This window comes from Paroedura picta, chromosome 1 (genome assembly GCF_049243985.1).
Source record: "Paroedura picta isolate Pp20150507F chromosome 1, Ppicta_v3.0, whole genome shotgun sequence".
NCBI lineage: Eukaryota > Metazoa > Chordata > Lepidosauria > Squamata > Gekkonidae > Paroedura > Paroedura picta.
Genome location: NC_135369.1, coordinates 73,292,798 through 73,364,886, shown reverse-complemented (window position 1 = coordinate 73,364,886; position 72,089 = coordinate 73,292,798). Strand labels below are relative to the sequence as shown.

The 72,089-nt window shown below is 42.6% G+C and overlaps 1 protein-coding gene across 6 annotated transcripts; it reads left to right on the top strand.

The window, feature by feature from the left end:
• Positions 1-44,474: 44,474 nt before the first annotated feature.
• On the top strand, positions 44,475-70,715 carry VEGFA (vascular endothelial growth factor A). 6 transcript variants are annotated; one of them, XM_077342621.1, is made up of 9 exons: positions 44,475-45,487; positions 51,990-52,041; positions 58,658-58,854; positions 60,923-60,999; positions 61,437-61,469; positions 63,850-63,921; positions 64,934-65,065; positions 66,909-66,926; positions 67,690-70,715. In XM_077342621.1, the coding sequence occupies exons 1-9, from the start codon at positions 45,422-45,424 to the stop codon at positions 67,865-67,867; spliced, it is 825 nt and encodes a 274-aa protein (XP_077198736.1). In that variant the 5' UTR covers positions 44,475-45,421; the 3' UTR covers positions 67,868-70,715. The 6 variants fall into 6 exon arrangements, with proteins under 6 accessions (XP_077198736.1, XP_077198754.1, XP_077198761.1 ...); XM_077342639.1 differs by lacking the exon at positions 64,934-65,065; XM_077342646.1 differs by having other exon boundaries at positions 66,909-70,715.
• The last annotated feature ends 1,374 nt before the right edge of the window (positions 70,716-72,089 follow it).

The following is a 72,089-nucleotide window of genomic DNA, read 5'->3' as shown; positions in this document are numbered from 1 at the left end:
TCTTTTCTGGGAGGATTTCTCCTACACGGCTCTCCTGGCACTAGTGATCTCTGGCATGGAGTGTGTCAGTATTAGATGGGATGTGGTCAAGTGCTTGACCATCTAGTTGGTGTACTATGCCCCACCAGATCACCTGACAAGCCTGCTGGAGGTGGTGGCCATCTGGGCATTGCAGTTCCCCAGACTTATAATCGTGGGGGACTTCCATGTCCATGTGGACATGCTATCCTCAGGTTATGACTCAGACCTGGTGTTGACCATGGCAACAGTGGGGCCCTTACAGTTTGTTACTGGTCCTACCCATCAGCCTGGCCACACCCTCAATTTGATCTTTGGTACTGGGATAGATGTGGAGCTGATGGCGATATAAATCATCCCATGATCAGACCACTATGCCCTGTAGGCCTGGCTCAAGATACCACCTATCCTCTGTTTGGGTGATGGGCATATTTTAACCTGCCCATGGAGATTTATGGATCCAATTGGATTCTGGAATGCTCTGCATTACCTGATGCCTCCTGGTAACTTGTTGATGGCGCTGGTAGAAAACTGGCGGTCTTGCCTCTCAGCAGTCAGAGACGAGATTGCCCCTAGATGTCCTCTCTGTGCTTGCTGAAAACAAGCCCTGTGGTACTCCAGGCTGCTTTGGGAGAGGAAGAGAGAAGTGAGACGACTACAGCGAGTGTTGGAAAACTCGTGACGAATCAGCAAGAACAGCTTATCGCATGCTTATGAGGACATATGAGATGGCAGTGAAAGAGCTCTTGCCCAGCACAATTATTTACGTTAGAAGAAGAGTTGGTTCTTATATGCCATTTTTTTCTACCCGAAGGAATCTCAAAGCGGCTTACAGTCGCCTTCCCATTCCTCTTCCCTCAACAGACACCCTGTGAGGTGGGTGAGGCTGAGAGAGCCCTGATATCACTGCTTGGTCAGAACAGCTTTATCAGTGCTGTGGGGAGCCCAAGGTCACCCAGCTGGCTGCATGCAGGGGAGCGCAGAATCGAACCTGGCATGCCAGATTACAAGTCCACATTCCTAACCACTTCACCAAACTGGCTCTGCTGTCTGTTACCACCCTCAAAGAGGTGTGCCAAAATCTTAGTAAATTGAATCTTAGCTGTGGGGCATTTGTGAGCTTTTTCGCGGACAAAGTCTTGTTGCTCTGCTAGGACCTTCCCTCTGTGGTTGATACAGACAGGGAACTGGAGGCCTGTTGGCTGCCTTTGCAGGTAACGTTTGATGCCTTCAGACAGCTCTTATTAACCAAAGTGGACAAGTAGCTGGGATCAGTAAGGGTGATCAGTAAGGGTGATCACTTCTCCCCTAGAACCCTGCCCATCCTGGCTGCTCAATAGGAGGTCCACTCAGGGATATTATCAATCTCTCCCTGATTGCTGGGGAATTCTCTGAGGTGTGGAGGGAGGCAGTGGTTCATTCCTTACTAAAGAAAGCATTGCTGGATCCATGGGACCCGGCCAGCTGCACCTTGCATTTCTGGGTAAGGTAGTTGAAAAGGGCAGTGTAGACCAGCTCCTAGCATTCTTGGAGGAAACTCTGGCACTCGACCCATACCAGTCAGGCTTCTGTCCTGGCCAAAGGGTGGAGATGGTATTGGTTGCCCTGATGCACCTTTGATGCCAGATCAATAGAGGTGGTTTGTCCATTCTTGTGATGTTAGATCTGTCAGCTATGTTTAATGTGGTCAACCATAAGGTCTTGGCCCACCACCTTGCCGGGATGGGGATATATGGGACAGACCTCCAGTGGCTGTTCTCCTTCCTGCAGAAGCAGACACAGAGGGTTGCAATGGGGGATGAGCTATCCTGCCCTTTCCAGCTCCTTTGTGGAGTTCCACAGGGGGCAGTGCTCTCCCCTACACTCTTTATGCATCCTCTGGCTCAGCTGGTGTGGAGCTTTGGGCTGGGTTGTCATCAATATGCAGATGGCATCCAGCTCTATGTCCTCATGGACAGACACCTGGACTCCGCCCTGGAACCATTAGCCAGATGTTTGGAAGCTGTAGCTGAGTGGCTTGAGCATAGTTGTCTGAAACTCAGCCCGACGAAAATGGAGGTCCTATGGCTAGGGAGGAAAGGGGTGTGTCAGGAAGCACGTTTATCCAACCTGGCTGGGATGCAACCTTGCCAGGAATTTGGGGGTGATCCTTGATGCCTCCCTGTGGGTGTCCTTATGGAGGCACAGGTCATGAGGGTAGTCTGCCAGGCATTTTACCAACTATGCCAAGTGAGGCTACTAGCACCCAACCTGTCCTCTGAGCACCTGGCCATGGTGATCCATGCAACAGTCACCTCCAGAATTGACTCTTGCCTACCCTTGCCTTGCTTGCCTACCCTTCTCTGACCCAGAAATTGCAGCTGTTACAGGATGCAGCCACTAGAGTCCTCACAGAAACATCTTGGAGGGCTTACATCCAACCTGTGTTGAGACAGCTGCATTGGCTGCCGGTTGCGGTCCGGATCAAGTTCAAGGGAGCTCCTCCACCAGGCATTTGGTTTAGGTCAATCTGAACCACCACTTCCCATGGGTGCTCCCCCTGAGCCTCCCTCCTTTGGCACACACTGCAATTCCACCCAACCACTGGTCTATTGGTATGCATTAATGTAATGTTCTCCATATTATTCTATTGTTCTACTATGTTGCTTGCCATTATCACTGTATTATTGTTAAACTGAGTTATCTGTATTGTTTCTGTTTTATGTGAACCACCCCAAGCCTTCAGGGAGGGCGGTATATGAATATAATATATATAATATATAGTATATCTATGAGTTTTTGGTTTTGACCTTTAAGGCCTTTCGCGGTCTGGGACCCACGTATCTGAGGGACTGCCTGTCACCTTATGCCCCTGCAGAGCCCTATACAATGTGGGTACCAACTTGCTGTGGTACCCACCCCCTGGGAGGTTTGCCTGGCCTTGACGAGGGCTAGGATTTTTTCCATCCTGGCCCCGACCTGGTGGAATGAGCTCCTGGAAGAGCTGAGGGCCCTGCAAGAGCTTTCTGAGTTCCACAGGGCCTATAAGACTGAGCTCTTCCATTGGGTCTTCGGTTGAGGTCAGGGCGTGGGAGATCAGATGGGCCCCCCCAGGTTATCATCAGCAGTGGACTGCCGGCACTCATAGATTGTCCCTTGAGGCGCAGGGAGGGAGTAATCTGATTTGGGATGGAGGGGGATAGTTTTTTTGCTGCCAGGATATTATGCTTTTAATGGGGGGGGGGGTAATGGCTTTTATATATTTTTACATGGGATATTATATTATGTAACCTGTTGCAAGATGGCTTGGCTGATAGTGGTGGGCAATAAATATAATAATAAGAATAAGAATAAGAACAATAACAGCAACAATAACAATAATAATAATGTGGGCAGTGATGTAGATACATTTCTGCAGGTTGAATAGATGTCCCTCTTATGGGGGGCAAATTCCCCCCCTGCTAGCCAGCTGATCGGCAGCAAGGAGGTGGTGTCTAGCAATGGGGGACTCCACAACTCCACAGAGTATGTGTGTATGGCAACCCTAACCATATCACTTCATCTTGTTCCATCTACACTGGCTTCCAGTTTCCTTCCAGGCCCAATCTGATATGATAATATTGACCTTGGGAGCCAGTGTGCTGCAGTGGTTAAAAACAGTGGCCTGTAGAGGAAAGGACATGCAGTAATGGGTTTAAACTACAAGTACAACGATATAGGCTAGATATCAGGAAAAAAAAGTTTCACAGTCAGAGTAGTTCAGCAGTGGAATAGGCTTCCTAAGGAAGTGGTGAGCTCCCCCTCACTGGCAGTCTTCAAGCAAAGGTTGGATACACACTTTTCTTGGATGCTTTAGGATGCTTAGGGCTGATCCTGCGTTGAGCAGGGGGTTGGACTAGATGCCCTGTCTGACCCCTTCCAACTCCATGATTCTATGATTCTATGTAATCCAGAGATTCCTCCCTTCTCCACATGTAGCCAGCTGGGTGACCTTGGGCCAATCAGTATTCTCTCAGAGCTCTCTTAGCCTCAACAACCTCACAGGGTTTCTGTTGTGGGGAAAGGATGGATAGGTGATTGTAAGCTGTTTTGAGACTCTTTTGAGTAGTAACAAAGTGGGATACAACCCCTTCCCAGCTCTTTCATTTGGGACCAGGATACCTTAAGGGCTGTCTGCTTCTCTGTGAACTTTCTCAAGTCTCCAGTTAAAGGTTTGTTCGCCTTGCAGTCCAAGGGACTCGCAAGAGTCTTCTCCAGCAACAGAGTTCAAAAGCCTTTGATGCTTGGCCTTCCTTATGGTCCAACTTTCACATCCATACATTGCAACTGGGAAGACCATAGCCTTGACCAGACGCACATTTGTTGGCAGGGTGATGTCTCTGCTTTTTAGGATGCTGTCTAGATTTGCCATAGCTCTCCTCCCCAGGAGCAAGCGTCTTTTAATTTCTATGCTGCAGTCTCCATCTGCAGTGATCTTGGAGCCCAGGAAAATAAAATCTGTCACTACCTCCATTTCTTCCCCATCTATTTGCCAGGAATTGAGAGGGCCAGATGCCATGATCTTCGTTTTCTTGATGTTGAGTTTCAAGCCAACTTTTGCACTCTCCTCCTTCACCCGTATCAACAGGATCTTTAATTCCTCTTCACTTTCTGCCATTAGAGTGGTATCATCTGCCTATCTGAGGTTGTTGATATTTCTCCCTGCAATCTTGATCCCAATTCGTGATTTCTCTAATCCCGCCTTTCTCATGATAGATTCTAATAGTGGGTGATAATCTAGGCCCGAGAACCTCTTGTGGTACAGAGTGGTAAGGCAGGAGATATGCAGTTTGAAGCTCTGCCCATGAGGCTGGGAGTTCAATCCCAGCAGCCGGCTCAAGTCTGACTCAGCCTTCCATCCTTCTGAGGTCAGTAAAATGAGTACCCAGCTTGCTGGATGGTAAACGGTAATGACTGGGGAAGGCACTGGCAAATCACCCTGTACTGAGTCTGCCATGAAAATGCTAGAGGGTGTCACCCCAAGGGTCAGGCATAACCCGGTGTTTGCACAGGGGATACCTTTACCTTTAATCTAGGCCCTCCCCTAGAAAGGCAAACACAGGTTTGTCTTTCTAAGAGACCTACCATTTTCAGATATGGAAGAGTAAAGTTTCTATATGAGTTCCAGCTGGGAGGAAAGACTCTGCATAGATTCCAGAGAACCAGGTCTGTATTATTCTCCTCTTTATCTCTGCCTGGGATCCATTGGTATAACATGCCAATCTTGTCTTCTTTTTCGGCACGGGTGATGTCAAATTGTCCTGATAAGACCATATGGGAAAACAAAACCCTGGCAATTGTCAGGAACAGCCCTGATTTATGGACCAATGAACAGAGTCTTGTGTTCTCCTGATAGAGCTGTGCTGAGCAGATGGCCATTCTGACTACAGTGAAAATAGCTGAGGTGATCCCTTTTAGCTCAGCATCTGCAGAACATGTGGCAACACCACAAGACAGCATTTGCAAACCAGTGTTTATATTGTTGGGGGTTGTCCATGCCCTTGACAGAGGTTGCATTGCTCTTTAATTTCTTTTTAGGAAATGTCTATAGAAAGCTCACTCAATTACTGGATGAGATACTCCCTCGGAATGCCAGGAGAATTTACAAGCTCCATATATCCCTTCCTGCCCGGGGAATGCTGACTCCAGTTAAAGAAACAGAAGGAGTATGAAATCCAGTCTCTATCTCACAACGATGCCTGGAAAAAGATAGGGATGGATGGTGACCAGAGCACAGACAGAAGGCACCAGAATATGAACGGTGAAGCAGTACTTGGGAGGAAGATTTGAAAACTCTTTTGTATCTCAAACAAAAAGCTAAACAGACAAAGATGCTGTCAGTGAGGGAAGAATGGTGATGGGATAGAGAAGTCTGTGATGAAAAGCAAAATGGATTTTTAAGGAGAGAGATCATTTTGACATTTGCCAGTACAGAAACCCTTCTACAGCATTACAAATATTCCACTGGGCTAGCTCTCCATTACATTCCATTTTTCAAATGAGTAGTCGTGTTGGTCTGAAGTAGCACAATAAAATCAGAGTCCAGTAGCACCTTTAAGACCAACACAGATTTATTCAAGGCGTGAGCTTTCGAGCGCAAGAACCCTTCGTCAGACTATGATCTTCTAGAAAGGGAGATTGCAGAAATGCAAGTTATTACAAAACTCAATACTTTGACATACCCTGGACTCAACAAGGACAAAGGTTTTTTATCTCACTATGCATGCTAACCTTATGTAACTTGTGTATCCACATTCCTCACAATTTATTTTAATTGGTATTATGTGACTGTTATTACAAAACTCAATACTATGACATGCCCAGGACTCAATAGAGACAAAGGCTTTTTCCATTCATGCTAACCTTGTTCAACTTGTGTATCCATATTCCTCACTATGCATTTTATTTGTGATAATATGATTGTAAGATATGGCATTGTAATGGAATTTTGAGTTTGACTCCCTGGCCTTGGGAAGTGACCAGCAATTCCCTGGGAGGAATGTCTCACAGTTGTATGGAGCAAGCAACATATGGACAGGTGATAGCCTTTGATCTCTAATAGCAACATTTTGGTTTCTCTTTGTAAAGTACACTGAATTCTAGGGGATTGATTGGCTGTATTTGGTTGTGACACAGTCTACTGATGTAACAGAATTGATTTTGCTATATATTCCCTGTCATGTAAGAAGATCATAGTCTGACGACAGGTGCTTCCACTCAAAAGCTCACACCTTGAATAAATCTTTGTTGGTCTTAAAGGTGCTACTGGACTCTGATTTTATTATTCTATTTTTCAGTTACTGGACAAGAAAGCAAATTTAAGGACAGCTTATATGTCTCCTTGCAGCTCTTTGGCTTTGGTCAAATAACCTAAATTCACTTTTGGCACATGCTGAGCTGATTGTGTATGTACTGAATCAGATCCTCACAAACACTGGACACATGAAGTTCGTATTCACAAAGGTAACTTGGTATTGATTTTACTCTTCCAACAGTAAGCTAAAAGCATCTTTCAGTTTTCTTGAAGTTACAATGAATAGTGTTATTCCAGATAGGTGATGACCGACAAAACTAGTTTAGTGGTTTGAACAAGCTCTTCAGATCCCTATTAATAATGTGAAATGGGCTAGGGACAAATTCCCTCTCAACACCAAAAGCACCGTTCAGTCAGATACTAACACAGCTGATAAAGCTGTTCTGACTGAGCAGTGATATCAGGGCTCTCTCAGCCTCACCTACCTCACAGGGTGTCTGTTGTGAGGAGAGGAAAGGGAAGGCAAATGTAAGTTGCTTTGAGACTCCTTCAGGCAGAGGATAGCGGCAAGAACAAACTCTTCTCCTAGGTGTAAACTGCACGGAGCTTTTATTCCAACCCCAGATCGATTCAGTCCCTGCCCTCTACACCGAATGCGATTTCTGTTTGGATTTTGGCCGATTTAAATTTTCCTTCTGAAGCAAGAAGGGTTGATCCGGAGTGACCCTACCTTTATTGTGCGATATCTCAGAGTGCTGTTAATCCTCAATATCCAGATTGGGAAAGAAAGCTCCATGATAGAGAACCTCTGATAGGCTACACCTGGTCATGTGACACGCTTGCCTTAAAGGAGAAGCCCCTAATTTCTCTCAACTTCTGTTGGTCCTGGATTTTTCCTCCCTCCTCTGCCTTTTTCAATCCTCTCCCCCTCCCCTCCAAGAAAAGAAAGAGGCTCCCTGCCTGGCTCCTCTCCCCCCCCCCCCCCCCCGCTTCAAGAAAAGAAAGAAAGAGGCTGGGCTCCCCCCCACCTTCTGAGCCTCCCTAACCACGTGCAGAAGACTTTCCTGTTTCAATGGGGAGGAGGGGGGGGAGAGGAAGACCCAAGTTCAAAGCGAGATGAATTCAACAGGATTGACAATGGAATAAACAAAGTAAGTGCAGACTCTCCCCTAGTCTCTCCTGAAATTTCCATTGTTCCTGAGAAGGTGAGAACTTGAGTTCAGATTAAGGGAGGAATGTTGAAAAGGAACCTATTTTTGATGTTAGTATGTTATACCTGGAGCAAAGTAAATATAACAATTTTTCTTCTTCTTGGAGCTAGTGAAATTGTTTGTGTGGGGTTTACTGCCCACTATTATCTCTGAACAATATTTCAAACATTCAGTATTGTAGTAATAAAACTCCAAAGTTCCATTTTGTAGCTGGCAGTTCATGAACCAATGCCTTCTTTAACCTAAATTTTAGTTTCTTGTTCTTTTCTGTAGCATCTCAGAATGCTGTCATATCCATTATCAGCTAACCTTATTTTTCAAGTCTAAATTCTTTCATTTTGAGTATAATTTAGGTTTGCCAATTGGCCTGGAGAAAAATGTTTCATTTATGTAATAGAGACTGCAGAAATGGGCAGCTGAAGCTTTTCATTGCACTCAGGTAAATATCGTATAAGGCCTCTATGCAAGGCTGAAGGCATTTTTCTCAGGTCAGTTGGCAACCACATGCATGACCTCAACTGGCCTGCATTTTCCATATGTGGTCCTGCTGGTATCTATCCAAAGCTGCTAACCCTTCCTTATCCTTTCTAGATATGCCACGCTTCATAACCAAAAGATATTTTCATACATGAGGCTTAAATCATATGAATCAAGTAGGGGTGATGGTGAAGGCTCTGTGGCTGGAAAAGCAGACAGAGTAGTGGAAGAGTAGTATCAGTGAGCCGCTAATGGGTCCTGGCAGGCATGTGCAGACCTCAGATTATGGAAGCATTGCAAAACCTTGCTGCTTTATCAAAATGAAATAACTCACCTTCTGAAGTTCTGGATCCCAGCTTTCATATGGAATTTTAACAACAGTCTAACTATTTATGATTTCAAGAGGAAACTTTTACAATGTGCAAGCTTTTCCAGTGTGCCCTAACAAACCTAAAAGATGAAAAGAAAAAATTAGGGACAGGGTTTGGAGCAAGTCCCATAAATGTTTGGACAACTATCACCCCTCCCCCCCCCACAATCTCATGATTATGGATTCTGGCCCAAAATGTGAGTAGGTAATTGCAGCTCTCCCATACCTTCCTTGTGTGGCCAGGGAATGTGTAGTCTCACCAGCCATACACTAAACATACAACCAGATAGGGTTTGTCATTCCTCTACCAGTCTTACCTACTCTTTCCTGTATCAGATTGGATCACAGATGTGTTGTTGAACACACGTCCCACTGAATGAGCTTGCAGGCTTCCCTGTTAACAGCATGTCAGTGTGAAAGAAGGTATATGCCTGCAGTAATTGAAGAGATCAAGGCTGAGTGCACTCACCAGACCGACAAAGCCAATTACCTCCCAGGAATTCCTGCTTTTCAAACTCACACAGTGATTACAAAATCATTGCCATTTAAAAATTAGCCAAGGGAGGGTCTTGTCTTTGGATTCCAGCACAAATTTCCCATGCCCATCCAGTGAAAGAAGTATCAAGAAAACACACCACAAACCCACTCTGGCACATGACACACAGCACCCTTACCCACACTCTCCTGCAAAGAGCAACTATGTTAGTCAGGGTGTTCCATAAAGCTTGTACTCCAGGCATTCTTTCTGAATAGTTTTTACAAAGTGCTTTTCTATAAACACATTCTTCATTTCCACTTGTCAGTTTAAACATGCAGTAGCTTTAAATCTATGAGCAGTATCAGCAGCATTTTTTTGGTAAGAATTAATATGCAGTGAAAATGGGGAAGTCTAATAAGTTTGCCAAAAAAATTATACTTGCAGAATTCATAATGAAAACATTGGCACAATACCAATGTTGATCTTCATAAAATTGCCCAGACTCAAAATTCCAAATTCCCAAGAATTATGAATGCATATTATGAGTACAAGAACCAGCTTGGTATAGTGGTTTGGAGTAGCAGCCTCTAATCTGAAGGTTTGATTCCTCTTCCACATGTAGCCAGATGGATGACTTTGGGCCAGTCACAGTGCTCTCAGAACTCTCTCAGCCTCACCCACCTCACAGTGTGTCTGTTGTGGAGAGAGGAAAGGGAAGGCGATTGCAAGCTGCTTTGAGACTCCTTCTGGTAGAGAAAAGTGGCATATAAGAACCAACTCTTCTTCTTCTTCTTCATCATATTATGCCATACTCTAATTGTAGTCCTAACAAACAGTTTAACATCCATTGGTAAAACACATCAAAAGTGGCTGCAGAAACTGGATCAACAGCTCATTCAAAGGCTAATGCGAGTATGGCTGAGGCAGCCCTATCGTTGAGGGCAGCCTTGGTTAGAGATACACAAATCTGGACTGGACCTTGTGCATACAAGCAGCTCCCTTTAGATGATGCATTCCCTACATTAAAGATACATTAAAGATTTGCAGTGTAGTCAGAGCTGGAAAACACTCCTGAATAACTGAAAGCATAGCCATTTTCTTAACTATGGAGTCAACAAAGGCAGGAGAATTTACTACCAGATGTAAATTTTCTTAAATTCATGTCAATAACTGATTTCTGGTATGGAATCAAAAAATTTATAGATACTGAAAATCCTAATTTAATAATTTTAAAAAAGATTTTGAATCTTGTACTTTGAAATAGGGATTGCCACATGAAAATCTGAATTTGGAGAATGGAAATGTGATAGAGTTTCTCCTTCCAGTTTTCAGCCATTTGAAAATAAAGGCTTTTTCTGCACCCGAAAAATAAAGTGTAATGCTAACCTTTTGCAGACACCATATTTTCGGCGTTTTGCACGACGTTGCCATCATCCAGTGTCCAAGCAGCAAACTGGCAGCTACATCCTCCATTTTAAAGCGATAGTTTGGGAATCCCCAAAAGTGGATTCCCCCAACTATGTAGTGCAAGTGAGAGGAGAGCACCCAGCAAGCCACCCACCAAGGAAATATATGAAGCCAAAGTAGTGCTATCTCCGCCTCCAGCACCTGTCTTCAGACCTGCATCCCTCTCCCTTCTCCCAGGGACAGGGATTTTCTTTTACTTTTTAAGCAAGCTGCCTGGAGCAACAAATACACGTTAAATTGTCCTGGCAAAGCAAAAAAAAGAAATTCCCCACCAGTTAACACACTAAGTATGCCTCTCTACCCCCCCCCCCCAAATCAGGAACAAGATTGCTTCAATTCTAATGATTCCAAAAGGGGTAGCATTAAAAATGCACTATGCATCTATGATTAGGCATCTCAACAGAGAAGTTTTACTTTTAAAATTTTAGCTTGCATCACGGGCCCCATAAAACAGGGAGAAAGGTGATTGGCAGCCTGGCTTGATTGACAAGGCGGAGGAGAGTCACAAGTATAGTGTGTTCCTCTCTTCCACCATTTCAAGCAGGCATGTAGAGTGCCAAGAAGCACGAGAAGGCGGCAGAGGGAAGGGAGAGAGCCAGGAGGTGAGGAATGGTCGGGGGCACATTAATAGCATTATGCCCTGGTACTGTTGTAACACTATTTTTTTTCAATGTGCAGAAATGCCCAAAGAATATGTAAGAAGCCACATCTTATTCCTTTTGATAGAATTTAATAGAACAGAACTTGACCATTACTACCACAGAAGAACATTGTATAAGTAAATCTTGTTTGAGATTAAGAACACAGAATTGAATTTTATTAAAAATTAATCTCCCTTACTACCCGAAAAGCTGAAATCCCCTACAAGCCAGATGCATGCTTCAGGCCACTCAATGCATCCAGGTGCATCCATTGCTGTAACAGCTGCTGCATTCATTCTTGGGTTGACACACAGAACTTAAGGTCCTATGTCTGGTGCAAGTAATAAATGGGCACACAGCACTGAAAGATGGTATTGAGAAAGGAGACTGAACCCAGGCCCTTCTCCAGCTGTTTATGTGCAGGAAGTGGTGGTTGGATTTATTCCTCCAAACAGGCAATAGGTATTAGTGGCCATGTGCTAGTACGCTTTGGCCTGAAAGATGAATACATCTCAGGTACACTATTGGTCCATCTAGCTCAATGTTGCCCACTCTGAGCAGGAGAGCCTTTCCAGGACTCAGGTAGAGAACTTGCTTTCTAACACCTGTGTCTGAGAACCTTTACCTGCAGATACCAGGGACTGAACCTGGGACCATGCAAAGCCGGTGCTATACCACTGAGCCATGATCCCTTCCCTGCATACATGAAACAGTGTGCAGGCACCCCTCTACAGCCAACATATATTATTATTATTATTATTATTATTATTATTATTATTATTATTATTATTATTATTATTATTATTATTATTATTATTATTATTATTATTATTATTATTATTATTATTAATTGGATTTATATCCCGCCACTCCCCGTAGGCTCGTGGCGGGTCACAGTAGTCCTAACCCCATTAAAATACCCATTAAAAGACTTTAAAACAATCCTAACATGGCGGAACTTATTATTCCCACCCCTGCTATCAGAGTGGCAGGGAGGGTGGGGAGGAGATGCTAGGTCTGGGGGGGGGAATGTTGGCACTCATTCGCTGACCCCGGCCTCAACCAAAAACCTGGCGGAAGAGCTCCGTCTTGCAGGCCCTGCGGAAAGCTGGTAAATCCTGCAGGGCCCGCAGCTCACCCGGGAGCTCGTTCCACCAGGTAGGGGCCAGGACCGAAAACGCCCTCACCCTGGTTGAGGCCAGGCGTGCTTCTCTAGGGCCAGGAACGATCAAGAGATTTTCCCCCGCTGAGCGTAAAGCCGTGCGGGGGATATATCTCTGTTCCAAGGCTTCAAAGCGTAACACTCAAACACTGGATTTTGAACTCCTAACTTAAATTTCAGTGTTCCAACTTTTAATTTTCAGGAGAGGATTTCCACACACCACTTTGAACTATGGTATGAGCTAAGGATTCTTAGGTACAAATCTGAACTTGGAGTGATTCCCACTCAAAGATTTGCTTAAACTTTACTGATTCTAGTATAATTTCACCAGATTGTGTCAACAATGAAAAATGATGTATATTGTGTTATTCAAGGACTCTTTCTTTTTGTATGGAAAAATAATCTCCATTTCCAAGGGTAGCTATGCTAGCCTGCAGTAGAAGAACTAGATTCGAGTCCAGAGGCAGACCAACACATTTTTTTGCAGTATACGTTTTTGAGAGTCAAAACTCTCTTTTTCAGATACCAGAAATATTTGCATTAATTTGAAAGAGGACATATAAAATTGCTTCAAAGATATTCTATGGAAATATGGCATTTTGCTAAGTGAACTTTAGGGCCGCTGCTCCCTCTCTCCCCTGTCAGGTGTTCTGTGGCCCTTAGAATCACATTACAGTCAGACATTCAATGGGCCTGTTTTTGCTTGGTCTGATGGGGCTGTTCTGCAGAGAGCTTCACCCTTTGAATGTCTTTCTGTCATGGAGCTGTTAATGGGGAGATGGCAAAGACAAAGGATCTGTGGATTGGGCAAGTGATTGCATAATGGTGGCCAGGCGCTTTTCGAACAACCCTTAACTCATGTCCACCTGGAGTTTTCTCAGCACATTCACAGATTTGTTCAGTTTTTTAGTCCACTAGACCTGATCAAGGCCTGGTGAGCATTAGCAATCCTCAGTGGTGTTCTTAATCATCAGGCCTCTGCGTACATCTAGGAAGGGGCCTCCCATGTCCAAAACACACTAATTCATTGCAAAGGCTACACTGAGTATGCTTGTGTTCAGTGGCTCAGAAAAGCCTCCTTATTTCAGCTCAGGAAAATGGCGCGGGAGGGAAGGCTGAAGTTCCTTGTTCCCCTGTGCCAAGTTGATGTTACATGTGAGAACAAGAACTGTTTTTTTATACCCCACTTTTCACTACCCGAAAGAGTCTCAGAGTGGCTTACAAATACTTTCCCCTTCCTCTCCCCACAACAGTCAGCCTGTGACATAGGTAGGGCTGAGAGAGTTCTAACAGAATTGCTCTACAAGAACAGCCCTTAAAGAACTGTGATTAACCCCAAGACAACTGTGATTAGGAGTGGGGATTGGGGAATCAAACCCGGTTCTCTAGATTAGAGTCTGCCATTCTTTAACCACTATAACATGCTGGCTCTCAGACAGGAGATGGGTCATCAGAGCCCCAACCTGAGTTGTGTGACACAGATTGTCTGGTTGAACCATAATAGTTGGACACATAAGGATCTGTTTAGACCTTAGAACGAATGAGTGCAGTTTGGGGGTGGAGTCAGTTGCTTGAATCCTGCTTCCCTTTTATGCCAGTCATTTATATGCTTCAAATGTGAGAGCTCTGAAGTTCAAAAGCACTTGTTAATTTTGACTGGACCCCCATTTTCATCTCCTCCCCAGCCACTACTATGACCAGTAAGATGAATGCAACAAGAAAATCACCCCAAGATGCAAGATTGCTTACTTAGTTTATCATCTAGAAACAGCAATGAGCAAATTATTTAGTTGTTCATCTGGAATGTTATATGGTTGCTCTGCAGCTCCCTCTATAGATCATGATTTGATGGCTGTGGAAATGAGATGAGAGCTCTTGCAATCTTTAATTATTGTATCTACTCCAAAGGAAGGTGGCCCAGAATGTAAGATGTCCTCCCCCATAAAAAAGTTATACACCATTTTTTTTTTTACTGGGCCTCCTTTTTAAATGAAATAGTCTTGCATCGGCATATATAGAATCATAGAGTTGGAAGGGACACATTCACAAACTTGAAGATGGATATCATATCTCCTCTTAGTCGTCTTCTCTCCAGGCTAAACAGACCAAGCTCCCTCAACCTTTCCTCATATGTCTTGGTCTCCAAACTCCTCACCATTTTCGTTGCCATCCTCTGGATGTGCGCCAGTTTGTCTACATCCTTCTTCAACTGTGGTGCCCAAAACACTGTATAAGTGAGGTCTAACTAGAGCAAAGTAAAGCACTACCATCATCTCACTGTATATACTGTACTTTTTGTAGATGCAAAGGGTAAATTATTGCTAGTCATTCTGAAGACATGTGCAAAAGCAAACATGAAAACAATATCCAAGAGAAAACACGTCAGCGGTGAAAATACCTGTTATCTACATGGTCATTCTTCATATTTGTACATATTTCCATGACAGCTTGTGAGAATGCACTCTGTAAACGCAATGTGTAAAACACATTTCTGCTAACCGGAGTGGAGTACTGGGCTGACTCTGAGGCCCATTCCGCACAAGGACCAATGTTGCCAATTAGTTTCACAAAGCAATAAAACTATTTTAAATAGTGGAATCTTGGCGTTCCGCATACCTTCATTTGTAGTGGAATCCAGTAGCATTTCATTTGTTCCCCACGAATGAGGTTTCCAGTCTCGCAGGAATCGCTAGAAAGGAGGCGATTTTTTCTGTTCCCGCCCTGGCCGTCAATCAAATGAACAGCCAATGGGCGGTTGTTATTATGCTCCCGAAAAGCCCCTTTCCCTTTAAGCACAGTTAAAACACACACACACACACATTTCAACGAATATGCCTTGATTCTTCCTAACGTAGAGACCCATCTAGCTGGCGTGTGAGCTGGTGAGTCATCGTTACCACGCTCCCCCGAGTGGAAAAAAAATCCCCCCCCCTGCACGGGCATGATTTTTGGCCGAAATTAAAGGGAACTAGCGAACAGGGGGCTGTGTTGTGCTTGGGGACTTAGGGGGGCTTTAAAGCACTTCTGTGGAGGGACTGTAGCCGGAGAAGCCTCGCTGGGTGAATGAAGCCTCGCTGGTTCGTTGCTTTCCCCGCTCGCTCTAAGGGAAAAAATGACAATCGCTTCGCAGGAAGTTCGGAGGAGAGAACCAGGGGGAGGGACTTTGTTGCAACTGCTACATTGAGAATGCACAGGTCTTTTTCGCAAGTGTTGCAGGTTATTGGCAGGAGTGTAGCAATTTTCTGAGGGTGAATCCACTTTTCTGGATTCCCTGGAAATCGCTACAACCAAGCAATTTTCACACTAGTGTTGCAGGAGTGTTGCAGATTGCTCACGACATCATGCGGAACGTAGTTTTAGTGGTGAAAACAAAATGCAAGACTAGTGCTATATTAAAGTCGTGTGGAATGGACCTGACTGTGAGCCCATCACTCACCCAGTTCCTCACTACTTCATAGGGCTGCTATAAGGATGAAATGGAGAAGACTGCTATAAGGATGAAATGGAGAAGAACCAGTGTGGAATAAACAAGCAGAAACTTGGAAATTAAATTTAAGTTTATTCCCCCTATAAGATCCCAACATCTGTTTAATTCACAGGGGAAATTTACTGATCCTATGGAACTATTGAAGCACCTGCATGAGCCAGTGTTCTGTGTTGTTTAAAATAAAGGGTGAGCATCTGGGAAAGGCCAGGTTTGCATGGTCACTCTGCCATGGAAGCCGATTAGGTGACCTTGGGCCAGTCAGGTGCTCTCAGCCTAGCCTACATCACAGGGTTATTGTGAGGATAAAATGGAGGGAAGGGGACCATTCCTTCCCTTGAGCTCTTTGGAGGAAGAGCAGGATAAAAGTGCACCAAATAAATAGTGCATTAATGTGTGTTAATAACTGGGACATAATGACCATACAGAGCACTTTAGATAGCACAGCTCAACTGTAGATAGCACAGGCAAAAGGGTAGACGTGCACTTCATACACTTACCAAACATGCCTTGAGGTTCAGGGCAGACAATAATATTTTTGTAACTTGAGCAATAACCCAGTGGGATGGGAACAATTGAGCCCTGCTCTGTACCTCAAGATGTAGCAAACTGTTGCTCAAAAACTGTGTTATGTCATATTCTGGAACACCGCTTTGATTTACGACTCCGGGGACTTGACTCTTGTCTTGAACACAAGCCAGCTGTGGGGATGTGGTCTCTTGGATCAGGCTTGGGGCTGAGTTGTCAACATATTTGTAAACACTGCTGAGAATACTTCACCAGGGATAGAACAGGCATTTCCCCTGCCAGTGGTGATAGTTCAGCTCTCGGCTGGTCCACGCTGGCACTTTAAACCTCCACCTTCTCTTCTGAGGGACAATAAATTTAATCCTTTTCATATTCTGATGCTAGGGGGAATCAGCTCCCACCTTCCACTTGAACTTGCATTTGTGGATTCTGTTCTAAGATCCACTGTATCCACACACGCATGAAACACACTTCACTGAGGGGAGTATTTTTGTAGAGAGGTAAAACTTATAGCTAGTAGACTCTACAACCAGAGAAGAATGGAATGGCAATGCTTATCATTTAAGAGTGTTCTAAACATGCATTATCTCAGCAATCTTTCCAACAACATTATAAAGAAAGCCAGTATTATTATCTCTATATTGCAAAGGGGGGGGGGGTGCAGGTTGCTCAAGACCATCTAGTGATTTGTAGCTGAGGTAGGATTTGATGGGAGAACTTTCAAGCTCATGCTCCTAACTTCTGTGCTAAGTCTCAAGAAATCCATTTTCTCTATCACATTAACTTTTCCAGTGTATTGATGTGACTTATGAAGAATGATGGGCACAGGAAAAGAGCAGCTTTCCTTGACTGTGATCAACAGTATTAAATACCTTGGTAAGGCTGACAGTTCCAGGGCTGATAATTTCAGGTTGGGAAATTCCTGGAGGTTTTGGGTGAGGTTTGGGGAGACCAAGGAGAGGAGAGAACATAGCAGATTATAAAGTCCACCATTCAAAGCAGCCGTTTTCTGGAGATAAGTCGTAATTTTAAGAAATCTCCCAGCCTCAAATGGAGTCTGGCAACCCTAGGACCCCCACTGCTTATTACTGTCAGTTCCCAGTTTTTAGCTCCTATTCTCCCCCCTCCCATCATGCCTATGCAAAAAGCACAGATAGGATTGCCATTTTTGGTTTGGGAACCACCTGGAGACTTTGGGGAGAATTGAATTGGATGGTCTTCATGGCCTTGAGTCCAGGACCACTTCCTAATTGAGGCATTCCACCTCCCTCCTGTCTTAGCTGTAAGAATCAGACATAAGGGGAATACCTGCAATTCTGGTTCAATTTCTCTACTCATTTTGAATGAGTTAACATGCCTGTTATTGTCGAAAGACCCCCTTGCCAGTCTCTGCCTCTTACCTATCTCTGTCGAGCCTGAAAGTTGGCTCTTAGACACATTTGCTTAAAAGAATAAAATATTCTTTTTTTATTATGTTTTGTTATGAAGAGAATCAACTTTATATAGAAAGAGGAGAGAGAGTGACCTGTCTGTTTAATTGTTCTGCATTCATTGTGTTCTGGAGGAAAGCGGGGGGCAGGTGCTCAAAGGAAAAGGAAGTCTCCCATTGAACCAATCAGGATACTGGAGGAGATTATTTAAAAACCATCAGGAAGTTCCTATTCTAAATACACATCTCCTCTCATGCCTCATGTAGGATTTCTGTCTCATGGTGCTGAAACATGCACACTACAGATCTTGTATATTCAGGGCTTGGGTCTAAGGGCCTTTATTTGCTGTCTTCTAGGATTGACAAGTCCAGCCTGGGAAATTCCTGGCGATTTGAGTCCAGGGCCTGGGAAGTATGTTCAGTGGGGACATAATAGTATATAAATATAATGTCATAGAGTCTGCCACCTAGAGAGGAGGTACTGATCTTAGGGGTCACTTTGCCCACCAACATCCCTGGATTGTAGCCTGCTGCACCCCAGTCAGGAATGCTCCCTCCCTCAGCTCAGGTCTCTCCAGTCTGTAAAGACCATGGGCTAAGCAGCATGGATTCATGTTCATGCTGGTCTGCCAACCACTCCTCACCTCTTGATCCTTTTATCCAGCTCTTTCCTGCCGCACTTGTTTCCTGGCTGGCTTGCCTACACATTCCTGTGGAGATTTGTTCACCAAGAGGCCACTGCTGGTACTCATGCCCCCCACCCCCACCCGGCCATGCTCTTAGTCACCTTTGGGACCTGGCTCTGTCTTTCCATCCCACAGAACTCTTATTGAGCTCCTCTGCTTTGCATCCTGACCTGGGAGGTGATGTGAGTGACAATGGCTGAAATGGAGAAGAGGCTCTTTCTTGTCAAAGTTGTTATGAGAGACAAGCACATGGAAAATAGCAAGAAGGAGAAAAGAAAGAAATTAATGTAACAGCGATTCTTTCCCTAAATTTCTGTTAATCTTTCAGGACAACAAAATAATATCACAAATCAATATGATACTGAAGGGAATGAGGAAGTCACAAACAAACAATCTGAATGGGAAGAGGAGTAACAAACATGCCCCATTGGGCGAAATCTATTCTGATGTGAGCTGGTTGACCTCAACTGGTGAAAGATTTGCCATGTCATAATGTTGGTCTTTGTCTTCCTGGGGGAAAAGTGAATTTCAATGAAGGGACCTAGGCTAGAGGAATTAGTTGCTAAAGAGCAGGAAAGGATCACCAGGAGAGAGTGAAGGCTGAAACCATGGAAACCATCATCCTGCCCGACCCCAGCTCCACCCCCTTCCCCCCATCCTGTCCCTCTGTATTTCCAAGAATAGACACTGAACTCCCATTTCTTTTGATGAGGCAGACATTTGGTCAATGCAGCTGTGATTAAAGTGGTCAATGAGGTAGTCTAAGGAAGGGAGACTGAGCGACAGATCTTCCCCTGCCCCTCTTCCATCTAAGCTGGTTGTGTTATTGCCCAGCAAGAATGGACAAAAGCTCTCTCAAGGTCAGACCAAATCTGAAGGAAAAGGAATGGGAAAAAGGACATACCCCCACACGCATACATATCTAAAAATCTTCACGGTTTTTCATGGTTCACGCTGGGAATTCACTTTCTCTTACAGATGAAATAGTGTGGGAAGAGTAGTGGATTTCTTTCTCTCTATTGCTTGCATGGTATTTGCATATTTTTATTGCAGTTTAGTATCATGATTCGTCCTGTATCTGAAATAGAATTAATGAATAAAAAGCTCCTGTTGTGGAAAGGAAATACTTTCATATTTGTCCATTTGCTAAAATGGAAAATAGAAGATTCCCCCTCCCCACTCAGAGACATAAATGAACAAACTCAAGTCCCACACATCCAGTGGAAGATTGAAAATCTAACATACGAACTTATTTTGATAACTCTGTCCATGTCAGATGCCCATTTCTTCTTATTTGAAGGACAGCCACAATAGTTTCACTCTGAGAAGGAAAGTATCTGCTAGTGCTGGGTGGGAGCTGAAAGGGGAGGGGGAAAGCCATACTTGATTTTCCATCAGATTTGATGCAGGAGAGAGGCAGCTGACAGATTGCTGTGTTTATCAGTCTCATCCTTACTACAGAATACCTGGGGGAATATTAAATTGTGACTTATTATCAATTAAGCAAATCTTAGGGTCCTCATATCGATTATTTCTTGGATGCTTTAGGATGCTTAGGGCTAATCCTGCGTTGAGCAGGAGGTTGGACTAGATTCCTGTATGGCCCCTTCCAACTCTATGATTCTATGATTCTATGATTATACAATATGTATTGCAGATGGGAAACATCAGCATAAGTGAACTACAGCAGAAACATTTGTCTGAATCTTCAGTGATGAATCTGGAATCTTGCAGCCTTACCTCCCCCCCCCCCACACACACATTTTTGCAATGCGTACACCTAGAGCTGGAGCCAAGGGTAGGAATTCCAGCTTCCAGGTGAGCCCTGGGAATCCCCCAGAATCTCCAGTTCATCTCCAGGCTTCGGCTTTCTGCAGCGCCTGCAAAATGGAGCTCTTCTGCCAAGTCTGTGGTTGAGGCCAGCATGGCAAGGAAGATTTGACAGGCTCCCCTCCTAGGATTAAGAGCATCTATTTATTGAAGATCTGCATTCCTCCTCCAGCTCCTATATTAGTTCATGGTGGGGTCAGAGGGGTTCTCCATTACAGTTTTATTGTTGGAGTTTGATATGTATATTGTTCATCTGGATGGTTTTAATGGGGTTTTTAATGGGGTTTTAATTTTGGATGAATCTGTAGCCCGCCACGAGCCACAAATGAGAGTGGTGGGCAATAAGTCCAATAATAAACAAACAAACAAACAAACAAACAGATCAGTTCCTCTGGAAAAAAGAATCCTTTTGGGGGTGGACTCTGTGGCACTGTGCCCCACTGAGGCCCCTGGTATCTCCAGGCTCCATCCTCAATTCTCCAGGATTTGGCAGTTTTAGACCCCCCTCCCAATGCTCCACCAGGGACCTGGTGGGACCTGGCAACCCTAGCCTAGGGTGCTTCTGCTTGTACAAGAGAAGCTCTGTAATTTCCACAAATTTCCCATCTGAGCTCACTGCAGCCCAGGCTGCTGTTGAGGTCCCCCCATCAATCAGGAGCAGCTTTCAAGACTGTCAGGGTTCGCACAAGAGAGGACGGAAGTTAGTGGGAAAGACCCATTCTGTGGTTTGGCTCAGCACCAAGGTTGGATTGGGTTAAGGTTCAAAGTGCTCTATATGCAGAGGGAGGTAAAAGAGTATTAGAATATGATGGTAGGGGAAAATGAATGTGTTTTGAAGATAAAGTGATCTAGCACAGAACATGGCTATTGAAGAGTATGAAAGAACACAGAGGGGGTATAGGATAGGTTAGTCATTTGTCTCTGGAAACTGAAGTCATAATGAGGATCCTAAGGAGCAAAGAATTCATTTTAGGAGCCCTAAAGGCATTACTTACCCTGAAGACAACTGTTTTTGCTTACATAATTTTCTAAGAAGAAAGAGGAGGGGACTCTTACTCATAAAAACCCAAGAACATTGGGCTCAAGGGAAAGCAACTTACGGGGCATGTTTCATTAGGACTTTATGATCATGTAATTAAATGGATGCAAATCCCCTTTCTATGTAAAACTAGGCTTACATTGCATCTAGCAGGCAGGGGTCATATTATAAAGGACCTGACCACCCATTTTTCTTCCTGTATGTATTCTGGAGTAGTACAACTTGAAAAGCATTTCTTCTTCAGCAGAAAAGGGGTGATTTTAGCAATTCTGTCATTCCTGCCATTTTCAAAAGCTTATATTAAAGCATTATGAGGGTACTAAGTTAATTCACTCAGAATCCTAGTCATCCAGTGATTTTTAATTCCACAGAAATATTATTCGGTATGTGCTGTGATTTACGACTTATTTGTAAAGGAAAGTAAACTTAAATGAAAAGTAAGGAGAAGTAGCTTTATTGAAGCTGTTATAGAAGTTAAAAAATAATAAGAGGCAATTATGATATAACAAGCTTAGGAGATCTGGTATATCATGTCACCTAACACTAAAGAACTGCATAAAAAAGAGATGCACAAAATAATCTGGAAGATCAAGTATTGAGGTGGAGATAACAATTTGCCTGCCATGAAATAGAATGAGATCTTGTGGTGAAGTTAGTGGCTTTGTTTACATACTTGGCTTTTTAAGGCCTTTTAGCTTGATGAGCTTATTGAACAACAAGTATGTACTTCATACCCTTTTTTGCCCAGGAACTGGTGGTTTCCCTTGAGGCAATGCTTCTGTTTGAGGTGTTGCATTTTTCCAGTGCTTTACTACAGAGAACAATGCTTCTGGGAAACTAGGAATGTTAACCCAGCTAAGTGAGCCACTGTGGTTTGCTGTGAAGAATGTCATTGTGTTAGTATCATTGGCAGTACTGTTATTATTGCTCAAGCTATAGTCTACCTTTCTTCTATCATGGTATCCAAGGCAGCACATATAGATACTGACAATCTTTTAACTTCATTTATTCCCCTATCTTTTCCCCCAGTCTAGACCCAAAGCCATTCACATCATTTTCATCTCCTCCATATTGTCGTCATAGTAAACCTGTAAAATAGATTAGGCTCAGACAGAATGACTAACCAAATGTCAACCAGCAAGCTTCCATGACAGAGTGGGGATTTGAAGATGGGCCTTTCAGATCCTAGTCCAACATTCTAACTGCTATGACACACTGGATTTCAAATGAAACTTAGCCCTACTTGTATCCCCAGCACTTTATAACATCATTCTTCCCACCTCCATTTTATCCTCACAACAATGACCTGGTGAGGTAGGTCAGGTTGAGAAAGAAAGGGAGCGATTGGCTCCATTTCACCCTGTGAAGTTCTGTGGCAGAGTGGTGATTTGAACCTGGGTCTTTCCAGTCCTAGACAAATATATTATCCACTGCACCATGGTGGAAGGCTGTGACCACTGCTGTAACATAATATTGAACCCTCCCAAGGCCATGGGACCTAGGTTAGGTATCATCATTTATTTATTTGTTTGTTCATTTACTTACTTACTTATCGGTAATTCCATTTGTATCCCACCACTTCCACATGGTGGCTTGTGGCGGGTAACAATGGTCATTTTCAATAAAACCCCATAAAAAGCCATAAACCCCATTAAATCCCCAAGTCACCCCTGGCAGTGACCTAAACACTCTCCCCCTTGCTCAACAGACTTCAACAGCCACCAGCCTGATATTCCAGTGAACTTAGGGAAGGACCCTAGATCTCACTTGCCCCGACCTCGGTCAAAGACCTGGAGGAAGAGCTCCGTTTTACAGGCCCTGTGGAACTTGGAAAGTTTTGTCAGGGTCCTCAGCATTCCTGGGGGCTCATAACACCAGGTCAGGGGCAGGACTGAAAAGTCCCTGGCCCAGGTTGAGGCCAGGCGTACCTCCCTGGGACTGGGGATCTCCAACAGATTGGTACCCACCGAGCAAAGAGCCAGGTGATGGGCATAAGGAGTTAGGTGGTCCTGCAGGTATGTGTAGCCGAGACTGCAGAAGGCCTTAAAGGTTAACACCATAACCTTGAACCTGATACGGGCTGCAACCAGTAGCCATTAGCTGCCTGATGATGTTTAGTCCTGATGTTAGCCTGGGATTCACTGGTTATGTACCTAGCCTTCAGATGCTGCTGTGTTCAAAAGAAGAACTTAGATGAAGGAAAAATCAGCAATTTGTTACAAGTTGCATAGGGAGCTATCAACAGTATTTAGGAAACTTCATGGTTCATCAAACATGGCTAACAATCAAGGTTGGGATGTGCAAACAAATTTAATTTCTGGCTGGAGACAGGGCCAGATAACACGCACAGGCCCTTTATTACTTCATACAGCGGAGCCACATGCTGCTATCCTAGGAGAGGTTTAGTTTACTTACATACTTGATGGGTCCTTGAAAAGTTTCTAATTCCTTTCTAATTCCTTTCTTCCTCTGCCCTTCCCTCAATCTAATGGAGATATCGGGGCCTCCCTCCCCTCCCTGCTTCATTCTTGAAGGTCAGGAATTTCATATTCATATATAGAACAGAAAAAGGAATCTTCCTGTCACTATGCAAGTAGAGATGCCATGTATTTGTAAGATAATGATTATGGTTATGCTTTTTAAATCTAATTGAATGAAATTCTGCATCCAGACAATTCATAGTCCATGGTGTGAAAAGCTGAATTCCATGATCATCATAAATATAGCAGCTGGAACATATATTTATTGGACAATTTTATTATTTTGCATAATTTTAGTAATCCTCAGGAGAGACATGCGCAGGGCACTGAAACTTTATTCCCACTTCTCAAAATCATATTGAACAACTTTAATTTCTAAGATTTCAGATGATTCCATGTGGGGATGATTTCTTATAGTAAATAAGCCGTGGTGTTTCTCCATAGCAATGCTGAAGTGTTAATTTTTTTAAAAATGCTGTTGTGTTGTGACATTACTGCACAGAAATATGGAAGTGCCTTTAAAAAAAAATTCAGTGCTCGGGGGGATAGGAAGTTTGAGTCCCTGAAACAACCACTGTGCTGGGATTGGTGGCTTGTGGTGATTGACAAGCCAAAGAGTGGGGGAGTTCGCTTTGTTTTTTCCTTGCCACCTCATCAGGAGGCAAAAAGCCACAACAAGGTGGTGGGAAAACATGGGAGGGGTCTCCCATCTGGAAGCTTGCAAACATGCGGCTTCCAACTGCCTCCATGCGGAATTGGTCGTTGTCTAGAGAGGGTGATTTTCTGTTCTTTCTTTGTCATTCCCTAATGTGGTCATTTCCCACTGGAGGACTTTTTGCTGGCTTTCTAAAAATCAGTGGCAAGTGTTCCACTATCAACAGCAGACCCATAAGGACTTGCTGGAGGCATCTCATTCTCCCTTCCCCACTATATCCTCTTTTGCTTCCCTACAAGCACCCACAGCATCTCCTCTTTTCCTGCTGCCTTTTCTCCTTCTCACTTAACAGCAAACCTTCCTGACTCCCTGTTTCCAGGTTTCCCTTCATCTCTCCCTCAACCTTTCCCCAGAAAAACACTGGCTCAGTTGCATGGACCCAGTTATGCGGTGAAGAACTCATGGGGGGACACTTCAGTTTTACTGTATCTACCTCCCCACACTATTTCCTTTTTTCCTTCCTCTGGCAGTACCCATACCTTTCTTCCTTCCTTCTCTCCTTTGCATCCATCAAGCAAGTGGCCTTTTATCTGCTGCCCATCTTCAGCTATATGTATTATTTAGCTATATGTACCCCATCTTTCTCTAGTTGAAAGCAATTGACATCATCTATCTCTCCTTTGTTTTATCCTCACAGCAATCCTGTGAAGTCAATTGGTTAGAGAGTTTTTGAGTGGCTCAAGATCACTCAGTAAGCTTCCACAGTACATTAAGGATTAGAACCTGGATTTCCCAGGTACTAGTCTGAAACTCTAACATGACTGAAACATGACTCTAATTTTTAAGGGGGAGCTGCTGTTCAACAATAGGGAGCAGCTAGGGTTGGGTAAGTCATCATGCAAGACACGTGGTAGTGAGCTGCCTGATGTGTCATCCTCCAAAGGATAAAACAGCCCTGGAAAACTCTGTGCTTTTTACTGACAAACCCCAATCATTTTTATTTAATGGAACTGGTGGCTACTGTACATTCTATGCACTTTACAATATCTTCTTCTTCTTGCTGCATTAAGAATTTTGTTATAATTTTTGTCTTCCTTTTATATCATGAGAAGGATCTGAATTCTTCAGTATGTTCCATTACATGCTGTAATGACTTTTGGGGATTCAAGACTGTTAGAACTACATTGTCTGCATAGCTTTTCATTTTAAATTCTACGTAATCCACTTTTATTCCCTTGATCCTTGTGTCTTGTCTGATCTTTGTAGCTAAAGACTATTGCTAGGATTAATAGTAGAGATTACAAGGACCATCTCTGGTGTGTTCCATTTTTGATCAAAATTGCATGTGTTCATTTTCCATTTGTTAAATTCTTTGCTTCTTGGTTTGAGTATATAATTTACAATATTTTACATACATTCATTATAAAAGGTCATGTTAAATTATCAAATGCTTTCTCTGCATACAGAAATAAAACACTGCTTCCTGTCTTTTCTTGTTCACAAATTTGACTGCATCTATTATGAATCATAGACAAAACAAGGTTTGAAGGCTGCCAATGTTGTTGTGGCTTAATAGCAACCTCCACAATTGCCATTGCAGAGGGTATTCATTTCTTAAAGCTACTGGGAGAGGGGGATTAAGACCAAAATGTATTATCTTTTTAGACTTCAGATTTTTCTACAAACCTGAGACAATTCTCAGGTTTCTAGAAAGCTCTGGTTTGTCTGTTCATTATCCTAGACTCTCGACTGAAGTATTCACAGATTGGGTCATGTTACAAATTAGATGTATTGATAGTGTTATGATACTATAATGATATTATTAATACCATTTTTAAAAGGCAGCCAAAACCCTGCAGGTGGTAGAGATGATGACAGCTAGTGAAAACAAGGAGATACAAAAGGAATATTGCACCAGATGGTGGGGGGAGGAAGTTCAGAAATGCCTACCTTCCCATGCACACAGTGGAAAAACCCAGTTTGATATGATGTTCTTGGAAAGTTGAGAGCAAAGCAGGTTGTGGAAACATCAGAGCAAACCAGGGGAAAACAAGGAATGTGACAGCTAAGTCAACGCTCCAAAAACTCTTCTCCAGTATGAGAGCCAGGGTGGAGCAAATCCTCTTTGTGTAAGCAGCCAAAATCACACACTTTTAAGCATGTTTTCACAAGAATAAAAGAGCAATATGCTTAAAAAATAGATTATTGGGAAGCTAAATTCTGCGCTCAGCCTCATATTTAGTGTCTTTCCTGTACTCCTAGGGAGTCACAGCACACACAGAGTGTGCATATAAATGTTCAGAGTTGAAACCTACAAAACAACAACCAGAGAAGTTCAAAGATATTTGTCAGAGACAGATTACTTGCTGTCTAAAGAAAATATCTGGTACCACTGAAACAACATAGATTCACTTCCGTCCTCATTCGACAAGGGGACGTCACACCAAGCCTGGGAACCTTAAAGGACTGGTTTGACAAGAAAGCACAAAATACATTCATGGGATTAGTTAGAAGACATATAGATCCTTTTTGTATTTGTTAAATGAGATTTTGATTGTGAAAGCACTTTCTATGTAGCATGTCACTGGACAGCTTCTGCTTAGGACTGCTTCTGATTTCACTGTTGACATTGAAATGCAAGGAAGCACTGTGTTGTCACTTTAGTCTTTCCCCCCAACTTGATTGTATTTTCTTAATTCTTTGGCAAAGTCATCTGTGTTCCCAACAGGTGAGGACACCCCTACTCAAATCTAAACCTTGGTATTGCCCTGCAGAACCAGAAAAAATATGGAAGCCCCTCTGCCACTGTGCTCCTTTGCATGTGGCTAAACACATGGATCATAACAGGGTTTGACTGAGATAAAGTGAAGGGCAGTGCCCTTTGGAATCCCACCTCTCCATGTGAGCTCCCCAATGAGATACTTTTGACAAATGATTAAAGCAGTGATGCTGCACTATGACACCAAAAGGTTTTTCAGAGGTGTGGAGGGGGGACATGTCTACAGCAAACATTTTCAAGGTGTTTCTTACTCTCTTCAGTAGGAAAGGAAACCAATCACTGGCAAGTTATTTCTGTTGGCGTGGGGTTATGTGGGAGGTTGACATGGTAGCAGTCACAAAGATGTTCTAATACACGTGAAGGTGAAGACAGACTTTGTATTAACTAATCAATCAATTAATTAGTTATATGTGTAGGTTCTCATTTTTACTGATATGCAAGGCAGATTGCAAAATATAAAAACAAATGTTATATGTTTACTTTAATGATACCCCGCCTTCCAATCTTTTCAGATTTTTTAATGTGATCTGGTTTGGAACAAATTATTTAACTACATATTTTCCCCAGATGATGCGGGGCTTTCCTTTTTAAATTTAAATTTGTAACATCTTTCTTCATGGGAACAAGAAGTTGCTAGAGATGCCAGAGCTAAACACTGGAGGATGAAAATTATTAATGATCCTTATCTCCTGGAATTTGAGTACAGGTTAGTTGGTGACCTTTATTGAACAGCATTTCCCTTTCCCTTACTCTTTTCCTCTGTCTCATCCAGCATTTTGTGGGCTAAGTCTAGTTTTGCATGATTCATCTTGAAAGTGGAAACTCAGGAGTGTGAAACATGAGAGAGCATTGTTATGGTTAGTAGTGTGTGAAGATGTTTGCTTTGAAGGACTGGACAGTAATCACAGAAGACTGGGTTTGGTAATTACTGGTGTTTTTCTTTTTGTTTCCAATAGTTTTCCTGGGGTTCTAAAGTGGTGGACTGCAGGAATGATATGAGGAAAGATCTTGGTTTAAACTGTAAGGCAATTGCTAAGCCTGTAGAAAAATAGTATTTGGGTAATTTTGCAGAGTTCACAGAATGGAAAAACAAAGCAGCCACACAATTATTCTTTGCAAACTTTGATGTTTTGTTTCAAAGATTTTAAATGATACAATTTTAAAAGATGTTGGATCTAAAGTATTTTAAGAGTTCAACCCAGTCATGGAATTTTATTGATTTATGTATGAGGTGAAATACATAAAACAAAAGAGAGCTATTAGAAAAGGGTTCTACTTAATTTATGGTTTCTCTTTAATTTGTAGATATAAAAATGCAACTACCATAAACATCACTGATGAAAACAGCCATTGCATTTTGTGCCAAAGTGGTTTTCACTGGTCTCTCTGTTATCTTCTAGTTTTTATCATTTATCAGTCTTTTATTGCCCCTTCCTTTAGGTGACCATACAATTGCAATTTCCAGTACAAAGCTGAAGAGACTAGAAGAGTAATTTTTAATGGGGAAGCAATACAGGAAGAGAGCTGCAAATGTGGGGGGGGGGCATTCAGCACTTTTGAAGGTAAGTGGGTGGTATTGAGGATTTTAGGCAGTGTGTTTCCTCATTATAATAAACAGTAAGTGAAGGAGAGTTGCTTTATATTGCTTATCCCACTTAGAGGATAAAATTCTAGGTTTCTTCCATAGGCCCTTAAAAATGGCACAAAGCAAGCTGGAATCCATTCTAACATTAAGGTGTTGGCTGGTGAGCAGTAAGTACATTGAAGGTATGCCTGAGTATTGTATGCAGATATCATACAATATATCTAGAGAAAGTTCCTTTGTCTAGAGTGCTATTTTGTGTCTTTTAAAAACTTCTTTGCTTGTTTAAGGCCAATTCTGCATGGGTGGAAAAGGCTGTGAGAGCACTCATATGGAAGTGGGGCAGCTTCCGGACTGGCCCATTCCCTGACCTGCCACGGATTGGGCTCTCAGTTGCCCCAGACTAAGGGAACACAGTAGGCCCATGAGGACAGGATAGAGGCCTGGCTCCTCCCTGTCCTACAGTGGCCCAGAGGGGGCTAAAATGCTCCGATCAGCTTCATGGCATTTTGTTGTACCTCAGGGCAGACCAGGGGTGTTTTTAAAATTTTGCAGGAAGTCAATCCCACCTTCCTGCGAAATAAATCCTCCTGCCACCCCACTCCCCATGTGGCAGAACCTATCTGCCGCCACTGTTTCCCCGGGGGACACATTTCAGTGATGGAACAGATCCAGTGCTGAAATGTACCCCCATGGGGACACAAAAACCTGCAGAGCAGCAGCTACACAGCTACACATCGCTGGTAGTCTGGTGTGGCTGCCGCCACGCAGAATTGGCCATAGTGTCTTTTTTTTTCATGTCAGAATCTCCCAGGCAACCTCTTGCTTGAGCTGTCCATTCAGCCCATTCTTTTGGGCAGCTCCAGTGCTATAAAACACACATTCAAGGTGATGTGGAGGCCCTCTATACGGTCTGCCTTTTGTAAGGAATGTAAGGCAGGTGGACATTTAACATATAATTTCATAAGGTACTGTTTTGTGGGGAAAATATCATTGTCTATTACCTGTTGGTCAATGTAGCTGGGGAAAAATAGAAGAAGAAAAAGAGTTGGTTCTTATATGCCACTTTTCTCTACCCAAAGGAGTCTCAAAACAGCTTACAGTCACCTTCCCTTTCCTCTCCCCACAACAGACACCCACCTGTAAGGTGGGTGAGGCTGAGAGAGCTTTGATATTACTGCTCGGTCAGAACAGCTTTCTCAGTGCTGTGGCGAGCCCAAGGTCACCTGGCTGGTTGCATATGGGGGAGCAGGGAATCAAACACGGCTTACCAGATTAGAAGTCCACACTCCTAAAAACCATACCAAACTGGCTCTACACCAAAAATATGGGCCAGAAATATTTAAACAAACTAATAAATAAAAGGAGCATTAAATGATAATGTTGTGTATTTGAGTAGTTGAGGTAATGGGATAATGGCTGAAAGCCTCTGGTCAGATAATAGCTATGTGGGAAGAAGCAAGTGTCCCACATAAGGGGTATCTGGCACAGTTCTTTAGCTTCCCCCACCTACATGGGAATTAGAGAAGAGACATATAGTTTATGAAGTATTCAGAACACGTGAGAAAGAGCAGATTAAGGAGTGAATGGGAAACAGAGGGGCTCCTGAAAATTCTGTACATTAATGTTCAGTATTTGATATTTTCTATGCATTAATCAAGTAACTATTATTCAATGTACGAATCCCAAACTGTCATTGACTGTCAGGCAAACTACAGGCTAAAAATGCAGGAGGAAATTTAGTAAGATACCTTATTCTAATTGGTGCCTGAGTTCTTGGCTGGGTTTGGCTTAATTAACAATGGATACAATTGACAAGTCTCTAACCTGAAACAGCTGCCTACCACCAGCTGTAGACCACCCAACAGAAAGAAACATAGAGGAACCAAGCTCTGGCACCAGCTGTTTCCATTCATCTACTCTGTGTTACAGATGCAGTGATATCAGCCAGTTCTTCAAAGGCTCATTCACCTGTATGTCACTAATGTTCTGTACTGCCCCAAATGTCCTGACTTGTCAGCATTGCCCTGTCCTACTTAGCTCACAAGTTTTAACTCTGCTTCTAATGTTTGCGTGCTGGTGAATAAATGAGTATGGACAACAAAATAAACGTACAGAAAACTATCATCGCATTTAAAAATTTTTGAGTTTATCATGACTGATCTTAGGGTGAATGCAGTGAAATGAAATAATTTCAAAATGCAAACTGGAGCAAAAGGCCATCTTATTGAACTTAATAAATTCAATTGTGTGAAGTTGCACCTAGTTGAGAGCAAAGCAAGTTGTGGAAACATCAGAGCAAACTAGGGGAAAACAGTTCCAAAAACTCCAAAAACTTCCAATGTTCCAAAAACTCTTTTAGCCAAAACATGTGGTATCCCATTTGGTTACGTTAATTCAACATACTTAATACTCAACATGACTCTGTGAACAGATTTTCTACAAGACTCAGAAAAGCTCCAGATTTGCACAAAACCCTGAAATCTTTTAAAAATGCAATGGGGTTTTAAAAGCCTTCAAGTATAATAGAAGCAGTGTCTGTATCTTTAAGAAATGTATGCCCTCTGATATCCAAGTGGTGATAGATTCAGGTGGGTACCTGTGTTGGTTTGAAGCAGCAGAACAAAATTGGAGTCCAGTGGCACCTTTAAGACCAGCAAAGATTTATTCCAGGCATAAGCTTTTGTGTACATGCACACTTCTTCAGATACATTGAGGGGCTTTTTGCACGGCTTCAAAATCGCACAATGGTTGCTAATTGGAAACGCTATTGATTTGCCTTAACGCACGATGTCGTAGACAATCTGCAACACTCCTGAAACCGATCAGCAAAAAGCGCTTCGTTGTAGCGCTTTCAGGGGAATCCCAAAAAGTGGATTCACCCTCCGGAAAGCGCTACACTCTTGCAAACAATCTGTAACACTAGCGATAAAGACCTGTGCGTTACCATTGTTGCGGTTTCTTCAACGTCCCTCCTCCTGAGCCTGTCCTCCAAACTTCTGGCGAAGCGATCACCATTTTTTTTTCTCCGAGCGAGCGGGGATAAACGCACCAGCGAGCCTCTTTCTGTTTAGAGGCTTCCCTGGCTTCAGTCCTTTACCTTTAGTCACTAAGCACAAACCACATAAAAGCCCGTTTACTGAAATAAAGTCCCTTTATTTTTTACATATTAATTCAGCCGAAAATCGGGCCCGTGAGAGGGGGGGGATTTTTTTTTTATCACTCGAGGCAGCGTGGCAACGATCATACGATCAAATGACAGCTCACATTAGGCAGCTGGATGGGTCTCTCCGTTGCAACGAATCTACCTAGATTCGTTGCTATGGGTCTGTTTTTTTTTTTTTAAACCTTTCTTAAAGGGAAAGGGGCTGTTTGGGAGCATGCTAACGGCTGCCCATTGGCTGCTTGACGGCCAGGGGCGGGACGAGCTTGGCAATAGCGCTTCCTTTGTAGCGATTTCTGCCGAGACCGGAAGCCTGTGGGAAACGCTAAAAAACGCAACTGATTCCACTACAAAGGCAGGTATGCATAACGACGAATTCCACTATTTTAAATGGCGATTTTTCATTCCGCAAACAATTTGCAACAAAGATCCCCGTGCGTAAAGGCCCTGAAACAGAAGTCACCAACCATTACCTGTAGATAGAAGTTGATGAGGTTTTTTCCAGGAAGGACCAATTACAGTTAAGATGCATTAGTAAGCAGTAAATATAGCTAAGACTGGATGAAGGCAATCGGTAAGGCCTGTGAATAGCAGCAAATTAGCATACTATGTAATAAAGTTTACAAACAGATGCAAGAACAGAATGACATTAACATGTGTAATGAGATAAGTTTAATGCAAACTTAAATGGACTCCGGGGAATGGTAGAGGACAGGAAGGCCTGGAGGATCATTGCCCATGAAGTCGCGATGGGTCGGACACGACTTCGCACCTAACAACAACAGCAACAACAATAAAAACAACAACAATGAGATAAGAAACCAATACCTCTGTTAACCCTGTGAGTTCCATTGTCCTGACTATTGAAACTACTTGTACTTCAGCAGTCTCCCATTCTAGTCTGTTTCTGAAGTTTCTTTGCAATAAAAGAGCAATTTTGAGATTCCCCCATTGAATGTCATGGAAGAGTGAACTGAAGTGTTCTCCTAAGGGTTTTTTTTTCATAGCAGTGGAGACCTTTTTGGAATGGGAAAATTCAGCTAACAACCCCTAAAGAAGCTAGCAATAAAAGAACAATGGGTGGGGGAGAGTGGAACATGATTGTTAAATGCTAGCTGAATGACATTGTTAACAATAAGATTAAGATTTATCTCCTACACATGTCCAATAGAGGTGCATCAGTGACCACACAGGTGTAATTGTGTACAGAAAAGGCAAGAGAGTCACCTTGAAGCTTAAAAAAAAGAGTCTTGAGTGAAATGTATACAGTTGTTAAGCTTATAGGCAGCTGAACAACAATCTGATTGGTAATGGAGGGCATCTGCTTGGCATGCAGAGGGCCCAAGATTCAATCCCTTGTATCTCAAATAGAAAAGACCAGGTAGTAGGTGATGTGAAAGACCCTGCCTGGAACCCCAGAGAACTTCTGCCAGGCTAAGTAGACAATATTGACCTTGATGGACCATCTGATTCAGTCTAAGGCAGCTTCATTTGTGTATGAGATGGGGGCAGCCATATGAAATGCCTGAGAAATGGTAGACCAAAGTGCCAAGATTATATTTAATAGATCAGACTTCTTAAAAATGTATTGTGAATACAAGTAGTATTTCAAATAGAGGCTTGGTTCATTCATAACACAACACCATTTTCAGTGAAAGTAGTGTTTTTCATGATTTTTTTGGCCTGATTGGTTCATAACCTTCACTTGGGCCATCCGCAGAGAGTGTTCAAAGGCAGCTGTAGGGCAAAGCCAGGATTGAGTCTGATGTCTGTGTTCATATATCATGTCAAACCATAACTAAAATCATGGATAATAAACCAACTTCAAAGCATGTTTCAGAACCTGGTTTTATGGAGCCAATAACCATATTTAGTGGAATGACCTGTATTCAGAAGATCATACTATAATAGTTAATTTCATTTTGTGGTGATTTTTCAGAACATCAGTTTTTAGTTGAACATAGCAGACAAATTCTTGAATTCTATTATTTCTATTAATAACTGTGTCATAAATGCTTAAAACTCCATTTGGTTTTAGCTTCAATTCAGCCAGCTGTCCCCCTTCAGATTTTTAATATTAACAGTAGCTTTGGCATCAAGGACTGAAGTGATGATTTCCATAGGAATACAAAATAAGAAAAAAGGATCCAATGTCATATTCAAATTCCTAACAATTTAGTTAAACTATTTCTATGTTATATTTTTAGAGTCCTGCCAGGCACCATTAGTGTTGTACAATAGTTAAGAGCAGTGGACTCTAGTCTGGAGAACCTGGTTTGATTCTCTACTCCTCTTCCACATGCAGCCAAGCTAGGTGACCTTGGGCTAGTCACAGTTCTCTTAGTGCTGGTCTTGCACCTACCTCACAAGGTGTCTGTTGTAGGGACAGAAAAGGAAAGTTATTTGACCATCACTTTGGGACTCCTTTGGGTAGTAAATAGTAGAATATAACACCCCACTTCAGCTCTTCTCTTTTTTTCATTGTGCCTTTATACAATGTGGATTCTTTGATTTGTTTTGCAAACTGATAAAATTTGATAAATATTATTTATTTATTTATTCATTCTTTGTTTTCCTAAAGTACTATGAATTCATTGGAATATTTAAACAAGCAAACAAACAATTGTTTGACTTACTGGTAAAATGCTCAACAAAATTTAAATAAAAACTAGGAAAATTTAAAAGCACACAGTCCTTAAAATTGGTACTACCAGCATGAGTAACCTGACACAAGAACAAATGTGCTGGCTTCCTATGTGTTTCTTGATCAAATTCAAGATATGGGTGTTTGAGACTAAAGTCCTAAATGTTTTGTATCTCTCATGTGACCAACAAGTAAGAAGAGCCTTTCAGTGGGAACCTTGGAGCTCTATAGTGCCACGAAATCTACCTTTCCCCACCTCTATCAGGTTTTCAGAAAAATCTGAACCTTTTTGTCCAGGTCTTTGAAAGAATGTGTCTTGAGTCCTGTCCTTTTACCATTGCTGCTATATCGACACCATTGACAATGTTGGGTTTACAGATTTTAATTTTTTAAAACCTTTATATGCTGCTTGAAATTCCTGAAAAGCCATTAACCATACTAGAAAGTGACAAGACTAATTATATCAGTGGTCTGTATCCTGCCACTTGACTGATCAAAGTCTGAAGTTGTCCTCCAGCCTAAGGAGTCTTCCTTCAGTGGAAGGACCTTCTTCCAGTATAAAGTGGAAATTATGAGCATGAAATCTGGGAAGTCTTACCATAATATTCCTGACTAATTGTTACGCTCAGCAGATAGCTTGGCAGGGCCTGACAATCACTCCGTAGTGGTATTGCAACATCATTATTACAGTATGACAAGGGTGAAATAATTGGACAGTCTGTTGGTCTTCAGTGTAATCACAGGCCTCAGTGGAGGCATGTTTTCAACAAACAGTTTCAGCCCAGAGTGAATGGCCTGGGTGTGTTAATTAACAAATGGCGGAAACACAAAATAAACCTGTCATTGGCTGTAAGATGTTAAATGTCAACTCCACAAAAGGCAGACTGGCCTGAAGAAGAAAAGAACAGTACAGGAACTTCATGCAAGTGATGTATAGTAAACAAAGCCTCCCATTAAAAAAGGCAATTATATTTATAAAAAATTACCCAAAGTTAAATCCCATATAGTAACATGAACTGAAGACATTTAAAAAGCTTTACAAAAAGCGGAGTGTAAAATATGTTAGCAGCAGTCACTGAGGGAAAGCACAGGTGGTAGGACACAATAATTAGAATGTTAAAAGTACCTCTAGGGACAAGTCAAGTGAATTTGCCGGCATGAGGAATGATGATATGGATTAAAAGGCTTAATGACTGACAGAACCTCACAAGATAGTTCTTTCAAAAAGAATAGAAATCAGAGTGTGTCTCAGTTAAGGGATCTGGCTTTAGTTACGAACAAAAGCTTATCAGGAATAGTTTGGCAATCTTTGCCAGCTTGGTGATTGGTAGTTAAAGGAAAAATGCTGTATTTCCTTGGTTGTTTTGGCTCCACTTTCAGTTCACTGCATTTTGACCAATAAATACAGTTCTGGTCAGCCTGGAGTACAAATGGGAAAAGGTCCAATGAAGGGTAATACAAACCGCATGGGGAATATGAACTCTCCACAAAGCAGGAGAAAGATAAAGAAATTATGTCTCGTTATTTTCTGTATACAAGACATACCATTTTGAAACTGGTGGTGGGGTGGCAGAGCGAGAGATTCACATTTTCCCCTCATGGGCTTCATGGCACTTTCCATCACATGGCAGGCAAGGCTATTGAGATGGAAAGAAATAGGTTCTTGCTGTGATAGAAATCTCTGATTTTGAATAGATACATTAAGGTTTCACACAGCATACACTCAGATTAAACAAGATGCCAGTAATGAGCAAGAATCACATTGTCTGTCTTGCTCTCTCTCTCTCTCTCTCTCTCTCTCTCTGACAACTGCTCCTTCAGGATCTAAGATCTCTTGAAAGGGTTTACTCTAAGAGATAGCAGGAGTCACTTCATAGAATCATAGAATCATAGAGTTGGAAGGGGCCATACAGGCCATCTAGTCCAACCCCCTGCTCAACGCAGGATCAGCCCAAAGCATCAGCCCAAAGCATCCCTCTCCAAATAATGGGCAAACCCCCAACAAATGTTGCCTACTACTTCTTTCGCCCCTCAAGCTTTCAACCACAGTATATTACTATCCACTGTGTTTACATCTGTTGTATAAAGTATTAAATTTATATTAATATATATATTAGCTTTAAAGCCTGTGGCCCCCAGCCAGGCAGCTTAAGATGGCTTTGGGCTGCAGCTCGCAGCCGGATCAAGTGGGGCAGGCGAGGGCTGGCCAGCTCGTTAGCAGGCAGTCAAACTTATCTACCAATAACACGGGCAAAGAGATATCAAAAGCCATTTTCATAAGTAATTCTTATGAAAGGATAAAGTTTCATTTACCAAAATGTACTTTGCGTTTAAAAATGAACTTGTTCCAATATCTATACAGCCTGAACAGCACATACAAGGTTTATGCTCTAGGATAAAAATCATTCTTGTTGTGGTATATACATTTCCTTAGCGAGAGGTGGACAAGCATGTCTAATGTTCACTCAAAAATGTCTGCTTCCATGTAGCACTTTAGCATGTGGTGCAATGTTATGCTTAAGTAAACCCTACTGTGTTCCATGGGCCTTACTCCCAAGTAAGTGTGCCCAGGACTGCACCATCAGGCCAGTAAAGCTGCCAAGGGGCATCTCTAAACAGCAAGCACCAGCCTTTCTGGTGGCAGCAGCAGCTGGGTGTATTCTATTTATATCACACCAGAGGGAGTCTTGGCACAGCAGAGCAGAAGAGAGTGCTGTACCTAAAGCCTCTGCTTGTGAAAGTTCAGCTGCAAAGGAAGATGTGGATATTCCTTTATATCAACAGCACTAAAATGAATATATCTATGGCACAATTGCTTTTGTGGAGCAGTGGGGTGGTCTGATCTGATCTGAGTGACCAAAAGTACCTTTGGACCAGTGGGAATGAAAGCAATTGCTTTTTGGCCCCTTTTCCAGATTTGCTGAGAATCCTAATCAATTCACTGTGTTTCCTGGTGCTGGACTCTGGGCTTATTGCCGAGGGATTTTATAGGCAAGCAGAGAGTAATCTGAATGTTAAGAAATAGTGCTGCTGGTACTAAATGCTTAAAAATGCACTTCTGCTTTAGCAAATTCATTCCCAAATAAGATGGTCCAAATTCAGATGGAATACCACCAAACATCATGATATTGCAGTTTTCTAAAGCCCTACAACAGAAATAATGCCTTTTGAATTTTTCCTCGGGGCATCCTGTAAACAGTGTTTGTGTAGTCAGTTTGGTGTAGTGGTTAGGAGTGCGGACTTCTAATCTGGCATGTCAGGTTCGATTCTGCGCTCCCCCACATGCAGCCAGCTGGGTGACCTTGGGCTCACCACAGCACTGATAAAACTGTTCTGACCGAGCAGTGATCTCAGCGCTCTCTCAGCTTCACCCACCCCACAGGGTGTCTGTTGTGGGGAGAGGAATGGGAAGGCGACTGTAAGCCGCTTTGAGCCTCCTTCGGGTAGGGAAAAGCGGCATATAAGAACCAACTCTTCTTCTTCTTCTTCTTTGGTGGTAAAAGATTGAACTGGATGGTTAGACAGAGTTCCTAGGAATTTATAAATTATTGTAAAATCCTCAATTTATTTAGTCCATAGGAAATAGTTATTCATATGACTTGAACTACATATGGTTCTTTTCTTGGAAAAAGCCCCACAACAGAAATAATGCCTTTTTAATTTTTCCTTGGGGTATCCTGCAAACAATCTTTGTTCTTTGGTGGTAAAAGATTGAACTGGCTGGTTAGACAGAGTTCCTAGGAAATTATAAATTACTGTAAACTTGAGTTATTTAGTGCATAGGAAACAGTTATTCATATGATACAGTTATGCATATGATTCTTTTCTTGGAAAAAGTAGCAATTAGATGAAGAATACAAAGTTCAGCAGGTTCAAAGGATGAGATGTTTCATCAGCCATGTATGCACATTAGTTTCATTAGACAATAAAGGCTGAAATCCTGCTCATGAGCACCTTAAAGCTGGAGTGAGCCCCATTGACCTCCATGGAGGTTATCTCTAGGGTAACAGACATAAAATCAGGTGGAACATCTCATTTACGGTAAGTTGTGTAGGCAGACTGTGTGCTCTAGGTGCACAGCCCCAGGTAGTACTCAGATCTCAAACCTTTTACTGCCATGATAGTGTATGGTTGCAGGGTCTTCTTGTGTCACTATAGTGAAAAGTGCAAAGTTACCTACCTTTCTTACAAGTAGTTTTGAATAACGAAAGCAGTGATTCCTGGCCCTTGAGAATGTTCAGGGTGCTTCATGCCATTATCTCAGTAATGTTTGCAACCATCTTGTAAGGCAGTACATTGGGGTGCATGCCCTGGTAACATCTAGATTAGAGTACTACAATGTGCTCTACCTTTGAATAACATCTGCAGGCTATAGTTGGTACAGAATGCTGTGTCCAGAATGTTGAATGGATTGGCTGTAGGGACCATATCACTCCTGTCTTGTTTCATTCCTCAATCTGCTTCTGAGCCCAATTCTAGGTGCTTTAAAGTCCTATATGGTTTAATCTAGCATACTTTAAGGACTGCAAGGCTCACGGCCTGAAAAAAGGCCTACTCAGTTGTGGTTCCGAAACTTTGGAACTCCCTCTTCAGGGAGATTTGTCTATTAACCGTTGTTGTCTTTGGCCAGCGGATGAAGACTTTTCCCATTCTCTTTGGCATACCCTCAGTAACTGGCTCCCTCACCCCCCCGCCCCGGGGTTTGGTATTATGCATGTTTATATTTTTCATTGAATTATTGTTCATATATTTTATTTCAAATATTTTTAGTGGTGAAATGTTTTAATGTTTGACACATGGGAACCTTTTTTGGGGTGGTAAGTTAGCATTAAAATATTTTAAATAAAATAAATAAAATATTGCTGAATGAGTGAGTGAGAGATTGTTGCTGAAATGGTGAGTGTGAACTGAGGATTTCCTTGCTAATAGCTTCCTATGATCACTTACTTCCTTGGAAATCACTTTGAAATAAGTTTCATTAAAAACAGTGGAACTTAGTTTTGATTAAACATGATAAGTCTAGGTTGTGTCTTACTATTCTATAATTGGCTCTCAATAAATATTTAATGACTTTGAGACATTATGGAGAGAATCAGTAAAAAATATATATGCTGTATTATTGAGTAATGCCAGCATTTAAAGATCCTTAGATAAATGTATAGCTGTCCTTAAGCAACAAAGCATTATCATAAGACACCAACGGAAAGTGTTTGGCTTCTCAAGGCTTTTGTCTTAATCAATTCAAGTGCACAAATTAAACACTTACTGATAACAGGATATTAAGGCAAATGTCACTCTGGACCATCAGATCCAGGTGAAACAAAAGAACAGCCAAGCAAAGCTTTAGTTGTCATTTTAGAAGAAAGGATGTTGTAGGTTGCATTGAAACCTCACATAGGCATCATCTCTTGGTAGAGAGAGAGGGTTATTTGCACACTTTTTAAATTTTTTGCCCTGGCATGAATACCCACAGCATTGCCCAAATCCCTGCAGCAGTCATTTCTTTCATGCCACTGGGATGAAATTGGTGACTGACATGTTAATATGTTAATTACTTATTTTTAAAAAAATCTTGCAAAGGCCTCTTGTTAACAAGGGATGGGGTGGAGATAGGGGGAATGACAGCCATTGTGGGGACTTGGCCAGGGAAATGAGGGGAAACTTGCTCTGTAAACGCCCCAAGAACAACATAGAAAGCCTCTCTGTGTGGAAATGCCCAAAGATCGAATAAGGTCCTTCTGATTTGTTCCTTTTGTATGTACTTTTCATGCAAAAAATTTTTTGGGGGGGGATAAGAATTTGTTTGACAAATCGAGTCTACTATTCAATGCCTGATTTGCTCAGAAAACACTGAGGATTTATTTGAAATGAATTTCCCCCATGATCTTTAAGTCTAATTTGTTATTGTCACTCTCAGCCTTTTCAGGTTTTTCTTGTTTTCTTATGTATCACATAATATGGGGATTTTAAAATAAAACAAAAATTGAATGCCCATGAGCCTGGAACAGACTTGCTTTTTCCTAAGAAGCAAGAGATCTAGGCCCTGTTTGCAGGCTTAGCCTCAGCTAGTTCTATGGTGCAGTGTATCAGTATGACATTAGAAGGAGCATTGATCCAAGTCGCTGGAGGTAGTCAGTCCCTCAGAACCCAGCCTCTGTCTTTTCACCTTAATAGGCCTTGGAGAGAAATTGACAGTCAAAGTACACAATTCTGATGGACTGATTATCTGAATCAGTATAAGGCAAACATTTCTTTGGGCCAAACAGTGTCACCAAGGCTGTTTCAGGTCAAGAAAATGGTATGGGAGATGGCTGAACCTCCTTCTCTATGTACATCAATCCAAACACTCAAATAACAAGACAGTATTCCCAGATTCATTCTAAGAACCTGCCATAGTATAGTGGCTACAGAAACAATCCAAAGGATATAAGTCCCATTTTATTCAACTGGAGATTACATTCAGGAAACTGTTCTCAGGATTGTAGAGAAGGAAAATTAGTTATAAAATTGATAAGTTATAACTTAAGAGTAAAAAATATTAAAATAAAATGTTAGGTCACTCATTGCTGTGTATTTTACAAGTGACAGCACAAAATCTTGTACTTAAAAGTGTATGCTGAGGTAATTCATCGGAGAGTAGCAGTCTGACATAGTCTGAATATGAACTTCCTGGAAAATTGTTAACAATAGATGAAATAGTCCTGGAACGAATCACTTGATAGAAGGGGCAGTGGAGGAAAACATACACTGTGGTTTCAATTTCCCCTCATCCACAAGGATACACCCTTTCTGCAAGGGGAAGCTTTTTGTATTGGCTATCCTGCACAGCAGAGGGTAATGCCTGGACTCTGGCTAGGGAGACAGCCTTCCTATGACTGGGAGTCTCGATTCGAACCTGAGGAAGTAAGCAGCAGGGGACACACTTTTACCCAATAATGACAGGAAAGCTGCTGTTCTCTCTAATTCGATCTATCATTCAATAGCCATCACCCTTTGCTCCTGGACCATTTTGGGCTGTTTGTATCCCAAATCCAAAATGGCTTGTGGGGAGAGTCCCAGGTTCACTAACTTGCTTTACATTTTCTTAAGCCACGAAGATTTGAAACTGTCTCTGAGGATCAATGGGGTTAGCCTTTGCAGTTAGAAATTTAGCCAGTGATTGATAGAAGAAAGGCGGACCCTGGTTTTGAGTTTGATCATGCCAGTCTCCAAACACAGGGCTGAATTTGCTGCACAATGGCCTAGTAGAAACTGAATTCAGTATTGTGAGAGATTCTGAAATTAGCACCATTTATACTTTCCGTCTAAGTAGTTATCTGCTCTAAAGTTCATTCTTGTTTAGTACTTTGAATAGCTTCCTGCCTACCTCAGTTTTGATATTATTCCAACAACCACTTGTGAGTTATTTCACAAGAAACAGAACAGAATTTGATGAAAACCAGACCTGGAACAATGGAAGAGTATATTCTGTAGGAACTTAAATGAATCTTACTTCTCGGGTTCTAATTTCTTTAGTCACTTACCAGAAAAAAATATATGACAGGCAAATTAATTAAAATACTAGAATAAAATGATAAATTAACAGTAAAATAACATGATTATTATAAAATGCTTGTTTGCCAAAATTTGAACAAATGAACATATGATTATTGTAGCATCAGTCGCTTTAGATTGTAATGAGATATTCTGCATGTTGATTTGTAAATGAATAATACCAAATCCTTCAGAGTTCCATGGGGTTTACTCCCAAGTAAAAGTACCTAGGATTGCGTTCTTCTGTGAGAAAAAGTAGAAAACCCACTTGTACATCATCACATTATAGTCCCAAAGCTGCAGAATTTGCTTTATCAATACACGCTGGGAAGCACAACTGCTTGCTGTTTCCCAGTTCAATGAAGTATTTACTTGTGTCATTTATAACCTGCCTTTCTCTCCATAGATACCCAAACCAATTTACATCATTCTCCTCCATTTTATTTTCACAACAATACTAGAAGGTAGGTTAGAATGGGAGTGTATGACTGGGCTTCCATGTCAGAGTGGGAATACGAACCTAGGTCTTACAAATCCTAGTCCGACACTCCAACCAGTGCACTGCACACCACATTAACATGACATGAAATACACTCACATGTGGTTGTCACGTGTGACAAACATGAGTTTCACACTTTCCCCTGCCTAAAAGTATTTTCTGTGCAGGAAATTTAAACTTTAAAAAGCTGTCTGTGAAGATTTTTTGACATGACTTTGCCACATTTGCTTTAAAGCATGATTTAGGCATGATCTTACTCATAGCTTAAACTGGGCTGCTGTCCAGTTTGCATAAATTTGGAAACAGCCCAGTTTACACAAGTTGCTTGGGAAGTGCCTAAAGTTTCTATGTATTTTTAAACCCCTTATAAGTTGCCCTAAGCCTCCAGGGAAAGTTGGGAAAGTTTGGTTCTTTTGCCTCAGCCAGTGTCATGTTTAAATCAGGCTCATCTTGAAGAGGAAGGAGTTTTTAAGGTTTGCTTCAAATTTCCTCAGACTGCCAGGTTTAGCCACCAGGTGACTCCACAGAGTCACAGCTGTGTATTTCATTCATAGGCCTACTGTAGTCTGAGGACCTGCTTTCTAAAACAACTGCTCCCCCCCTACAGAAACAAAGTGTTGTCTCCTTCCTTCAGTTTGTGATGAACCCCAGGAATTTGTCCCAGCTGAACTTCTGTACCATTAAACAAGAAGGCTTTGAGGTAAATAGGTCTCTTTTAACAATTGTTTTGCAACCAGGAAAACAAAAACGATATCTGCAAAGGATATAGTGCTAAAGGCTGCTTTGAGAAGACAAATGGTCTGGATGACCTTGGATGGTGAATGTGGTGCTCACAATTAGCCTGTTGGTTTGTGTATAGAAAATGTGTTAACAGTGCATTGTCTTAGAAAGCATGATGAAGAGTTTATCTGTTCATATCCCCTACCTAAGGCTGTATTCAACTTCCCTCCATGTATATGTGTGATATGACCAAGTATGCCTTTTCTTGGCATGTAGGCATAGAAACAGGGCCTGTTGCTTTTAAAAATTGTAAACTGTAACCAGAAAACAGGGGTAGTGGAGAAAGAAAGGATCTGCCACCCACATAATATTCTTGGCCTTTCCAGAGCAAGGCTCACTAACAAGGGTGACCAGGTACAACCTTCATTGTTTATGGGGCCAGCAATAACAATGGGGTCAACGCTGTTGGAACTTCTCCTGAGCATTGCCTGCGGAAATGAATACAGGAGGCTTTCCCTCAGTTCCATTCCGTTCAATGGGGCTTGTGCAAGAGAACTTCCCGCTATATTAACCTGACGTTAAAAAAAAAAAATCACGAGGACGGATTTCTCAGTTTGTTGGACACCACCCCGTTTCCTTTCACAAGTGCCGAAGAACCTTAATTTTTTTCTCCAAAAAAAAAAAGCATGTGGGGGGAGGGGAAGAGGGGAGGGTCATTTTGATTGGAGGTGGCGAGGACTGATACTCGAGAAAATTTGGCTTACCATAGGAGGAAGGAGAGGGAAGCAGGGAAGGGGGAGGAGGAGCAGAGGGGGTGGGGACTGGAAGACTGAAAAAGCTTCTCTTGTCGAGGCGAGAGCGGAGCTGGGAGAGAGTCGGGGCTGTGCGTCTATTGCCTGACATTCAAAAGGGAGACAGGCACGCACAGGCAGCAAAGTGTAGGCTCTCCCCAAAGAAAGAAAGAAAGAAAGCAAGAGAGACGGCAAGGGAGTCAGCCGAGGCAGAGAATAGAGCTTCACGGGAAGGAGACGGTTCGGGTTGCGGACTCGCTGTTCTTCCCACTTCCCGGCGTATTAGGAGCTGCCGTTCATTTTTTGCTCATTAATTTATTTTCCCTGCTCTGCTGGGAGATTTCTCTTCCCTCACCTAGCGATTCCCCCCCCCCCCCTTCCAGGGGAAAGCAAAAAGAAGCGGCAAGAAAGCGGCACTCCCCCCTCTGCTTTAGGGGGCCCGTCGCGCACTGGGCTCGGTGAACCTGGACTCAGGAGGGGCTTTCCTGAAGGTAACGAACGGAAAAAAGCCACCTTATACCAGCTTGAAAACTCGTGGCAGGAGCCGAACCCGGCGAAAGAAAGTGAGCGAGCGACCTTGTGGGGGAAAATGCATTGAAACTTTGGGCAAACTTTTTTTTGGGGGGGTGCCTGAGCGGTGAGCGCGCGCGCGCTTGTGGTGTCCTGCCTCTGAGGAGGGTGAAAGAGCTGTTACAATTCAGAGCTTTTCTGGTGCTGGAGATTGTCCCCGGGAAGCGTCAGATCCGAACCGAGCTGGGCCGAGGACGCTGAGAACAGAGAGGTGCCGAGGGGGTGTCTGCGGTTCCAGCGCCTCGGAAGTCGGGCTTATGAACGGGTGAAACCAGAGCCTGAAGTCTCTTCCAGTCCGGAGCCTTCCCGGATCACCCAGGAGGCGCAGCCCCAGGAAAAGGAAGAAGCCGAGCAGAAAGCCAGGAAGAAGCCCCCGGCCGGTTGAAAGTCTCATTTGCCTTTCGCCAGGAATCATGAACTTTCTGCTCGCTTGGCTCCGTTGGGGGTTGGCGGCGCTGCTTTATTTCCACAACGCCAAGGTAAAAGGGGCGGGCGGGTGGATCCGGGGCGGCGGCGGCGGCGGCGGCAGCAGCAGCGGGGAAACCTTCCTTCTGCCCCCGCATGGCCTGTTCGCTCCACGCTGCTCTGAACTTGCCTGGTTGGGGGCAAGGAGATAGCCGATCCACAAGGAAGCCCACACGCATCGTAAAGGGCTTTTGCTACCGGGCAGGTTAGATCCAGGCACGCACAGCTTAGCTGAGTGGCAGTAGGCGTACGGTGTCGCTTTTAGGGCCACCAACAAAAGCCTGTCGCGCCGCTTCACGCCTTGAGAGCAGCGCGGCGTCGAGGTATGCAGGTTAGAATGCGACGTTCACGCCACACTTCCATATGGGGCCTGCACGACTGACGGGGAGAGGCAGGGGGGGAACCCAAACAAAACGGAGTCCTTGAGACAGCTCTGGCTTTCTCGGTTCGTTATTCGGCCGATTCCTGCTCTGTTCCCAACCTTCTGTCTGTGGAGTTTCGTAGGAGTTGGAAACCTGGTTTGAACGCCACACGCAGCCACCGACTCTGCCTCGTCATCGATCGCAGAGCATGTAGGCAGTGCTCTCACGTCTTGCATCAGCCTTTTGCGCTCTCTCTCTCTCTCTCTCTCACACACACACGTTCTCCTTCCTGACATTGCAAAACGGTGCTTTGCCCTATTTGCTTGAATTAGAGGCAGGTTTACTGATCGGAGTTCAAAATTCCTGGTTTGCAAAAGCAAACAGAGATAAAAGACAGCAAAATAAATTCTGTATTTCTTCCAGATTGATTTTCAAAATAAACGACCTTTCAGATTACCATAAACAAGAGTTTCTCCTGTACTCTTTTCCCCACCTACCCTCCCTTAGGCTTCCCTGGTTGAGGGGGCCCACTCTACTCCCTGTGCTGTCTTCTTGCCCTGCTCTTTACCCTTGCTTAGAGCTCAGACTAAGAGAGAGTTGTGTCCAAGTTTGACTTGGGTGACTAGTTGAGGTGGCTCATGTCTGCTCCTAGATGGACATTCCTCGTAATTCAAAGAGGTGTAGAACTGGTTGGCTTTCTAATACCACTTCCTTGGATGGGATTTAGGAAAGTTCATGAAAGTGTGAAACCAGATGCCCACTACAAACTGACCTGCTGCCTATGGTGCTTTGGCATTGACCAAAGATGTGAATGAGAAGCCACTTCAGGCAGATATCTAGTTTAGTTGGGGGCATCACTTGCTTTTTTGCTAACCTGTTAATGCTGCTGCATTCCTTGGAGTGACAGCAGAACATTAGGCTGTGCTTGATGGGTAATATAGTCTGTGTTTCTTTAGCGAGGCTTGCCCTGGGCCAATGTATCAGTCACACATGTGTCTTAAACAGCTCTTAAATACATAAGTTGTGAATCAGGAGTTCTCATGAGATGGGATGCATGTTGCGATGGACTGCACTTTTAAAAGCTGAGATGTGCCATACCAACAGATAAAGGACTGTGAAGGGTTAATTCTTTGCAGAGCCAGAGAGCCTTGAATGACAGGCTGCTCTGAGAAATCTGATTGGCTAGCATCAACTGAGCTGAGAAAATCTTCTGAACTGGGTGCTGTGTAGAATTCAGTCTGATTTCAGCACTTAGCTGAGAAAGTTAAGTACAGGCAGTTTCTGAATTCAGCCTTGACTGAGAGCAGTTTAACACAGACAGGAGAACTGGGGAAAGTTGGCAGGGATTAATGGGTAGTGAGATGGAGACTTCCATTTGGACCAAGGAAAGAGGATCAATCTTATAGAGAACAAAATTCCCTAAACAGTCAAACACGACGTTATTCTGAAGACTGCAGAGATCCCTGATCTGGTTAGAAACTGCCTGTAGGAATCTTAAGTGTCAGTTTAAAATTCAAGACAGGTACTGGTATTTCAAGATCCTTCCTTCAGTTTCCTGGGCTGAGCCAAAAGCCAAAATATCATAGTGTGACAGGGTGGGCCAGAAGGAAAGAAGGAAGAGAAAAGGAAAGAAGATAAGATAAAACTTGGGTGGCTCAGTCAGTAAAGGGAAAGAAAAATGGGGGGAGGGGAATATTGCTTCAGGAGGAAGAAAGTGGAAGAGGAGGTACGTCCTATATGTATAGAAGGATTGGGATGAAAATGAAGGAGAAAGAACCATAAGCATTGAGAAACTCCCATTTCTCCTGGAGAGATTGGGCAGAGTTGCTGACCTATTAGAGTCATATATAGGTGTTAGAGCACCTCTGTTTTGGGAATATTATCCAGCAGTCTGAATAGGATTGTCAACTGTCTGCTGGGACAACACTATTTAGTAAATTTATATTAATTGACTCAGTGGCACAGATACCATAACATATCTAGCTATGGGTAATTGGAGAGAAAGTGAGATTAGGAGGCAAAACCAGAAGGCATACACATAAATGCATTGGGCTTCTTTAAATGAGTGTAGAGGGGAGGTGTACTGAAGATACAATTACTAATCACGGAGGCTGTTAGTCTTCTGAGTGAGGCTGGGTCACAGGGGAAACTCTGAGTCAGTGACCTGGCATAGGACGCACAGGTGCTGGTTTCCCCTGGGGGGGGGGAGAGCAGTGTGTGGCTGGCCGCAACAATAGTGCCTGTCATCCTCTCCCCAATGATTAGCAACTTCTGAAAACGCTGCTTGTAGACCCCCTCTGCACAGTGGATGGTGGTAACATAAAGCATCCAGAATTGTAACCTGGCAAGGCTGGTCTTTTCCCACCGTGTTGCCAAGACTTAGCAGCATTTGGGTATAGGGCCAAACACTTTGGAGAGGTTAACAGTGCCCTTAGGTTTTTTAATTTAAAAAACAAAACAAAACCTAAAGTGGTTGCTGGTTGTTTGCTTTGATTGTAAATCTGGGTAGTGCATTTGAAGTTAGGTGTAATGATGGAGCTCTGACCGAGGATGTATTTCCAGTGGAATCAGGCAAAGATCAAACACTGAAGGAGCGGGAGAGGGAGGGAACAAGAGTGTGTGACTACATTGCTAATGATCTTGCAGCCACTAGCCTTTTACTGTTGATCAGGCCACACAGGGGAGGGCACTTACCTCACAGCTCTGTATGCTAAATTGATGGAGCACAATGAGTTGCCTTCCACCAGGGCAGAAAAGTAACCTTGTCCAGCAAAATTGTTTGGTTTTCCAGTGCTCCTCCAATGCTATTTCTGAATAGTTCAGACTTTTCTTTCCCCCGTTCGGGCCACGTCAAAATCCTTTTGGCTGTTTGGTGGATTACTGACCTTTCTCCCAAGTAGGTACAATGGGAAAAGGTTGCCGCAAAGCCTCTTTCTTAAGTAGAAACCTCTGATAAGACTTCTTTAGTCCTAAAATGGAAGGAGGGGCTTTAACTCTTGTCTCAGGAGCCCTCCCAAAGTGGCTGGTTTGCTGGTTCCAGTCCTAAACAGTTACAAAGCTCTTTTAATGAGCCTGCAGAGATTAGGGGGAGGGGAAAAAAGAGGGGGGTTGATGGTGTGAAGGACTGGGGTGTGTATGTTTGGGGGAAACTACCAGATTAACCTTTTCCTTGCTTCAGCTAGGAACTGGGCACCTTATAGTGGAGCAGGAGGCAGAGTGTGGTCTGATTCAAACATCCAGTCTTAGCAATTTGTAGCTGATTCAGAGCCTAAAGGACGCTTTCTTTCTACTCTCCTAGATGCCAGTTCTTCTTCTTCTTTTTTGTCCTGTCAGTATGTCATAGGAAAATATTGAATCCCGTGGAAAGATACCAGAAACAGTGCATAAATCCCACAGCCAGGAGAGGAAGAGGCTGTGTGTCCTTCAAAAGGGCACTGGGCCTTTTTGTCTCCTGGAAAGAAATGTTGCTTAACTGTCCTGTGACAGAAAGTAGCTCCATGTAAATGGGGACAAATTTCCTCTTTCTGAGCACTGCTGCTTTGGTTAAGGAAGAATTGTCAGTGCTGGCAACAAGAAAAGGCTCTACATAATTCAGCAGCGTAGATGAGAGAAGTACCTTTATTTCAGGATGGTTTCAAGGTGACACTGCTATATAATTAGCTCTGAGAAACTTTCTAGATCCAGAGGCAGATGGCATGAGCATTACCATGAAAATACTTTATCTATGGGTAATATCATTATTTTATGAACTCTAGACATCGCTGTCCTGTTTTAGAGAATGTGCTTGAATGTAATACTTCCACTAATCCATAATCTTTAATCTAGCCTTGACATGTTTTTAAAAAATACCACGTTAGATTCTTGTTTGTTGTCTGAAATAATTTGTAGTGGGACATTTAGGTAGCTGTGAAACTAGGGGGGTTTACAGGATGAAATATTACAAAGCTATAATACAGCTGGTCTTTTTACTTAAAAACTTAGACCAATGTCAGAGGAAACTTGGAGGTTAAGGAAAGTTGCACATGTAAGTTCAGAGGTAATTTTAGATGTAGTTTGTAGTTGACCAGATTACCCAAAGGGAGCTTTAGAGTATAGAAAGAAATACATGAGAGCTTACTGTCTAGATAGCGCCTAAAATGTACATGTGTGTTCAGTATACACTTGCTGAAGGTGTGGTAGTCCTCATGACTCTTAAACTGGAGCAGATCCCAGGACAACTTGCCACTTGATGCTTGCTCATAAAGGCTACGTGCATTATGTGGTGCTAGCGAGGTGGGTGGACACCTGCTTTACAGGGAGCTGTGGCAACTTGCCACCTCAGTAGAGAGCTGAGTCTCTTAGACACAGCCAGGACTTTCTGTGTGCATGTTGTGGCTGCCTCCTGGTCCTTGGCCCTGTTTCTGAGATCCAGTGAGCCTTCTGTCTGCCCCATGGTGTTTGTGCTATTGCTGTGACCTTCCTGCTAGTGGGGAGAGACACTGTTACTAGTGTGAAAAGTAATGCTGTAGTCCACCAGCTACCAAGCTCTCTGACTAAAGGGGCCAGCCTTTGTCCAGAACCAGACGATTCTCCTCAGCTATCTGGTGGTTAAAATCTCTTAGGCTGCTTCCATTTTACAGAAGTCAATGGGAAGTGAGCAAACTAACTTGAGCAGGGTTGAGGGGCTAGCATCCGGTGCTTTTTAACTTTACCACATAGCTTTACCACATAGCAAATACTTGTAGCCCACTGTTTGCATCTCAGGATCCAAGGTGGATAGATGGGGAGATTCTTTTCCTTCCCAAGTGTACCTTTCTGTTCTCTCTTATGGACAACTGTTTGCAAGATAATACACTCTTATTCTGTGCATTTATGAAGGGGGAAGGTATGTAGAACGTACAGCTGTACTTCCCAGCTTTGGTCATCTTCCCCACTGTTTCAACCAAGTCCCTCCCTTTTATCTTCACAACAAGGCGAGAAAGACACACACAGAGACAGGGACAGACTATGCCAGATCACCCAGCAAACCTCCATGGCTGAATGGAATTCTTCTGGAAAAATCCAAATCATTTGAGCAACATCCCAGGAATTCCAGTGTTCAAGCACCTCAATAAAGAGCTGGATTTTAAGTGTCACTTTTAAACAGTAGTCTGATAGCAAGATACAAAATACCTGTCAGGTAGCTAGTGCTCCTGTCGACTCTGAGCTGCTAGATCATTTTGAGAGGAAGGAGTGGAAGGTGATGGGAAATACTTAGAGGGCAGCTGAAGAGTGACGTGGAAGGCAACTCTACGACTTTTTCCTTTAAAAGTAGAGGATGTAGCACTTATGTTTAGTGATGACGATGCAGCATAGATACCTTCTTGGTACTGGGGAGAAGGTCTTTTTTCTTGCCTACTCCAGGTGACTAGATCTCCCTCTAATTTCGTATGAAACAACATTACTTCGTAGTTGGTTGAATGGCTTTGCTGGCTCTTTCCGCTTTGCTAGAGCACTCTGATGGATGAGGCCCCCCTGATTGAAATGTCTTTTGATATGTTGCCTTGGACTAGGGGCATGTACAGATCTCATGGCACATTTGTCATGTCAGTGTTAGAAGGTCATCAGTGTTTTCTGCTCTGCCAGCCCTCTCTCAAGTTCAAATTTGCTCTCTGGGTTTTGACCTTAATTTGAAATACCTTTGAGCAGCTAGTCTCTGATCTCTATTAAAGTGACAAGGTAAAATTTTCCTGTGAAATCTTTTCTAATTCCCTAGCAGGTGAGTTGGCGCTGCTTTTTTATGGAGCCTGCCACTGGTCCCCTTCCTTTCTCCTCTTGCTGTTTCGGCCCAGGCCATGGTGGTATGTTAATGTTCGTATGCCCTGAAGAAAAGAGAGAGAAAAAAGCTACTATGCCTGTGGTACTGTAGCAAGCAGAGAAATATATTCCACAACTGGAAAAATTCACACACAACTCCACAGTTCACACAGTGGTACTTTCCAAAATGATAAATTGGAGAAGTCAGAGGTTCTTCCGTAAATGATCCAGTGGATCGAAATAAGTTAGGGGAGTATGATTGTAATGTTCTAGCAATGTGAATGGTTTATTTTGCCTCATTGTTGATTCCCGGGAAACAACACAAATTGGAGACAGGACAATGACTTTGTTATGACTTAATATTTTCTGGTCTTTGCAGTTATCGCAGGCTGCGCCTACCCAGGGGGATGGGAAGAAGCATCACAGTGAAGGTAAGTGGCTCATCTTCCTTCTGTTGTAAGAAGTGGGAAGGTGAATATTGGATCATGGCCGAGGGTGAGGAGGGTTGGGAGACATTGTTGGGGAGGAGCCTGACTAATGCTGCCACCTCCTGGAAAGTAGATGTAAATTGTGTAGAGTCGTATGCCTCTATCTAGTAGCTAGCATTCCAAATTTATTTCTAGTTGCCATTAATGGCATGTGATGTCCTGTTACTGGATGTGAAGTTCCCACCTCTTCCTGCTGCAGCCACTTGTGGGCTCCCCAATTTTGATTTGGAGCTGGGGGGGGAGCAGGATGTGCACGAACAGTGTCTTCAGGGAGGTGGGAATTGGTGGAAATTGCTACCCTCCATTAAAAAAAACAGAAATATTGTTCTATTTGAAGAATGGTATGGTTGGATACATGCCAATATATATTATTACATGGAGGTGATAGGGAAATAAGAAAGGAAGGGCTAGCTGCCAGATTTTAGTCTTGAAAATATTTTTTTCAATTAAGCGAAATATTTTTTCATTAAGAAGCAATACAAATTAACCCCAATTTTTTTTTGGGGGGGGGGCACAGTGCTTAAGCCCTCTCAGAATTCTTATCATGTGGCACTTTACAGAATGAATGCATTTTATTTGGGGGTTATTTAAAAATTAAGCCTAAAGCAAAGGGCTTTGCCATGATTTCAGAAGGTAGGTTTGCCTGTTCTAATCGGTGTACCTCTTCTTCCTGTTGGCATGCCTTTGCCTTGGGTTGTATGCATAGACAGGGAATATGCTGAAGATCATGTCCCCAAATAAGGGGATCTCTTTTCCAGGCAAATACTTCTGTGTTGCTAATAGCTGCCAGGTCCATTGTACAGTAATTCCATTTTTCTTACCATCCTACATGTCATAGTTCACACTCCAGATTGGTTAACTAAAGGTGAATTGAAGCACCTTAACGCTTCTGATGCTTGAACTGTAGGTGACATTTTGGCATGCAGGAATCAGGATGTGATGAAGGTGCTAATTTGGACTGGGAGTTGTGTGCACCTTTTCTTGCATATTGGACTTCCAGCAATAGTTTAGACTGATAGGCTTAACTACTGTTCGTGAGCATTTGAATACTGCATGGAATTTCAGATTTAAATATTGAGCCTCCTTGAGAGGAAAGGTGGTTACACCTCCCTCTGTCATAAATAATGTCCTGAAATTTTTAACTTTGCATGAGCAGGCAAAGCCAAGGAAAGGATGAGTGATGTCAGAAGTAGGAAGGGGTGGTATGAGAGAGAGATGGAGTGTTTCAGTGAATAGCGTTTCCTTTGGCATAAGACGGCCTCCTGAAAGCAGCTTACTCTCCTGAGGACCTCTGTGCTATACTTCATCAGAATATACATATGCCTTGGGCTTTTCTCTGGCAAACTTTGAACCTTTAGGCTGTGCAGTCTCCACCTACATCTGAGCATTCTAGGTTGTGACTTGTTTTCCAGCTTCATGATGTGGTAATTGGCTGTCACAGTGCTTATGTCTTGTGTCACCTGCTTAGTCAGGGATGCCACACACAAACGCACACACACAAGGGTGGCACTCACTGCTGTTCTTGCTACAGGGCAGCAGGGGGCTGTAGAAGTGCAGCTAGGGATTGAATGCCTCTTATCAAGCCACATAGACTTCAATTTCAGTATGCTTTGTTGGCTTGGCATGCTAGAACTGTGTTGCTGGAGGCTTACAAGAGAGCAAGTTTGCAATAACACATCCATGTTATGTTGTCCCTAATTCCTTTTTCTGACACAACTACTACATGCTTGCTGCCATGAGTATTACTTTTTCCTTTAAAAACATGTTATGGCACTCAATGGAAAGAGAATGAGCATCTTGAAAACATGTACATTGAAATTCAAAAGCACTGTTAATTCTAGAGAGCAAAAAGCATGTTTTTTAAAAGCCTCTGATTTAAAACTTTTTAAGCAATGATGCTGCTGCATAAAATATACCTTTCAATATCTTGGAGCTAGTTACTTATCTAGACCTCTAGGTGAGCATGGGTTTAAGCACAACTGTCCCCAAATCCGCCTCAGGAAACTGGCCATGGAACCATATATACCTGCTAGCCATGAAAACGCTTGCTCTAAGGCAGAGTAGTGGCCTGTAAGTTACAGCTTTATCTTCTTGCAACTGCTCAGGAAATGCATTGTTCACAGATTTTGGTAATCTTTAACCAGAATTCAAATTTAAATTAGGCTAGCTTCCAGAATCATGCTTGTTCTAGCAATGCTGGTTTTGCTGGACAATTCCAGTCTGTGGCATTTTGTGAAACTGACATGAGGTTTGGCACCAAAGAATAAAGGAACCCCATCAGTTGCGTTGTGATGGAACAGCACAGAATGAACTAGTTCTAAATTCTCCTGTGTCCTCTTTTGTGAATGTTTAGGGGCTTCATAAAGGACTGTAGATTATTCACAAGGATCAGTGCTTTTTCTTTATATATGTGAGGTAGAGGAAGTATTTTTTCTGTGAAACAATGTTTTTAATTGCTTGTTGTGTGCCGAAAATCATGTGGGATGACAGCCTGAGTGGTAGGTAATCTGGAGTTAAAAATGTAGTTAATTGGCTATTCTAAGAATTGATTAGATTGAGCTACTTGAAGAGGGTAGATGCCTTGGGCCGAATTATTGGTCACTTGCCAACTCTGTACTGTGATACGTGTTTATGGGCATTACTGAGTCTGACTTAGGCTCATGTATTTGGTAATGCTCTAGAAAAGGAGCTAACGCAGCACAATGGCTAAGAAAATGAAGATTTAAAGATTGCTGGAGCTTTCCTCTGTAATGGGGGAAAGGAGCAAAGCTGCTTGCTGCAAAGAACACTAGTTAGTGTGAATGTGCCATAGTGGGACTGATATTGCAGTCGCACTGGAAGCCATGATGGGTTCTTTGCTGTTTGATGCTAGGGAAGGTGTGAATAATCAGCAGTGAATAATCAGCAGTACTTGACTGGCTGTATGCCTGCATGCTTCCTATTGAATTGTTTAATTTTCCAGTTTATAGATGGCTGTGTGCTAAGTTCACTCTGAAGGGGAATGAGGAGGAGGAGGTGCTACAGATCACTCAAAGGCTAGGGCAGGCTGATATTAAACTTTGTGTGTGTGGGGGGGGGGTATGGACTGTCCTTTCTAGATGAGGATTAAAAGTTGTTACTCCCAGCCTCTCCTTGTGCCAGGTTTTCCTTCCTTGAGCAGCTCTGGTTTTTTAAAAAGGTCTGTATGCCATAGTCATACATATGCCAGGCAGAGACTCCTCCTATTCGTACCTGATGCCAGAAGCACTGTGGCACTGTTGGCTCTACATGACCAAGAATTAACTTTCAACAATTAATCAAGAGCCCTGAGCTCAAAGCCTTATAGCTGTTGGACAGTCCCGTTCTCCCCCCCCCCCCCCAGGCACAGCAACCTTTATGCCAGGTTGTCACAGGTTCAGGCCTCTTCAGAAACGCTTACTGGTAATTGTTTTTTTCCATGATGCAAGCAGTTTGTGCTTATCGAGCTGGGTTATCAACCTTGCTAGCGAAGGACTGTGCATATACTAGAGACATATGATCTAAAGGCAACAAAGCTCTGGTCAGACACTTTATGTGGATCGTGTGAGTCATGGTGGAAGCTTCTTTTTACAACATGCTGGAGATGCTTCTTGTGTGTTGAAAGTATGCAGAGAAGTCTTGGAAGGAGGACACTTTGTGCTTGAATTTTGCCATCTCTTCCACACTGTTTTGTAGTTTCTCCATCTGTTGATTGAAGATTGTGAGTAACCTTCAGTGCTGGTTGGGGGTACACTGAAATACTTGTATGGCAATCTGTTCAGGCCATAGCATTTGAGTTTTGATCTTTGCATATTGTAATATAGGGAGGTACACTAGGAAAAAATTAAGTACTGTTTGATTTGGACCTAATAGTTCAGGTATACCAAAATCACTCAAATAATGTTCATAGAATCATTGGAAGGGGTCATACAGGCCATCTAGTCCAACCCCCTGCTCAACGCAGGATCAGCCCTAAGCATCCTAAAGCATCCAAGAAAAGTGTGTATCCAACCTTATCAGTATAGGGATTCGGATTCAGGTGAATTTAAGTACAACTGAATTCATTTAGTCACAGCCTGATAAACAGCTGTTTGGAGGATTGAAATGCCTCCAACCTCAGCACATAGCCTGACAAACTGCTGGGGGGGGGAGCACAATTTATGGAAGGCACTTAAAAAGACATGGGATAATTTAAATGACTCCCCCGTCCCCATGCAGAGCCCAACAAATAGCTGAGGGGTCTTTAAATGTCTCCCCAGCAGACCCCTCTGAAGCTGTGGAAAGTGGGCTTTCCATAGCTTGAGAGGGGTCTGCTGAGGAGACTTTTAAAGACCCCACCAAACAGCTGCTCCTCAGGCTATCCCCAGCAGACACCATCTGAGGCTGTGCAAAGCCTGTTCTTTACAGCTTCAGAGTAGGGTTGTGTGCTTTGGCCTAGAAGTGGCCAGTAGCTCCTGACGCAACCAGCGCCGCTCCGCAGGGGGGGGGGAGGAAGGCGCTGGTGTCGGAGCACTGTCGGAGCACACGCTCCGCACCTGCATGTGTGTGCCCGCCAGCGTGCTGACACCTCCCCCCAACCATGGCGCAGCGCTGGCTGTGTCGGGCATCGAAGCACCCAACCCTACTTCAGAGAGGTCTTCTGGGAAGATATTTGAAGACCTTATGAAACAGCTGATCTAAAGGATCAGCTGTTTGGTATGGTCTTTCTTAATCAGCCAAATCAGCTGGTTGATACAGGCTTCTCTGATTTGCCTCATTCAAACTAATGGGATGTGCAGTTCAGCTCAGATAAGCCTGAAAATTGTCCAGATCAGCATTGATTTGAGTATTTTGGGGCATATCCAAGCCAAATTGCACACCCATCATGTACTGATAATATGGGTTCCCCTACAATTGGCATAACCGAACATTTCCCAGGCAATGGAAAGCATTAATCATTTTGTAGGTGACAAGGTTCTATGCAAAAAGTTCAGAGCCTTGCCTAAAAATATGGAAGGTACCAGAAACACAGGGCAAAAATAACATGAAGGAAGAGAGGCAAAAGGGCATGCCTGTTGCTACTGCTCACTCAGAGGCTTAATACACTTGTTCTTAATATAACATGCAGAGGTAGACTTTGGAGGGTGGATTGGCAGCTGTTTTTTGCTCCAGGGGTTCATCATGATGTGCGCTGAATTGAAAAGCCAGGTGAGAGCATGATGGAAGGCATTACGTTGAAGGAAGGGCATGTTCTTAGTGCTATTTATCTCTTTAATTTTGCATTGGTTTAGATGGGTGATGCACAGATACGTAAAGTCACACGGCGCTGTAAACAGCAGCACAGACTTGCTAGTGTTGCCAGTCTGTTCTCCCAGTGTCAAAGCACTGTGCTATGAGTACTTTAGAAGCTCTGATATTCACTCCACCAAAATTTTCCCTAGGATGTCTTGTTAGTCCAAGTCCAAGGAGTAGTTGCAAGAAGAAATCATCCATAAAATCTTTGAACATGGTCTGTGGGAGTAGAATTGGGTTATATGAGCTCGGGTATTTGGCTGAATGGTTGTAGTTTGGTAAACTGGTTTCTGAACTGGAGACTTCAGGGGCTTCATTTCACTTCCACTATCTTCATAGGAACACTTAGTGCCTGCTCTGCAACTAGAGATATAAAGACCAGGGAAACAACCATAGAATTTTTCTGATGGGAAAACTGGGAAATCTTGGAGTATAGACATTCCTGTAGATTTTTTTTCCATTAGTAATGAGTGAAATGCTTTTTGGTGGTGATGGAAAGTGCTGTGAAATTGCAGGCTACTTATGGGGACCCTGTAGGGTTTTCAAGGTGAGAGATGTTCAGAGGTGGTTTGCCATTGCCTTCCTCTGCGCTGTGATCCTGGACTTCCTTGGTCTCCCATCCAAACACTGGCCAGGCCCAACCCTGCTTATATTCCAAGATAGTATGAGAATGGGCTAGCCTGGGGCACCCAGGTCAGGGCTTTTAAAGGTGTGTCATAAAATGCAACTTTATGTACAATAACTACATTGTAAAATTATGGATTTGATGTTAAGAGTACAATAACTTTAGGGGGATAGGAAGATATTACATCTGTTTACATTAATCCCTCATATGTTTTTTTGAAAACATCAGAAGTGGTCTCCCCATCCCCCATGGCTTCAATACTCCTGGAAGTTTTACATCTCTATCTGTAGCTGCTTTGACTTCTGAGGTTTGCTATTCACTTTGGATTCTGTCTTGCAGATTCATACAGAATCTAGCTGGTTAATATTCAGGTACACTGAGCCTTATGTGATTCAGCCTTTTCTTTTCTACCTCACCCCCCCCCCCATTTGGGCTTTAAGTGCCTTTTAACTGTGCTGATGCATTTATTGACAATCTGTTTGGATGAGCCTGGGAGATAATAATGAGGTATGCAGGTAGAAGGACCTTTAAGTGCAGCGTCAATAGCCTTCATGCTTACGGGTCTGGTTTCTACGCTACCTTGAAATGGTTTAAAAGTGATGATGCTGGAGTTCACAGGAGAACACAAGTTATTAATTTGTATCCTCCCCTTGACTTATTTTGCAGTTATCCAATTTCTGGATGTCTACAATCGCAGTATGTGCAGATCAATTGAGACCATGGTGGATATTTTCCAGGAATACCCTGATGAGGTGGAGTACATCTTCATGCCATCCTGTGTACCTCTGCTGAGATGTGCGGGGTGCTGTAATGATGAGGCACTGGAGTGTGTGGCCTTAGAAGTGCACAATGTCACCATGGAGGTAAAGCTATGGCTGTGGCACAGTGCCAAGAAGCTATATTTTTTTTTCTTTGGAAATAGCTGAATGGAGATCAGGATTATTTGGGGTGGGGTGTGGAGGGACATGAAAGTCTTCAGGAAAGAAATTTTAGTGGCCTACTGAATGACTACCCTGTCCTGAAGATAAGAATGGGATATGACCATCTTCATTATCTTCTGGTGTTACCAGTGTCACTCATTGTGATCTCATATAGGAATTAGTGCTGGGAAAGCAGAAAGGAGTGTGTCTTGCTCTGTACTGCTGCTGGGAATCTTACTTTTGAAAAAAAAAATCACTGCAGGAGGCTGTACTGTTTCCAGCCTTTCTGTGGAGAGAACTAGCACTTTGTGCGCTCATTCTGAATTGGCTGACTAGCTGGTTTAGAAGCATGAAGTGTTGTGTTGCAGTTGGCTGCTGGTTATTCCTCCCACCTGAGAGCTGGCAACTGCCCAGAGGACCTGCCAGTGACTTTTTGTTTTTTTTTTTGTGACATTAGGAGGAGTGGGGTGTGATTGCATTTTAATGCTGGTTGTCTCCAGCTTCTGTGTTAAGATGACAGAACTGTTCTGTCCCACCAGACCATTCCTGACCTAAAATTTTGTTTTGGAGTATCTGTTTCCCACAAGTTCACCTATTAGTTACAGGCCGAGATAATGTTGTGCAGGTTCTCATGTGGTCTTCTGGTGTTCTGTCTGATGAGTTGTGAATTGGGAAACTTCCACAGTGCTATCCCTTCATTGTTACTCTTGTTTGAGTTTCTGCACCTCCCAACACAATTTTCTGATGCAGCAGACTGTAGTATGTGAGAGAAAGCCTTATGTGGGATGACAGTCTCATGATCATGTCAGACTTGACTGGCCAAGCTACAGTTCTTGACTCCTTGGGTACAGTGGCACTGCAGGGGTAGGAAGAGTAGCAAAGCAGGGTTGAGTGGCTGAACTTCCTCTCTTGATTTAGAATTTAGTCATCCAGAAAGCCATTGGGTGAAAATAATAGCTAGGACCAAGCAAACTGAGGACTCTCCCTTTCCATGCACAGCATTGCCAGAGCTCTTCCGCTCAACTAACATGTCTGCTCTTCTTCCTTAGCTTTGGAAAAGATTCTTAATCCTGACCTATACCAAGACTGCTCTTCCATGCCAGAAATAACTGTTGGCACCCTGTCCAGTTTTACAGACGTCTCCATCCCATTTCATTTCCAGGCCTGTCAAACTTTGTGCCCACAAGTGGCCACACTGATTCCAGGGAACCAGTTTTACTAACAACCATGGTGCAGCCTGGCACTACTGTTACCCATCAATTTTGCTGTGTCATATTAGTATGGTGTTTCACATAATAAAGAAATAGATCCCTGAGCAGAAGAGTTTCTAGTTTGAGGCTGCTGTTCACAAAACATTTAACATGAGAGCACTTTCATTTAGGCCCCTTTATTCCTATTGGCTCATTGCAGGTAGCATGGCTTTAGCACTGGATATGCTGGTGATGCATGGCTTGTGCCTGCTTTGCCACTGATGTCCATCCCCCCTCCTTTGGTGTTGATATATATGTTAGCAAAAATCCACTCTTCTGGTTTTGTTGTGAACTGTAAAGAGAAACTGAAAAAGTATAATCCCTGTCACATATCATTGAATATGTTAAGATGAATCCTCCACTGGAATTAGTGCCACCAGTGCATTTCCAATCTCTTGTATGGGACAGTAGGTGCCTTCATAGCTTAACTGTGAATCAAATGACTGGGAAAAGAGAGCAGGGAATCTACACTGTGTACATATATGAACTATAAATGTGTGGCCTGTTGGTGAATAGATTGTACTTAAGTTGCATTGCAGAACTGAAGCTTCTGGGCTGGATAATATTAAGTTTTGCTAATTAATATTTTTGTACTTGTTGCTCTTGTGTTTTTTAAAGTCTAAACCAAATGCTGGCAGGGGGTCATGGGAATTGTAGTCCATGGACATCTGGAGGACCACAGGTTGACTACCCCTGGTCTAAACTACACTGCTGTATGCATGATTTACAATATTATTTTTTCTGTCTTTTTTAAACTTTAGATTATGAGAATTAAACCACTTGTGAGTCAGCACATAAACCTGATGAGCTTCCAACACCGCAGTAAATGTGGCTGTAGGTAAGGATGAAGATTTTTCCCAGCTGTTCTTAGAACCTGCTTGTCTTACTGGTAACTGTGACTCTATGCATATAGTGCTGATTTAAAAAAAATCCTGATGGCCTTGGTATAAAGGGGTGGTACAAACCTGTCTAAAGGAGAGAATTATGTCAAGAGCAATCAGATTTTGATAGAATGGCTGGGGAATGTTTGAGCTATTGGCTGTGATAACTAGATGATCCAGCTTGAGAATCCATAAAATGCAATAGCACACAGCTAGCTGGAAAATGCTCTGGTGAACCAGGAAGGCAAAGTAGCTAAGCAAAGATTCTGTTTACTGTTGTCTAGAAGGGTGTGTGTATGGGGGTGGGGGAAAGTAATCTGGTGAAGGGTGGTTTAGGGTTGCATGTTCACATTGATAGCACTCTCCTGATCTTGCTTTTTCCCCCCTCTTATAGACCAAAGAAAGAAACTAGAACTAAACTAGAAAAGTAAGTGACTTGGTTTATTTTTTCCCTTTGCTGCCGGTGATTCCCCCTTCCCTGTTTTTTAAAAAGTCAGTTGGCCATCTTAAGAGCTATTCCTCAACACACACACTTACTGTGTTCCTGCCCATCACTGCATTGCATTTACTTGCTGATAGAAACTTGCAAGGAAATAGCAGAATTCCAGCCCTCCTCCTCTCCCTTTCCTGGGGATGAATTCTAGGTGAAAGTTTCCATTCATATGCAATCATGGCTCCAAACACTGGACACCAAAGCCATTCTTCTTTTTGCTGCTTGTATGAACATTTGCTGACTTACTCACAACAGGTTGCCTGGGATTCCAACACTAAGACTAACCATGTGAGCTTTGCTCAGAGAACAGGAGCTCTGCCAGCCATGGGTAAAAGCTGAAAGCAGATGCCTGATTAGGGCATGGGCAGTGATCTGTATGTGAATGAACTTAGCATATCAGCTGTGGAGAGTAGATAAAGGCGTCAGGTTAATCTAAACAGAAGGTGGGTTACCTTGTGGGAAGGAGGCTGAAAGGAAAATCTGTTTTCAGCTTTGGGTGGATGAAGGCAAACTTGAAAGGAAAAAAAATAGAATCCTTCCATCTGCAGGACTATACCAAAGATGAGCAAATCATCTTTCCAGGCTTAAAAACACAACTTTACATCTTCACCTCCACCACATTTGTGGGACACCATGTTCTGTAATTTGGTATAGAAGCCAGGAGAACTGAAGAAGAGAGACCAGCCCCCTCCCAACAAAACCCTGTCATCTTCCAGTGTTAAACCCCCACCCCCATTCATTTGGTGTAGCCATTAAGGAGGTAACCTTGAGAAGCTTGGCTTGTTCTCTCTAGAGTGTGTGTGTTTGTTGTTTGACTGATGGGCTTAATGGTTCAAAGGTGTGTGAATATTTGGGCCAAATGAACACTGTTGCTAATGGGGTGTAGCCAAAGCCCCTTCTTCTGTTTGCTGTAATTTATGCTCTTCATCTTTGGCTGAATTTCAGGTGGCTTTGCATTGCCCTGTGAATCTTGCAAATACATGTGGCATGCCAGTTTGGGTTGTGCTGCAAATTCTTCTGGTGCTTGATGCCTTTTTGTCTGCCTCTGGTTATGTGTTTCCTTAGTGGAAGTTGTGGAACAATTCTCTAAAGTAACTATGGCTTCCTCTGCCTCTTTCCCATCGTAACCCTTGCTGTGTTCTTGGGATGCTTACTCTGCTCGGTTAGAAAAACTAATGCTGACAAGCAGGCTTCCAGATGGCCTTGGAAACATCCTGTCTGGTGCTATTGGGAGCTGCCTTATTACAGTACCGCTCCTCCTCCCCTCAGGGTGGAAAGAGACCGAACTGGGAGCGGAGCCCCCTTGAAATACTGTTGCCACAAGAGTTCCATTGCCTTTTGCTTGGTGTTCATTTTCTGCTTTGGTCCTCTGCCAGCATAGGATCCAAGATAGCATTCATGAGGGTATTGGGTTGAGGTTAATCATCCTTGTCCACACATCAGATGTGACACACAATCCTTCAGGGGAAGAAAAATGAAAAAATTAGTAAACATTGTGGGTGTCTTTGAAGTGGGAAAAGTACCCACAAACTGATTTCACTGGCACATTAATGGGCGTTTGTCTCCTCAGGAGTTACAACCTAGGCTTTTCTTTTTTCCCTGGGATCTCATCATGCAGAAATCTGTCATTTGGCAAGTCTGTATTTCCTCATGGGATTGGAGTGGTTACAGACTGGGTGATGAATTACTGGCATTACACTCTGTCTTCTTACATCGTTCACCTGCTGAATTACTTCAGTCTGTGCTCATCCCAACTAGCAAGAGGGTGCCTATGCTGGCTTTCTTGTGAAGGATGGAGCCAGTGTGTTTGGTTAGGAGGGATAATAATAGTTTGATCTTCAGATTGAAGCCCATGAGGCTAAGAGTAAGTCTGCTGTCTGTACTCCTCCATATGCTTCTCCTGTTGCTCTTTGTTGGCAGCTGAACTGTGCCTGCTTCCAGATTGCCACCGTGGTATTCTGGGTCTTCAAAACAGCCCATTGGTGCCATGATCTCCAAGAGCAGAGGTTCTGCTTGGTTTTACTGGCTTACCTGCAGTCTCTCTGTCCTGCATCTGGGTGTTGGCAACTTCTAGATCTCTTATTGTCAAGCCCATGATCTTTAAAGGGAGAAGCTGCAGTGCAGTGTCATTTTTTGGCTTTGCAAACAATCATATGAGCAAGCTGGTGTACAAGGAGTGGCAATGAGTACATCAGCCAAAAGACTCTCCAGCCACCTATTCTTTATGTGCTTCTCCTTCTCTCAAGGGCACATGGCTGTATCTTTCCCTTCTGCGCTCTTCTTTCTGCTTTGTTTTGTTTTGTTTTTCTTCCAGAAAATCAAAGCGAGGAAGGGGGAAGGGTCAAAAGAGAAAGCGCAAGAGAGGCCGGTATAAACCACAAAACTTGTACGTTTGCATCATGTGCTTATAGAACTCTGCGCTTTCCCCATTTCTTCCCACTCACTTCCAATCAAAACATTTGTTTGCAATACACTTAGAAGAAAATTTAATCCACTGCTATCAATCATTCATGTGGTATTTCACTGGTGGTGGGAACATAGGCTTGACACATGGGAAGTAAAGCCATAAAATAATAGTGATCTTAAAAAAAATCTTGCTTGGGAAATTATTTTTCTTCAAGGTATAACACAGAGAGGCAGGCAGGCTTATTTGCTGTTGCATCTTGTGGTGCACGTGTGATTCCCCCCTCCCACCTTTCCTTTGCTTTCTGATAAAACAAATCCGTATTAAGGAGGCTGGCTTTTGGGGCCTGCTGTCAGCTGTTTGTGGATGTGTGTGCGTTGTGTGTGCTTGTGTGTGGATCAGAAGGTAACATAAGGAGCTAGAGTACCCTGGGAAATGTGTGAGGACCTCATTGAACTCTGGTGGTTTTTCTTTCCTCCTTTCTCTGCTGTCCCAGTAATTCACAAAATCCTGCATTGCCAGTAACCTTAAGTAGCAGGCTAGGAACAGGAGAGGGGTTTGAAGAGCATCTGTTTTGAAAAGCAATCATCCTGGGCTGGATTCAGGAGCTTGTGTGACCCTTTGTACTGGTGGTATACCATCTAACACTGGCAGCAGTTTCTTTCTAAGAATGTGCCCTGGAAATTTAACATTATGGCTGTTGACTTGTATTTCTCTAATAATATAATGAGGATCTTGCAACTTCTTCTGCTAAATAGGCTAATGCAGGACTTGTGGATTATGTAGTTACAGAAAGCCTATTTTCTGTCTTACTATTGCAAGTAAGTGTTGGAACACCTTTGGGAGTGTCCACCAACCAGCAGTGTTTTGAATTAGCAATGCTGGGTGTCTGTGGGGTGGGCCAAGGGTTGTTTCAATGTTTAGGGTGTTGCATGTGTAATTTCTTCCCGCTAAAGCGCTGTAGCTTAGACCTCTTTCCTTTTGCCTTTTGCAGTCACTGTGAGCCTTGCTCAGAAAGGAGAAAGCACTTGTTTGTACAAGATCCCCAGACCTGTAAATGTTCCTGCAAATTCACAGACTCACGTTGCAAGTCGAAGCAGCTTGAGTTAAACGAGCGCACTTGCAGGTTTGTGTCCGGAGAATGAAAGAAAAAAACACACACACAATATGCACAGACTGAAAGAGAGAGCAAGAGGGCTTGCTTTTTGCTAGCTTCTGTTGCCAGTGTTCCGTGACCTCCTTCTGTCTGCTTGACAAAGATGGGGGGCAGAAGGAATAGGGTAGCACTGACTGTCTAAAGTGGTGAGCTTCTTGTATGTTTTATAGTTGGACTGGGATGATCACAGTTAGCATGGTGTTAATGTAGCTGTACTCCTTGGGGAACAGGATTGGTCCTTCCCTGCTGCTAGGAAAAATATTTTATATACAAACCCAACAGTTGTTTTAGTTGTGCAAATATGTGCATTCTGTTTACATAGAGATCAGAATCCTGTTATCCCCTGCCTTCTGTTTTGAGGTTCCAGGACAAAAGGGTAACTCAATTGTACTAGACTACTCTCACCCCCCTACAATTCTCTGGAGGGTTCTTAGTAGAAGGAGCCTGCTTAGGACATGGCCATGACACCTAAGCATGCTCTCTTGCTCTCTGTCTTTTAGCATAGATTGTGTGACCAGCCCCTTTCCCAATTTTCAATGCAGTTGGTAGAGTGAAATGCATTGTCCTAATTTTGTATTAATTCAAGATGTAGAAAATCTTATTTGTAACATGGCCACAAACGTTGGCCTACCATTCACAAAGACTTTCATGTTTTCTGCCACTGAGCCATCATACGTATTAATGATGTTTGTAGACAAGGCTAGGTGTTAAAAATCCATTAATCTACAGGGTCCCAGTGCAATAAAGTGTGCTCACATCTGTTCAGCCTGATGATGCTAGGCATTTTCCTGCCACCGCCCAGGAAACCCAGTTTCCTGCCACTGGAAGAGCTTGGGAAACTGTTCTGTGTGCTGAGGAATCTTGTGTGTATGGTTGTAACCTGAGTGTGAATGCTTGATGCTGCAGAAAGAAGAGATCCAGCTCTTCTTAAATTACAGTTCACCCTGCAGAAGTAGTCCCTGGAGTGAAACCAAACAGCTCCCTGTCCTTGACCTTTAGAGTTCTGTTAAACTAGCTCAGAAAGCATAAGGCTTAGAAGTATTCCAAGGATAACTAGAAATTCTCTAGGTCTGAGAACTTAATTCTGGTGACAGTATCTCCATTGATAAGTTGATCTTGGGGGAGAATTCGGGAGGAGTGTATGTTGTGGGTTGGTAAATTCAAAGCTGTTTCAGAATTGAAAAGGCACTTTGAATGAACTTTATCCCTGTCACTCCTATGAAGTTATGAAATGTGGATTTTAAATGGGCACAGCCAATTCTCCTTTCTCCTGCTCCTGCCACAAACTGTTGCTGCTGTGTTCAAGCACTAATTTCTGCCTCCTGGCAATCACTGGAATGACAAACTTTTCCTTTTTTATTTTCTCTGCTTGCATGAGACACTCATGGCTTTGTTTGGCTGCACCTCAACACAATCAAAAAGAGCGAATGAGACTGGGCACTGAAAGGTGTGTACATGTTTCTGTGCATGTGTCAAGTTCGGGTGTGAAAGAATGTGGAATGATGGCTTTAAAGGCAAAGTAATGGTTTCATGACTGTTTTCCAAATCTCGCAGGAAGCCTGAGGGAAATGAGGATGTATTCTCTTCTTGCTGAGACTAATCTTAGTCACTCCTTCGCCCATTTTTGTATGAACTGTGTGGAAAATCACAATTGTCTAATTCAGGTTGACTGGTCTTGACATTCTTTTTAAATATGCTGTCAGCCTTTAATTTTTTTTTTTACCAGTTGGTGCCCTCAGAGAATACTGCACCCAATTTTATTGCAGAAAAACCTAACCTCTCTTTTCCTTCCCTTTCCCCTTTTCTATAACAGATGTGAAAAACCAAGACGGTGAGCAGCAGAGAAGAAAGGGGCAGGGGGAGGGTGGACAACCTTGGTTCTGGAGCCTGATTTCTCACCTGGTCAAAAACACTAATCCAAATGGACACTAAAATGAAGGATCAGTAGAGCACAGCACTTTTGAGTACAGATGATGGACTCAGGAAAGAACATTCCCTGAAGACTCGCACAGAATTCACCTTTTGGTTTTGAACTAGTTTGATAAACAGACTTTCTCATGCTGCTAAATAGAGCCAGGGAGACTAGAATGATATATGTTTTGGGACGCTCATATTTACATGAATAATATATGTGTGTGTGTATATATAGATATGCATATATATTCTGACTCTTTTAAATCCTTGCTAACATTATTGGTGTCTTCACTGGATATACTCAACTGCTGTGGACACAAGTGGGCTACTTGGGGCATAAGAGCAACTATGATTGAACTTCAGCCAAAGTGATGCATGTATTCTTCATCCCTTGCTGATTGTTCGAGAGCATACTGCTCCACCAATGTTATCCCCTGCAATTCTGTAGAGAGAGGCATTTGTACCAGAGAGAGGAGGAAGCAGGGGATTCCAAAGATGGCACCTTGGAATGTTATGGGTCAAAGGTCAAGGAAATGACTCAAGAAGCTGGGACTGAGGACTCCACCAGTTTGCCTCCCCCTTAAATTCTTTGCCCTTATTTGTATCACGATAGCCTGCTTTGCTGGGACATGAGAAACTGGTGTATGTTTTTTGTTTTATTTTAAATTGACTTGCTGCAGGAACTCTGCCGTGGATATAAATTTTGGCCTTAATGATGGGAAGTGGCTGATGCAAGAACTTTTCAGCTCGAGAAAACATCACTGGAATCTGGAATCTTCCACCCCTGATGGCTACTTATACAAAGGATATATGGCTGGAAGTACATGGAAGCAAGAATGGGGACCGGTGCATAGATAGGCAATAGAACAGCACTGTCTGAAACCGTCATGCACAGAGCTGCCACAGAAGAGCATCCCAGATGCTTATGGAACATCTCCTGAAAGGGATATTAATCTAAAGTATATATGTATAGTGTGGCGGGTGTGAATGAGTGTCTTGTGTGTGGGGTGTATATATACACAACTATAGAGGCAATTTCTTTGCACCTATAATGAGTTTAAAATTGGGTACTGATGTTTTGGGCCTACTCACTATCTCTAGATGAGAGCTTACTTCTGATGTTGTAAATTCATTGATATTCTTGAGTCATTGTAACCTGTGAATGTATTGAAAGGACATGATTTACTAGAGTTATTTATCTATTTCTATAAAATATTTCCGCACTACAACTGCGGATTAGTGTTGTGTGTTCTGCCAAGAGCTCTGAAGATTTCGTCTTCAACAGATGCCTATTGAATGAGATCTATGAAACATAGATTTGACAGGCAACAACTCTCAATTTTTGCTCTCTGTTAAGTTTAGTCTTTTAGAGACATCATCAGTCTGTAGTGAGTAAGCTCTCATCTGGACAGGCTCTCTACATATGGGAAACTCATTTTGGAGACTTAGGAAATAAACAGTTTTGAACATGTGCTATGTGGAATTTTTAGGCCTTAGTAAAAGTTTTCCTGGTGGGTTGAATAATCAGTGGTGTAAAGTTTTGGAGATTTCATTTTGTAAATGTAATGCAACCACCCCAGTCATTCTTGAGAGCTGCTTCTGCACTAAAAGATTTAGCACGTCAGTGTTTGGAGCTGCTTTAAGACTTATAGAGTTTCTGTCTTAATAGTGTTTTAAGGCTTTCCAGGGCATGACAGTATCACCCAATTCCCTTTAGACTAAAATCCAGTTCCTGATTTGCAAAATCAGACCCCATCTATTAACCACAATGAAATGTATCCCTGTTTGTGTGTAGCCTTTAATCCTAAGGACCACATCCATAACTGCTCCAGCAAATCTGTCTGTATTTAGCCCTCAAGACTGCGTAAAAAGCCTTGGAACACTAAAACTAGCAAAAGAACCATTTTGACATTGGGGCTAGCCTAGTAGCCACTTTGGAATGTGTCATTTAGCATAAGTGCTCTTGTGGGATTCTCAGTGCCTTGCAAGGTAAAGCACTTGTAGTACTCCAAACCACTAGACACACAAATTCCTAGAAGGGGGATGGTGGGCTATATCCCACAAGTGCCTGAATCTTGCTTGCAGGATGGGCTTTTTTTGTTTTTTACTTTGCCATCAAATGAGTGGTTATAATGGGACCTTTCTGATTGTTTGGCAAGCACAGCCTTATAGTCTGTGAGCAGAATCTACTTATAACTTTTGAGTATATGTAGTTTTAGCTTAAATATATTTGGGGAGCTGTGTTCTTGGACAACAGCCCTGAGTTTTGGGTTATCCTACAAGGGCAGATTTTCTGTTTACTGTTGGATTGTACCTGATATCTGAGGTTGAAGGGCAAGTCCACAGTGTGCACATGTAGATATATATGCAGTACATATATTTAAGGCTAGAACTGGTGTTACTCAGTTCTTATGCATGTGAAATATATATACTGACATACAAAATGCACTCACATAGACACAAGTAACATTTTTATGTGTCTTTAGAGACCCCCAAACCTAGGATGCATGAGCAACAATAGGCTGAGTGCATGCACATACTCATTTGATTGTCAAAATATGGTCCATGAAGTTAACTTTGAAAATACTGAACATCTAGCTCTCCCCCCGCCCTCACTACGGGAAGGAGGATAACCCTAGATTCTGCTCCCACATTATCACAAAAATTATTAGTGCTGTCCAGGCTGATGAAGTGTTTATCTGTTCAGCACTGCATGCACTTCTAAAGCTAGTGTATACAGCAGTGTTGAATTTGGCAGTCCACTGCCAACCCCTTTTGTACGCATGAAAGTTAGCTTCCCTTTTCTCTCATTGGATCTGAGCATGTCTTTAGTTTAGGATTTGGCTTTTTAAAACCAGCTTTACTTGGTCTTATGTCAGAATGCTGGTGAATTCTTGACTGTTTCCTGACTAGCAAAATACCAGCTTAAAATCAATTTGTGACATGATGAACCACTATGAATTCCCCTTTCAAGCTAGTGGCAAATGTTGTGTGTATTGTGAATGTGTGGGTGAGTGTGTATGTGCAACTGAAATGTGTATATATTCCTGCTGTGAGAGGTGACAGTGTTCTATATACTTGTTTAATATCCCTTTTTTAAAATTAGAAATTAAAAATAATTTAATTAAAAGTAGGGATTTTTCAGTATTCTTTGTTAATATTTAATTTCACTATTTATAAGTCATACCTCTTTTTTGTACTTGTTATGTATAAAATTTTAACTTTCCTGTTCCATCCCATCTCTCCCCAATTGTTGGCAGAGTCAGTAGCATGTTATGATCAGTTATTTAATATCTAACACCCCCCTGACACATTCCTTTTGAGACAAGAGTTAGGTATACATCTACATACTATATATATATTTGGCTATATGTATATGTATATATAAATATATATATTTATGTATATGTGTGATTTGGATTAAATACACTACAATTTTTATATATGTAAAAACCAAGGAATATAGAAAATTTTACACCCTGAATCTTTTTTAAAATTTTAATATTATCGTTTTATTTATTGGTGCTACTGTATATCTGTAATAATTGCGGGGAAAAAAGATATTAACATCACATTGTGTCTAGTGGATTTTTTCAAGATATTCCGTAGTACATATTTATTTTTAAACAAAAAATAACAAATATATCTTTAAAAAACAACACTATGACCGACGAAACTTCTTTTGTATTAAAGAATTTAATTCTGACATGGTTTTCCTTATTTGGGGGGGGGAGGGGAGGTCTTTTACACCTTTTCTTGTGTTTTTAAATGGCTTTACTAAGCATATATGAGTAATTGATATAGAATATACAAATCAGACTATATGGAGTAAAGGAGTATAAAATCCAGAAGCACTCTTTTGGAATATGTTGAAGTTGTAACTTAACATTTTTAAAATACTCTGGTTGTAATGGGTAGCCTGATCCAAGATGAGTGCTTTGTCTTATGTACCCATCTGTATCTGTTGTCCTTTACACAGAGGTAAAAATTAGCAAGGCAATCACTCTGTCTTCATAGCCAGCAAGTCAGGAATTTTATCACTATCTGAAAATGCAGTTCATTTGATCTCAGTCTGCTGGTGCTGAGAGGCTATGAAGCATGTTGTTCCAGTTCACAAATGATCATTTGTAGGCTGGCCAAGGTAGCTATGATGCTCTTGTTCTCTGGCCACACTATAAGCCTAGAAGGTTGATGGGACATGCAAAGCTTCTGGTTTATTATTTCTTTCACTTGGACAGAAGACACTGAAAATGAAAAGGACAAACTGTGACTGCTTTCCATCAACCTGTCCTCAGCAGAGCTAATGTCAACAGTTCTGCAGAAAAAGGAAATTCAGATGTTCATTTTGCTCACCTCTGCCTATAAAGCCACACCTAATATTTTGTCAAAGGCCCAAACACCCTGTCTGTGACTGGTCTATTAGCAATCACCTTTGTTTCATTCAAAAGAAATGTTTAAAATAGATATTTGTATTAGTCATTTAACTTTCTCAGTTTCATGATTCTATTATTAACTACTAAGCATAAATCTGTTTCTGTAGCTGACACCTCAGGCCTCTTGTCACTGTATCTCCTCTTGATATATTGTTTGCCAATTATATACACAACTTGGAGTTCACCTTTCCTCATAATAACTGCTTCTTGGAAATCAATTTCCAGGCATGGACTATGTTGTTGCAATAATGTGGTGTCATTGACCACAGCCTTTCCTAACCATGGTTAGCCCTACAGCCTCAAAACAGATGGTATAATAACTTTGATATGCTTCAGTTGCAAACTCATTGCCCAGAGGCTATCTCACTTGTAGCCTTATGATATTTATACCTTTTTAGGGGGGTTTCTAAAGAAATCTATTCCTTAGTCCTAGTGATGTTAGTGTTTCAGCTAGCTGATGTACCTGTGTAAGCAGCTTGGTGTGCAGATAATATTTGAATCCTAGTCACATTTGTTATCTAATTGGTTTTGGTGCCTGCAGTCCTAAAAAGAGCTAGAATCATAGCATTGGAAGGGGCCATATGGTCCATCTAGAAGCCAGCTTTGTGTAGTGGTTAGGAGTGCGGACTTCTAATCTGGCAAGCTGG

Excerpts from the sequence above, each read along its gene's own strand:
- VEGFA (XM_077342621.1), top strand. The coding sequence starts at position 45,422 with ATGAACTTTCTGCTCGCTTGGCTCCGTTGGGGGTTGGCGGCGCTGCTT. Across the intron at positions 45,488-51,989 it reads TTTATTTCCACAACGCCAAG|TTATCGCAGGCTGCGCCTAC; the intron begins GTAAAAGGGGCG and ends TGGTCTTTGCAG. Across the intron at positions 63,922-64,933 it reads CGGTATAAACCACAAAACTT|TCACTGTGAGCCTTGCTCAG; the intron begins GTACGTTTGCAT and ends TGCCTTTTGCAG.